Source organism: Barbus barbus (genome assembly GCF_936440315.1).
Source record: "Barbus barbus genome assembly, chromosome: 14".
Classification (NCBI taxonomy): domain Eukaryota; kingdom Metazoa; phylum Chordata; class Actinopteri; order Cypriniformes; family Cyprinidae; genus Barbus; species Barbus barbus.
In genome coordinates, this window is record NC_136742.1 from 8,927,982 (window position 1) to 9,000,070 (window position 72,089).

The 72,089-nt window shown below is 40.0% G+C and overlaps 1 protein-coding gene across 1 annotated transcript; it reads right to left on the bottom strand.

Annotated features, from left to right (window-relative positions):
• Positions 1 to 12,252: 12,252 nt before the first annotated feature.
• On the bottom strand, positions 12,253 to 51,355 carry LOC306880432 (uncharacterized protein C14orf132-like; the record flags this gene model as incomplete). Its single annotated transcript, XM_079433928.1, has 2 exons — positions 12,253 to 12,483; positions 51,329 to 51,355. 2 exons carry the CDS (start codon positions 51,353 to 51,355, stop codon positions 12,253 to 12,255), a joined length of 258 nt encoding a protein of 85 aa, XP_079290054.1.
• Between the last annotated feature and the right edge of the window lie 20,734 nt (positions 51,356 to 72,089).

A 72,089-nucleotide genomic window follows, 5' to 3' on the forward strand; every position in this document is an offset into this window, starting at 1 on the left:
TTGAATATTGTGTTTTTCCTACTGCATGAATACAAGCTATTGTTTCTCCTATTTTTAAATCTGGGATCATCTTGAGGTTAGTAACTATAGATCTATCAGCATATTTCCAGTAGTATCAAAGGTCGCAGAAAAGGTAGTTATTGAACAACTGACATCTTATCTTAATACAGCTAAGGTTGGTTTACACTATATGCAATTTGGTTTCAAAGTAAATCATTCTACTGAAACTGCTACTTTACATTTAATAGAGCTAATAAAATCTTGATAAAGGTGGAACAGTTGGTGCTATATTTTTAGATCTGTGTAAAGCCTTCGACACGGTTAATCACAATAATCTCCTTTCTAAATTATCCAAGTTCCAATTTTCATCTGGGGCTTTAGCATGGATTTCTTCACATTTATCAAATAGACAGCAATATAATTTAAATTGTACAACGGGAGTACACCAAGGATCAGTATTAGGCCCTTTATTATTTAGTCTGTACATTAATGATCTCCCACAGCAGTGTGAAGGGATACAAGTGCAAATGTATGCAGATGATACTGTCATTTTTACACATGCAAGAATAGCAGAGTTAGCAGCTGAAAAGCTAAATGCTGCTGTGGAAAGGGTTTCACAGTAGTTAGAGCAATTGTGTCTTACCTTGAACACTGGTAAAACAAAAGGGATGTTTGTTTTTTTTCTAAAATAAATGTATGTCCTTCTAATGCAGATGTTTTTATAAATGGTGATAAGATTATTACTGAGTTTAATTGTTTTGGTTTAACGCTAGATCCAAACCTCAGTTAAAAAAAAAAAAAAAAAAAAAAACATGTAAAGAAACTGGTGAGGACTACTAAATATAACTTGATAAACTTCAGACAAATTAGACAATGTCTACCCACTGATGTAGTCTTTTATGCATGCTACAATCTTTTCTCATCTGTCATATTGTCTGACATGTTGGGGTCAAGCAGGAGAAACTGTTATTAAACCTTTAAAATCTCTTTACAAGTAGAGTTTAAAAACTCTGGACAAAAAGCCTAAGCAATATCACTACTGTATGGTTTTGGAGAAATAAACATTTTTGAGCTTTGATAATTTGTGTTTTTTTCAAATTTGTGTATGGTATATAAAATTGTAAATGGTTTGGCCCCTTCAGCACTTTGTGGTGCATTTTCGCTCTACCGTCTCTGTGAGATCTACTAGATCATTATCAATTAGCGACTGTGTTGTTCCTTTTTGTCATTCTGCATTTGGGTTATCGTCTTTCTCAGTGAAAGCTATTATTCAATGGAACATGCTACCAGAAGTCATAAGGATGAGCACATCTATTGAAATGTTTAAACTAAAACTAAAATCTTATTTGAAGTCAACACAAATCTGTAAACACTGATACGGCCTTGGTATAATTGAAAATTATTTTTACTGTTCTTTCTTGGCTCTGATAGGATAAGTATCACTGTACTGAATGTCTTTGTTGTTCTGTTTTTATGTTCATTTGTGTTTGATTACCTGCCAAGGGACTGCGAATGAAAACTACTGTGGACATGCGGTTTTGGAGAGCAGTTTGAGAAGCCAATTCCCTCCTCCAACATCTCTGAAGCAACTGGCAGATATTTTTATAGACAACATTCGATTGGAGATTATTCAGAAGTTGTATGAAATCTATTCTAAGGAGGCTGGAAGCAGTATTAAAGGCACATGGTGGTAAAACACCTTAATAATGTGATAGTGCTTATTTCCAAGGTGTTCACATTAGTTTGTCCAACCCCTGTGTATATGCATACATTTCCACCCCACTCATAATTATAACTCAGCAACTGATATTCGAATGGAAGTTAGCACAAACTATTAACTAATAAGCACAAGTAAGCACAGATTGAAAACATGGTCATATCCTATAGGCTAATATCGCCTACAATACCCTATTTTTATTTTTTATTTTTTTTACATTCAGATTTAATGTGTGCAAAAATATGCATATCAGTAAACAGCTTGTGATTTCCTCCATTAGCGGCAATAATGTGGTATAAACATCTCCCATAGCCACTAATCAGTCTCTGACATCTGTTTTGGGGGATTTTTGCCCACTCTTCCAGAACTTTACCTCAGAATTCATGGTTCCCTTAATGATGTGTAGTCATCCAAGCACAGACGAGGAAATGCAGCAGTTCTTAACACTTACACCACAGTGCTTAACTTTTTTCCAACGGCATGCGGTTGTTCTGCATATTCGCGCCATTAGAGTGAATGAGTGCAGGGAATTACTTGATTAATATTAACACAAATTTCCTGTAATTTGAGGTCTAAAATAAAATGTATTAACATAATAAATAGCAAACATGTACGTCATTGTAGTCAAATTATTAAATTGTTTTCTGCACTCTGCTGCAGTACCAGAGAGATTCAGACATGCGGATCCACAATAGGTTTTGCTTCTATATGTGGTTAAGCCTAGAAGGGATACAGATATGGCTACTGAGCATGCGCACATCAATATAGTGTAATTTTTGTCACACTGTACAACAATAATTACTATTTTTTCATTACTGTAAGGGGTAGGTGTAGACGTTAATAAAACACAATCTAATTGGTAGAAAATTAAATTTCATTGTTAGTTTCCTGTCAGGGCTGTATCCCTTCTAGGCACAACCCTTCTTTGCGCTGTTGCTATGAATCTTCGTTATTGTTCCTTGTTCTCATTGGCAGTGTTGCCAACTCAGCAATTTAGCAACTTTTCAGACTACCCTAGCAACGTTTTCTCCTAGCAACACATTTAGCTATGTAAAAATAAATTATTTGGCCTTTTTTTTAGAAAGTTGTTAAATTTTCTAAATATATTTGTTTTTTATTTGCCCTATTTTTACAGACATTCCCTAAAGTGTAGCATACTAACTAACTACAAATACACTGCTTAAAACTATACTTATATTATAGTACAGTACATTTATTTAACCAAGAACAGATTCACTGAGATTAAAATCTCTTTTCCAGGAGTGTCCTTTGCATATACAAATAAACAATATAGTTGCAACATACATTACAAAACCAACATATAACCAGTTAAAAACAATTACACACCATTAGGTTATTCTCTAGATTACACAATAAAGACTTAAAATAATTATAAGACACTAAGTTTTGTAACTTCATCTCCTTTTGGAGAAGATTCCAATCTGAAGCGGAGGCACATTTAGAATAGATTTTACCAAGCTCAGTTCTGCCAAGGGGCACACAAAGATTATACTTTGATTGAGAATGTAATTAATAATTTCCAAACAAAGTCCTCTGTATAAGACAACAAAGATAAGATGACAAATAACCCAACATTGCCTTATACAGTATATCAACAGATTCCAATGTATTTTTCTCTGAATACTCAAGGAAGGCCATGCAACACTTTTATATAGTTCACAACGATGAGTTGAAAATTTACAATCAGTTATAAATCTCAGAGCACCATGATACAAAGCATCCAAGGAGGAAAGAAAATAAGAGGGTGCATGCTGATAAACTACATCCCCATAATCGAGAACCGGTAGAAACATAGCTGTTTGTTCATAATGTGTAGTTTTACTAGTTTACTAGATAATAAAAAAGCATAAAACTTTAATTGTAATCGTGTTCAATAATTAAATTTTGTATTTAAAAATACTTATTTATATTTTGATATTATATTATGCATTTATATTATTTTACAAACAAACCTAAATTAAAGCTGCAGCCCCTAAGTTTTGCCTCTTTGTCGCCATCTCTGTTTGAAAACCTGGAATTGCAGTTACTTGCAGAATTATCTTTATTATGTGGGTTGTACTCTGGCGCGGCTCCAGCGTGGATGAATCTAATGTTTTGACGTGAATGTGTAGCTGTCAGTCATCACACTGGTGTGGATGTTTACTGTACAATCACAGATTCTAGCCTAGGTCTTGGAATATATTACTCAAATAAGAATTTTCACCGTATATAGTCATCTGAACAAAGTCTGCCATGCTTGTTCTGACCAACTGAGGGAAAAAGCATTACAATAAATCCCGCTACCATTAGTGATTAAGTGTAACGACCGGTTAGCTCATATCACATCAAACCGTGCAAATTATTATTATTGTTATACTTTATTCTCAAATTATTCATGATAACAACATCAGCATTGCGTGATTATGAGTATTGTCACGAATCCGGTCTATGAACTTCTGTTCACTCACCACCAGAGGTCACCCGCTCACCACATGGACTCTTGCACTACACTACTGTTGCACTTCACCTCGGACTACAGTTCCCATCATCCACTGCACTGATGACACGCACACAGCTGATTACACTGATTACACAGCTGATTCCCATCACACGTCTTACATAAGCCATGGGCTTTCTTAGTCAGATCGCTGAGTATTGTAAGCACATACCCTAGCTGTTAGCTACTTTTCGGAGCCTATCTTAGTTTTCATAGTCTAAAGCCCTATTCGCACGGGATTAGTATTACTTGAATGAATGAATGATGATGCATTTATATTACCTGGTGACCTCCAGTCATTTGTAATAATAGGTTGTCTGGGATCTTAATCCCGTGAGAATTGGCCATGTCTGTAATTTGTAAAGTAAAAATTCCCCCGCAAATGACCTACCATATTTCGCCGAACACCGAGGTCCTGTGATAATTTTAGTCCCGTGCGAATCGACATCTCTGTGATTTGGCCAGCATTTGGCGGGTCGTATATCATTTTTCAAGGTTTTTGTTTCCTGTGCTCCTTTTTATCCATCTTTCGCAAAGAATGGAGCTGCGATGGAGTGTTTGATAATATTTTGGGTGCTGTCATATCGCTACACCATACAATTTAAAGCTGAAAAGGTTTAATGCGTTACAAATAAATCAAGCACAAAGCTTGAGATATTATTTTAACCTGGTGAAATGTAAATGACACGGGGCACAAAACTATATTAGTTTCTTTCTTTTTTTATCCATCTGGACCATAGAACGGGACTCTCAAAGTCTTGACATCCGGGTATTCGGAGATAAGTCAGTAATTTTGAGTAAAATCACAGGCCTCGCTTATCCCGTGCGAATGCACTACACGAAATTCAGATGTGGGGGGGTCATTTCAGAATCACACATGGTCCCCAGATAATACTAATCCCGTGCGAATAGGGCTATAGTCAGTCTTGCCTTGCCTGTTTTCCTGGGTTTTTTATTCTAGCCTGTGTACCTTGGGTTAAACCCCTTGCTTGTTGTTTCGGCTCTGTTTGCTCCTCGTCTGGACTTTTGCTCGTGTTTAGGTTTACCTCTTTTGTCTAGCCCTCTGGATATTGTTAGCCGTCGATCGACCACACCCATTTTGGATCTTTCTATTGCCTAACCCTCAATATACTGTCAGTATCTTGCCTGTATTATGACCATGTCTCTGAATGAAGCTCTGCAGATGGATTTGCACTCTTCCTCTGTTCCATCCGTAACAAGTATATTGTGTATTAGCGCAGCGGTTCTCAAACCTGTCCTGGGGACCCCCAGGCACCACACATTTTGTATGTCTCTCTCATAGGCCACACCCATTTCAAGTCTTGCAGACTCCACTAATGAGCTGATGAGTTGAATCAGGTGTGTTAAAAGAGGGAGACATACAAAATATGCTGTGGTTGGGGGTTCCCAGGACAGGTTTGAGAACCACCGTATTAGCGTGTAGATTTCAATTTCTGTACAGTCTAATCTCTAATTGTCATACCATTCAAATTTAATTATTAAACAAATCTTGTGTAATCCCAGGCTATCTGTAATCAGAAGCTCATTTAAAACTGGAATATAATTAAAATTAATTCACATGTGTTTCATATAATTCTTTCTGTCTTACAATCCGCCATCAAGATTTTTTGACATTTAATTATTCTAGCTGCTGTGAGAAAAGGCTATAAACCAGTCACCACCTGCAAGATCCTCACATGCGATAGCCTAGTAGCCAGGAAAACTTCTTTATGTTTACAGACGTGACGTAATGACGCAGTAGCATGCTCAAATTTCCCCAGCGAAAACCTACCCATACCACTCAAATTAGAAAGCATTATTATAAGCTAACCGTTGTGAATTGGGCTAAAGCAAGGCGATAGTTTTGAACACTGGCTGATTATGTACTTGCTCAAATATTGAATTTGGATCATTTTTAACCAGAAAAAGTTACGGACTGCAGCTTTAACATATACAGTGCTGTGAAAAAGGTTTTTGCCCCCCTTCCTATTTTTTTTTTTTTTTTGGCATATTTGTCACACTTAAAAGATTAAGATCATAAAATAAATGTTAATATTACACACAGATAATGCAAGTAAATACAAAATGCAGTTGCATTCATTTATTAAGGGAAAAAAGCTGTCCAAACCTACCTGGCCCTATGTGAAAAAATAATAGCTCCCTCTTGTTAAATCATGTGATTAAACTGTGATTAAACACATTATTTTAGAAAGCCGAGTTAAATTTCACTAGCTAAACCCAGGCCTGATTACAGCCAGACCTGTTGAATCAAGAAATCACTTAAATAGAACATGTCTGACAAAGAGAAGCATGCTTAAAGAGCAACACATTATGCAGCGATCTAAAGAAATTCAAGAACAGATGCGAAACAAAATAGTTGACTTATCAGTCTAGAAAGGGTTATAAAGCCATTTCTAAGGCTTTGGGACTCCAGCGAACCATGGTCAGAGCCATTATCCACAAATGGAGAAAACTTGTCACAGTGGTGAACCTTCCCAGGTGTGGCCTGCCTATCAAAATTACTCCAAGAGTGCAACGACAACTCATCCATGAGGTCATAAAAGAACCCAGAACAACATCTAAAGAACTGCAGGCCTCACTTGCCTCAATTAAGATCAGTGTTCATGATTCCACAATAAGAGAGAGACTGGGCAAAAACGGCATCCATGGGAGAAAAAGGCCAAGCTTTTCCAAGGCAAAAGCCACTGCTGACCAAAAAGAACACAAAGGCTCATCTCACATTTGCCAAAAAATATCTTGATTATTCCTAATACTTTTGGGCAAATATTCTGTGGACTGATGAGACAAAAGTTGAACTTTTTGGAAGGTGCGTGTCCCGTTACATCTGTGTAAAACCACCACAGCATTTCATAAGAAGAACATCATACCAACAGTCAAACATGGTGGTGGTAGTGTGATGGTCTGGGGTTGCTTTGCAGCTTCAGAACCTGGACGACATGCCATAATTGATGGAACCATGAATTCTGCACTCTATCAGTAAATCCTGAAGGAGAATGTCTGGCCATTAGTTTGTGACCTCAAGCTCAAGCGCACTTGGGTTATGCAGCAGGACAATGATGCCAAAGATACCAGCAAGTCCACCTCTGAATGGCTCAAGAAAAACAAAATTAAGGTTTTGGAGTGGCCAAATCAATGTCCAGACTTAAATCTGATTGAGATGCTGTGCCATGACCTTAAACAGTCCTTTCATGCTCGAAAACCATCCAATGTGGCTGAATTAAAAGAGTGGGCCAGAATTCCTCCACAGCGATGTGAAAGACTCATTGTCGCTTATCGCAAACGCTTGATTGCAGTTGTTGCTGCAAAGGGTGGCACAAACTGTTATTAGATTTTGGGGGCAATTACTTTTTTATGTAGTGCCAGGCAGCTTTGAACAGCTTTTTTCCTTTAATAAATTAAATCATTATTTCAAAACTGCATTTAGTATTTACTGGGGTTATCTTTGTGTAATATAAAAATGTGTTGTGACAAATATGCAAAAAAAAAAAAAAGGAAGGGGGCAAAACATTTTCACACCACTATATAAAATATATTTTTTTCTAAGATTTGATGTAGTGACATAATTTTGTCTCATGATTATGTCATGACGTCATCGCACAATGACATCACAATGTCATTTAGCAACTTTTAGCAACAAATCGACCTTTAGCAACGTTCCCTGAAGTGGTTTGTTCACATATGGGTGACTTAATGAGTTAGAAAAGCTGTAAATTCCAAATTGTTTGCCAAACGATGTACTGCTGGTAGATATCGATTACAGAAAATATTCTGAATTCATCTGATGCCTAACTCATCAGTTTATTTAAAAGTACACAGTGTCTCTAAATTGTCATGGTTTTCTTTTGACTTGGAAGTTTTTTTCCCCTTTTTTTTTTCTCTCCTGTGGCTCTTTTTGTAGTAGGCCAAGCTGCTAAGATGTACAGGGTAAATTGCTCACAATTTGACTCCCTGTGGACTAATGTACACCAAATCATTCTGTTAGCCTAACTTTATATTAGTTCTTCTTATAATTTAATTATCTGTGATTTATTTTTCACTTCCTCCTTTCTTTCGTGAGGAAAGTCGTGGCCTAATGGTTAGAGAGTCGGACTCGTAATCCAAAGGTTGTGGGTTCGAGTCTCGGGCCGGCAGGGATTGTAGGTGGGGGAAGTGAATGTCCAGCGCTCTCTCCACCCTCAATACCACGACTGAGGTTACCTTGAGCAAGGCACCGAACCCCCAACTGCTCCCCGGGCGCTGCAGCATAAATGGCTGCCCACTGCTCCGGGTGTGTGTTCACGGTGTGTGTGTGTTCACTGCTGTGTGTGTGCACGTTGGATGGGTTAAATGCAGAGCACGAATTCCGAGTATGGGTCACCATACTTGGCAGTATGTCACTTCACTTCACTTTCCAGTTTCTGTGTGGACTGAATTGAGTTGCTGGATCCAAAATAGTAATTTATTACTGAATGTAAACGTGCACTCACTCATGTCAATGTATTAATTCTATTAATCACAACTATATTTCAGGGCAAGACTTTTTGCAACTTATTTTCAATGAATGCTGCTTTGAAAGTAGGTTTTGAAATTCTGAAATTTTGTTTCAAATGATAATCCATTTTTACTCAATGGCCCATTTAACTTTAATCTGAACGAACATATCAAATTATTTACAAAATTATGTATTGCATAATTTACAGTTGTTCAAATTGGGTTTCACATATTTTTAAATACTATAGGCTAATATTTTTAGAACTGCATTTTTTTAATGAATTTATAAATGAGATACTCAAGACTGGACATGTGCAGTTATGCACTAAACCAATTAACCTTATTTTCCATGTGTTCCTATTTGTATACAACACTGCTTTTTACAATATTTAACATAATCTAAAATGTTTTAGTGGTGCGTATGAAGGGTTTTCAAACTCCAATCAAGTTTCAGGAATTTGTGGAACAGTAGTAGGCTTAAAGGTAAAAGCATCAAGGTGTCACCATCAGAAAAAGATGAGCAGATTTGTAATCATAAGTGTATGACAGTAGCACATCTGGTGTTCAATGAGTCGTTTAATTCAACAGTGGTTTTTCAATACAAAAAGAAACATGTTTCAGTGCAGGTGAAGCAGACTTGAGCTGAACACACCGGTGTTCATTTGCTAAACTAGATATCAGGCCTCTATACAAAGACCTCTCAACATCAACAGACAGGACTTTTACTAAGAATCTTAATATCTACATTGTTTGCTGAGCAGAAAATTGTTACTTTGCAGTACACTTCTAAATGAAGTTTTACTGTGGTTTGAAGAATGTGATTTGAGCTGGTCTAAATAACAGATGTTCCTCTATTAGGAACTGCAATGGTACCAGCAAAAGGGACTTTGAAGGACATTTCAACAGCCTTTCCAATTAAAGTGTATAATACTCCATAATTAACAATCAGCTCTTCATCAAACCTCATTGTGGCAATTAGAGTTTATCTGTGAAGTATTTTTACATACCGACATGAGACCTTCCAGTCCATAAATCAAAGTCATTGATAAAGTGAAGGCCATTTTCCTCTTCGGCATATATTTAACTCCATTTCCTTGTGCAATCCACTGCAGAGAAGATGATAGATGATCATCTTGGCTTGGTCCCAGTCGATTTCATCCTGTAGAACCGTAGCTAAAACGGTTTCATTTTGGTCAGACTTATAAATAAGGTCCAGAGTCCATTGATCAGATCAATAGAGTGACCGTCACAGTCTGAAAACTGTCCGGTCGATAACGACTCAATTAGTAACTGTCCCTCAAGTTTTATAGTGAAAATACTGAAGATTTGACTGGTTTGTAAAATTCAACTGGTATGAAATAACTTCTAAACCTTCTTTTATTTTTTTTAATTGATCATAGAACTTTAAGGACATCTGGAAATGTTTGGCAGTTGCATGATTGGAATTAAAATAGAACTGACTGATCTAAAAAAAAAAAAAAAAAAAGGTGTATGTGTGGAAAAAGACTAGCAGTAACAACTGGTGGGAAGTCGATGTTCCCATCGATCTGCTTAACAAACTTAAAGGAATAGCTCAACCGAAAATAAAAATTTGCCAAAAAAAAAAAAAAACACACTCTAGGCCATCGAAGATGTAGATGAGTTTGTTTCTTCATCTTAACATATTCAGAGAAATTTAGCATTACATCACTTGCTCACTAATGTAGTGAATGGGTGCCGTGAGAATGAAAGTCCAAACAGCTGATGAAAACACCAGAATAATCCACAAGTGAAAAGCTGCATATTAGTAAGAAACAAACAATCTAATGGCGCTTCCTCCAATTCCCTGGTGCCCTCTCACATCAAAATCTACCGATATATTTGTTTAAAATGGTTTTCACTTGTAAACGGTGCTTGATCTATGCATATTTCTCTCCTGATTCAGACAAGATGACTTTTTCCCTGGAGAAAGCAATATTATGAATAGAGGATTCATATTTAATTATAAGCAACCGTTTGAAGTTAAAAATTTCTTTATAATGGATTTGTTTCTTACAAACAATGATGTTAATTGATGAATTAGTCATGTTGTCGATTATTGTGATGTTTTTATCAGCTGTTTGGACTCTCATTCTGACAGCACCCATTCACTTCAGATGATCAATTGGTCAGAAAGTGGTGTACTGCTAAATTTCTCTAAATCACTCTAGATGAACAAACAAACTCATCTACATCTACATCAGGATGAATAAATACTATGCAAATTTTCTTTTTTGGGGGTTTAACCTAGACAACTTCAACTAGCTTTTCTAATAAGACCATGTTGTTCACCTAGCCAGACTGGTACTAACCTGCATAAGCAAACTTGGAGCAGTAAATTAATTTATTTTAAGTAAAATCGTTGGTCCAGTCACATGCTTCATTTGTGGATTAAGGCTTTGAAACACTCCAAAAATCACACAATTCAAAATAAATGAAAACAAATAAAAAAAAATATCCATGAAATAAATCTCTTCATATGCATGTTTGTTTGGACAGTTGCTTTGCGCCAGTGGGCAGTAAAAATGTTTGCAGGTGGAATAAGAAGCCACAGCCACTTTCTACCAGACAGCATGAAACAGTCGCCATAGCAACTCTACCTTTTATGCTGAGCTCATTAAAAGCAAAGCTTTGACCTCTACCAAATACAAGCTGGATGTCACCCTCAACTAAGGGGATGGAATGATTTATCAGTATAAAATCATTTACTAGTATCCAGGTTTTAATTAAAATCATTGTGTATTGCATTTCTTAAATGTTAAACTGAACATTTCATCAACTAAAATGGTTATTTTAGCATGTGAAGAATTAAGAGAAGAGATTGTCTCCAAATTGACATATCCTGGGGCGAAAAAAAAGACAAAAAAATTAAAAATAAAACCAATGTTTATAAATGCCCCATGAATCAAGACGATTTTAAGTGCTTTTATCACTTATTATCTCTGTTTCTGACCAAGGTTAAAATGCTTAAAAAAAAAGGGTTTCGTTTTCTGTTCTGGGTACTTGCATACTGCACTTCCTCTATTTACATTATTTTATGGTTACTTTTCCAAATTAGGTTTGGGATTCATTTCAACTTTCTAATCACTGCTTTAAAAATGTAGTTGGATGACTTTCAGAGAATAGTGTTTGCCCTCTAGACATTTAAAGCTTAATAACAGCATTTGTTATAACATACTAAAAGCAAAAACGTACAGATTGTTTGGCAAAAGTCTGGCAGTATTAGTCACTCAGAAGAGAGAGAGAGAAAAAAAGAAATCTGTGGTTTTTCCTCATGTTACACTTGTTTAGCATTAAACAATCTAGTTACAAAGTTTTCAACATGAAAATTACAATGAATCAAAAATAATTTCTGGAGCTTCTAAATACCATTCTGCGTAAAAAACAAACAAATAAACAACTAACACGGTGTACTTTTTTCTTGAAAGATTGCACACACTGTTCGTCTGATGAGGGACCCCAGGGCCCTATATTTGGGGGACTCAAAGCTGAATATGTCTCCAAAGTTCAGCTGGTTTCATTCCAGAGGTCAGAACGTGAAGGCGTAGACGACGCCCACCACTACGATGTTCCCGATGGTGGCGGTGATGGCGATCCACAGCCAGATGGCGTCTCGGGACATGGGCTGCTGCTCCTCCTGTTGGTTGTGAGCTGCCAGAGCGGCGGCATGAACGCTAGCAGAGGAGTTGAACAGAGAGTGATCCGTGCTGTAGTCATCGTGAGGCGATGAGTCCATGAAGGCTCCTGTCATCACAGGGATCTGATGATGGAGAAGAGAAGAGGTCAGACGCATGATCATTCAACCAAATGATTCCATCTTCTACATCAGTAGCACTCTGGTCTGGTTTTGTAGACATCTTACAAAAGTCTCACTGAAATCACTGCTAGGCACAATTACAGCTCAAGATACAATTGAGAAGTGCACTTAAGATTGCTTTAACCTTAGCCTGCACTCTTACCAATAAAAGATCCAAAAGGGGGTTTCCACAGCCATGCGAGAGAAGAACCATGAACCATGCAATGGACAGATACATTTTGATTTGATTAGATTTATTGCAAATAATAATATTTTAAATAATTGTTTTATTTATTTACTTTTTTGCCTGAAAAAGGACAGACCTCATATGGCTAAAGTAAGTGCATTGACTTATTATTGACGTTGATAAGTAAAATATAAATGACTGAAAATCTGATAAATTACTGAGTCACTTTGGATTTCTGTCAAATGAATAAAAGTGCATTTTCTAAAGATATGCAGGAGAAATTCAAGATCACACTTTGTTATTGTTTATCATTTTGTGTGTAACAATTAAATGTAACTAAATATTTTCATAAATCTACATTATTTGTTTGTTAATCCTGTGGGGGGGAAATGGGTAATTACAAAGTAAAAATCCAAAGTATTTCATTCATTCATTAAATTAAATTTGATTAGTTTTTAACCTGCAAACCTTTGAATCAAAAGCAGTTTAGTTCAACAAATAACTATGAATTACATCCTAAAAAAATATATATATATATATCTGACATTTAAAGGGATAGTTCACGCAAAAATTAAAATTACCCTATGATTTACTCACAAGCCATCTATAGATGTAAATGACTTTCTTGTTTCAGACGAATACAATCGGAGTTATATTAAAAAATGTCCAGGCTCTTCCTAGCTTTATAATAGCAGTGAATGGCTGTTGAGATTTTGAAGCCCAAACAAGTGCACATGGCTCCAGGCAGTGAATAAAGGCCTTCTGAAGCAAAGTGAAACTTGGTTCTCACGAGACTAGCATATTCTCACTGGCGATTACGCCAAGCCCGCATCCGCTGGAATGCCATTTTCTTGTGAAAGCACATACAGCAGTTAAAGTAAGCTAGAGATTACGGTTTACAAAGTTTAAATATTGATATTAAAGTTACACAATCAAATCACTTCTTTTCAGAAGGCTTTTATGAACCCCCTGGAGCCGTGTGATGCACTTTTTATGACGGATGGATGCACTTTTTTGGGCTTCAAAATCTTCATCACCATTCACTGCCATTATAAAGCTTGGAAGAGCCAGGATATTTTTTTTTTTATATGACTGATTGTATTTGTCTGAAAGAAGCAAGTCAAATACAACTAGGATTTTATTTTTGGGTGAACTGTACCTTTAATTATTTTATTCACTATTTACTTCCACTATTCACTATTATTTAATTCACCATTTACTTTGTTATTATTATTATTATTATAAAACTAGTTGGCAAGTGACTTTTTAACCTGCAAATTTTCACACCAAAAGCAAGAACTGCACTGCTAAACCATCTTCCTATGGCTAGCAAATACAAGCATCCCTGGGGCCTTCTACTTCTTTATTTTGGAAAATTTGAGCCATAAACCATGTTAAAAAATTTGCATAAAAAAAAAACAAGCAAGTATTTTATATTTCACTCGTGTTAATAAATCAAGTTTGACTATTCACTGAAAATACTTCACAGTACAAAACCGTGTCTAATGGCCCTTGGCCCTAAAAATGGTCCTCTTTAGTAATTTACAAAGCAGAGCTGTCATTTGCATAACCTTCACAACAAAGTGTCTAACAAGTTGCATGTTGACGATTAAAGCGAGAACATGAACAGGAGTGAATAAAAACTCTGGCTCTTTCCAGAGACGTGTCTGATCTGTTTCAGGGCTGATCAAAACCTGCATGGGGCAGTAAAGAGTCTGATAGCCTCCACTGAGCCGAGATGAAAAGACTCTCACCACCAGGGTAAAAATATCACAAAGAACCCAGAGACAGCCAATTCCTCTCCTCTCTATTCAGTCTCACACATACAAAGACAGATCCTTGTTCTGTTTCACTATGGCAACTGTTGACAGAAGAGAACAAGGAATGATGGAGGCAGGGATGCTGGGAATAAAGAAAAATGACAAACTTAACTGTGTATGAGTGGCTACCAGTGAACCATCATGAGCAGATAAACAAAATCAAAAACGGCAAATCAGAAAGCAGAATCAGAATCATCCATGTCAGAGTTTAATAGTTTATAGTGTGTCTTTTAACTCATGGCTGAACACTTTTTAATCTGCATCTATATTCAAACCATTGTCAGAGAGCACAGACTGCTCTTGCAGAAACAAAAATACACTCGCTCTACCACAAAAATGTATATGTAATATTTTATATGACAATATATTTTTAAATTCAAATCCATGTTTATATTTAGCATACAATTAATAATTTAGTATGTACATTTTTGATAGCAATGTATTCCATTTTGCTACAGGCAACAACACACTTGAACAGCTGAATTATGGTCCAACTGCCAGGCTTACATTTAGACCAAAGAAGCAGATCGGAATGTGAGCTTTTCATCTTACTTAAAATTACTCCTTTTAAGATTTTATGTTGATTTATGGCTCAGAGGTCAGTGATTGGCTGGTTATTGAAGACTGTGTAAAACAGAGGCAACTGAGCAGCAATCGATACAGCACTGCACCTGTTGCTCCTCACGGACAGAATAACTCCATCAATCTTTAAAGAGAAAAACCTTCTCTCGTCTTTTTGAAACATAAAAACAGACATACGCATAAATAACATAACTACTAAATAAATCAGCACAACCTTTTACACTTCTGTCCTCATTTTAAAGATTCCACAGACTGTGGTTCTAAATCCGAACATTGTCTAACTGCAGATTTTTTCTCAGCAGTTCTCTTTCCTATGGAATAACATTGTAAAAGAAGTAGCTTATGAATCAATGCATGTGATCAAGAGTGAATGGTTAAATTGACACTTTACATTAATAAGCACTGATTAAAGGTAAACAGAATTCAAAGGTTTTCAATGTTCTCATGACCTCGTTCTCCTCTAACGGTTTTTAACTTTTAACGGCAGTCACTGATGGATTTTACATCATCAAAAAGAAACATGCAGACAAAGAAACACTATATGAATATCAACCTTTAATTCAAGACGAAGGCTTTCATGCAATGCAACTGTCACACGAACTCAGTATCTATTCATCGCATGGCATAGTTTGAAATGAGTTGCCTGGAGCTTAATACCATTCAGAGAGCTGCATTAAGTCTTAATGATTCCCATGCTTCCTGTTGCCTCTGCTCTGAGCTCAAATATGAAGGATTCAAGGGACAACTGCTAAGAGCCCAAAGGCTCACAGTAGCAAATAGGCACTGTGGGGCACCTAATAAAAATGAGATAACGAATGCAAACAAATGTACATGTAGATGTCCAAGCTTTCTCATACAATCTACTTGGTCACATGGACCAAAAACAAACCAATTTCTGTCCTGATATTTACAAGTTTCTCCAACCTAAACATTCTAATCTCTTACGTTTTGTAGGAGAACAAGAACACAGAGGGAGAAGTAAATGTGTCAGTGTTAGGATATGTTGCCTCTGTAATCTAGCAAACTGTACATGTTTTTCTTTTTTTTTGGAATTTAACCATATTTTGAAGTCAAAAGATACAGTTGAGAGAGGAGCTATACCAAGTGCTTTACTTTACTTACTTAATATACCATTTTTTTAATGTACATGTAAAATAAATATCTTCATCATGCAGTTAAATGAATTTCATATCAAAACAAATCTACTATGCATGTTGGCAAATTTCTAATGTAAAATTAATGGATAAATGATTTGGCTAACGAATTTAGCTCAAATTGTGGTAAGCTGTGTCAGTAACTAATAGTAAGCTTTGCCTTCAACAAACAAATAAATAACCAAACTGCTGTAGACTATTACAAATAATATTACAAAATGTCAATATCCAAATATTATGAATATATATGAATATATGAATAATATACATAATTTAGAGCAAATTAAAATAAATAATAAGCAAACATATAACATTTTATTATTAACTATGCTTAGAATCAGCATAAATCTGTTCATTGTGTAAACAATAAATTCAGTCAGTTAAAAACTATAAACATGCTCACGGTGTATTTAAACATTCAGTTTATTTGTACTAATACAGATGTTACCCGTTACTGTAACCGTTTCTGTTTCCTGTTTCTGTTTTGTTTTCTAGACTTTTAGTTTGTATTTACCTCCTTGTTCCTGCGTTTATCCCCTGTTTTCTGTGGATTGCTTTTTATTGCGCTAAATAAAGTTTAATAGCTGCAAATAAGAGTTTATTAGTTTATATTAAAACTAAATCATCCAAAAGGATGGCAATTTGATATGCAATTCAGATATGAATCTTATTTAGGCCTAAATATAATTTTGCAAGATATATTTCTGGACTTCATGTTCCTATAGTTGTATGTGTGTATGCATGCATTCGTATAAGTTCCCCTTAAGGAACTCGAGCTGCGTCGAAACACTATGGGAATGTCCCCAGTATGACCGCGCTCTGAATTACATGTGAAATCTGTCCAATGGATGGGCGAGGCGTCACGGGCCGGTGACGGAATCGGCCATGAAGCATAAAACCACGTGCGGTGGAACCGGCGTCAGCTTTTTGTCATTCAGCAACTGCTACTCTGTGTGTGTCTGTCGATCTGTGTTGTGAGTCTTATTTAGTGTTGTTTGTCCCTACACAATCACTTGAAATAAGCTCCACAATGTCTAAAAGTGCAGAGAAAACTAGGCACTTGGACGAGAGCAGATCGCATTACAGGCTGTCAATAAAATCAATAAAATTTAAACTACTCGGTCGCTGCTCTAAGGTTGGGAAAGCCGATTAGTCACCAGAAGAGACGGACGACAGCTTGCGTAAGTGTTTTGAATAACTTGGTCTTGCAGTTCTGTTGTTTAAATTATTTACTTGCTACTAGGAAGGAATAGTTCGTTTCCTACCTATTTCTACTCTGCATTTTCATTGGTTTTTCTGTTTGATTGCACTTATTAGTAATTAGAATAATTTGCGCCTCAGCTGAGAACGAGCCTGTGTGATTGTGCAGTGTTAGTTTCGTCTTGAGCTATTAGCAGTCCTACCTTATTGGCTGGGCTGATCAGAAGCCGGCAACAGCTGTTTTCACTCTAGTTTCTTAGACTGTATTTATTTGATGTCAGAGCACTGACACGGAAGCATCAGCGGAAGCGTTCAGCCTCCTCGTGTGAAGACCAACGAGTGTAAAGACAGATGACTTTCTCCTGCGCGACTTTGACCGAGCAACGACACCGAGCACACACTTAAGTATCGTTTTTATCTTCCCTCACGCTTTCCTATCCTCTATCATGTGTTTCCAAACCATTCCGGTTCTCTCTCTACCTCGTTCTAAAAATACACGCAGAAGGTTACGTAACCCTGCTAACCTGCGCACTATCTCTACATCTTCCACTGCACCTCTTTCTCTGTAGGTCTTTGGAATTGCCAGTCAGCTGTCAACAAAGCCGACTTAATTTCTGCATTTTCCTTACATTCCACACTCAGCATCCTGGGCTTGACTGAGACCTGGATTCGTCCAGAAGACACGGCAACCCCAGCTGCTCTCTCTCACAATTTCTCTTTCTCTCACACCCCTAGGCAAGTTGGCCGGGGTGGGGGCACTGGTTTGCTCATTTCTAACAATTGGAAATACTCTACCCACTCTCCCCTAGGCAATCTCAACTCATTTGAGTCGCATGCCGTTACTGTGACAGCTCCTATAAGACTCCAGATTGTGGTAGTATATCGTCCACCGGGCCAAATACCACCAACCTTCCTAGATGAGCTGGACGGACTGCTGTCCTCTTTCATGGAGGATGGCACTCCACTCTTAGTCTTCGGAGATTTCAACATTCACCTAGACAGGCCTTATGCTACAGACTTCCAGTCACTCCTAGCTTCATTTGATCTCAAATGCCTCACCACTACTAGCACGCACAAATCAGGTCACCAACTCGACATAATTTACACACGCAATTGTTCTACAGATAACATTCTGGTACAACCACTACATATCTCTGACCATTCCTTCGTTACATTTACTTTACATTTTGCTACCCAGGTGCCACCATCTCCCTTACCGGTTACTTTCAGACGCAACCTACGCTCCCTTTCCCCCTCCCTTCTTTCCTCTGTGGTATCCTCTTCTCTTCCCTCGCCTACCCATTTATCTTCTCTGGATGTAAATGCAGCCACTGACACTTTATGCTCTACCTTAACCTCTTGTCTAGACGACATCTGTCCTCCCTCCTCCAGGCCAGCACGGGCTGCTCCTTCTAACCCCTGGTTATCCGATGTTCTTCGTGAGAATCGGACCAAACTAAGACCGGCAGAGAGAAAATGACGCAAATCAAACGATCCGTCGGACCTGAGTAGGTATCAGTCTTTGCTTTCATCTTTCTCTACTGAAGTCCACACTGCCAAATCCTCACATTTCCACAAACAAGATCACCAGCGCTCCAGACATGCGTAATCCCTTCAGAACATTTAATTCTCTCCTCTGTCCCCCTCCTCCACCTCCCACCACTTTTATAACCGCTGATGACTTTACCTCTTTTTTCACAGACAAAACTAGAACAATCAGTAACCAGTTCTCAACTCCACAGGACCTCCAATCAACCACATCCACTGCTCTAATTCCCATCTTCTCCTTCTGTCCCCTCACCGAGGCAGAAGTATCCAAACTTCTCCTCTCCAGCCATCCTACAACATGTCCTCTCGACCCGATCCCCTCACACCTTCTCCAAACAATCTCTCCCACACTCTTACCGGCACTCACACACATTATCAACACATCTCTCCTCACAGGCACCTTCCTCACAGCATTCAAGCAGGCTCAGGTAACCCCACTGATCAAAAAACCTACATTAAACGCTTCTCTTTTAGATAACTACAGACCTGTCTCTCTCCTTCCATTCATAGGGGAAAAACACTCGAACGAGTTGTCTTCAACCAGCTCTTGCGGTTTCTTTCACAGTACAACAAACTGGATGCTAAACAGTCAGGCTTCAGGAGTGGCCATTCAACAGAGACTGCGCTACTCTCAGTCACTGAAGCCCTGCGAACTGCAAAGGCTGATTCCAAATTGTCAGTCCTCATGCTGCTGGATCTTTCTGCTGCTTTTGACACTGTCAATCATCAGATTATCCTGTCTACACTCTCATCACTGGGCATCACTGGGATTCCTCTTCGCTGGTTTGAATCCTATCTCACCGGTAGATCCTTCAGGGTGGCCTGGGGAGGAGAGGTATCCAAACCACATCAACTGGTCACTGGAGTTCCTCAGGGATCGGTTCTTGGACCCCTCCTCTTCTCCACATACACTACATCGCTGGGTCCCATCATACATGCACATGGCTTCTCCTATCACTGCTATGCCGATGACACACAGCTCTATCTCTCTTTTCATTTTACATTTACATTTATGCATTTAGCAGACGCTTTTATCCAAAGCGACTGGTTTTCAACCAGATGACCCAACGGTAGCTGCACGGATCTCAGGCTGCCTGGCGGACATCTCGGCGTGGATGAAAGAACATCACCTACAGCTCAACCTGGCAAAGACGGAACTTCTGGTCTTCCCTGCCACTCCGACTCTACAGCATGACTTCACGATTCAGTTAGGCTCATCAATGATTACCCCATCAACTTCAGTCAGAAATCTTGGTGTAATCTTTGATGACCAGCTGACCTTCAAAGAGCACATTGCAAAGACATTTACATTTACATTTATTCATTTAGCTGACGCTTTTATCCAAAGCGACTTACAATTGCTATATATGTCAGAGGTCGCACGCCTCTGGAGCAACTAGGGGGTTAAGTGTCTTGCTCAGGGACACATTGGTGTCTCACAGTGGATTCGAACCCGGGTCTCTCACACCAAAGGCATGTGTCTTATCCACTGCACCATCACCACCCCACCAAAGACTGCTCGATCCTGCAGGTTTGCACTACACAACATCAGAAAGATCAGGCCCTTTCTGACAGAACATGCTGCGCAATTTCTTGTCCAGGCCCTTGTTGTTTCTAGACTGGACTACTGCAATGCTCTTCTGGCTGGTCTGCCATCAAACACAATCAAACCTCTACAAATGATTCAGAATGCAGCGGCACGACTGATCTTCAACGAGCCCAAAAGAGCACATGTTACACCTCTCTTCATCTCCTTGCACTGGCTACCAGTGGCAGCTCGCATCCAGTTCAAGACACTGATGCTTGCGTACAGAACTACCACAGGCTCAGCATCCTCCTACTTCCACTCACTATTACGAACCTACATCCCCTCCAGAAGTTTGAGATCTGCCAGTGAGCGACGCCTTGTGGTACCATCACAGAGAGGCTCAAAATCACTCTCCAGAACATTCTCGTTCACCATTCCTGGCTGGTGGAATAATCTTCCCACCCCTATCCGGAACGCCGGATCCCTGGCAATCTTCAAGCAACAACTGAAAACTCATCTCTTTCGGCAGTACTTGACTTCATCCTAAACTCAGAAAAAAAAAAAAACTCTTTCCCTCTATCTTTCTCTCCGCTTACTAGCTTGTACTTATTTGAACAATGACTGAGACTTAGTGTTATGAGCACTTCCTCTGTCTGATTGCCTCTTCAAGATTAATCGCTTTGTGTATTCCCCAATTGTAAGTCGCTTTGGATAAAAGCGTCTGCCAAATGACTAAATGTGTGTTCCTCCCTGCAAAAGCTACATCACTGCTGGGGATACACACAGTCTGTGTGTGGTCTGCTTGAGAGCAGAGCACGCAGAATCAGCTCTCGAGTACTTGCTCTCAGAGTGCTCTTTTTGAGGACGGAGCTTTCACCAGCATTCCTTACGGTGCCTGCCCTGCTTTCGCTTGTTGGAATCGCAGATGGATCAGGTGGAGGGAATGAAGACGGGCGAGCCCCTATCGTCTTCCTTTCCCATCAGATCCAGCGCCCGCTCTCTGGGATCGGAAGCCCACATTGCAGTTTCTTCCCCCCAGAGTGAGAGCTCGACGCTCCGCCTGTCTTCCTCCGAGGAGGTGGACGTGAAGGACGTCGATGAGCTTTGTAAGCTGCAGTGTTTGCACAAGCATTGTTTGCACAAGCATATTATGAACGAGGATATAATTTCAGCAGCGTTCCTGCATAGAAACAGAGTTCGACCTGTCAGCTCTAAAAAATAAATAAATAAAGGTGCTGATTGTGCTTCTCCCTACTGTATGATCTCGCAGTTTCGGTTAATTTCGGTCAGTTTCGGTCTGGTTTTTCGAGTGGGATCGCACATGGATCTGGCGGATGGGTTGGAGACGGGTTGGCCCTATCTCCACCTGCATTCCCCAGATCTAGCGCTCTCGCTTGGGGCTGAGCTCTTTGAATGAGAGCTCGCTGTTGCAGCGCGCATTGCCGAGGCGACGCATGCATTATGTCATTCTTGTTAGTTTTATGAATCCTTTTCATATCAATTCCTTTTCGGTCTCCAGCGAGCACTTCTCTCAGTTGTTTCTGCCCGTAAAACGGTCCCCAGAGCAGTTGGTTCGGTCGTCTCCTGCTGGTCCTCTGCTTCAGGGCACCGAGCTAGCTTCTCTAGGCACACCAGACTGGTTCCCTTAGCAGGGAGTTCATGAGGTTTGCTTTGGGGGAAAAGCATACCGATATCGTTCTTCCCGTCAAAACGGTCACTGCAAGCGTGGTAGGCCTCTTCTCGCTACAGAGAGATTTTGAGGCCTCCACTTGCCAGAGCTTCGCTGGGGCAGTTATGTGAGTGGTAGCTGCACCTCCTCACAGTATGCCCAGTGTACAGAATGTAGTAGGCCTCCTCTCGATTTAGAGAGTCAGTATGCAGAGGCCTCCGCTCTGAGAGCTCGACTGTCTCGGCGAGTGTCATCCGGTCTCTTCTCACTTAGAGAGTTTTAGAGACCTCCGCTCGCCACAGCTCCGCTAGGACAGTCATGTGAGTGGCAGGCTCTAGGTGAGTCTCCTTACAGGTTGTCCAGCGTGTGGAGCGTCGTAGACCTCCTCTCGATTTAGAGAGTCTGTATGCAGAGGTCTCTGCTCCGAGAGCTCGACTGTTTCGGCGAGTGTCGTCAGGTCTCCTCTCGCTTAGAGAGTTGAAGAGACCTCCGCTCGCCAGAGCTCCGCTGGGACAGTTATGTGTGTGTTAGGCTCTGGATGAGTCTCCTTACAGGATATCCAGCGTGTAGCGCGTAGTATACCTCCTCTCGATTTAGAGAGTCGGTATGCAGAGGTCTCTACTCTGAGAGCTCGACTGTTTCAGCGAGTGTTGTCAGGTCTCCTCTCGCTTAGAGAGTTTTAGACACCTCTGCTCGCCAGAGCTCCGCTAGGACAGTTACAGTATCTCACAGAAGTGAGTACACCCCTCACATTTTTGTAAATATTTTATTATATCTTTTCATGTGACAACAATGAAGAAATGACATTTTGCTACAATGTAAAATAGTGAGTGTACAGCTTGTATAACAGTGTAAATTTGCTGTCCCCTCAAAGTAACTCCACACACAGCCATTAATGTCTAAACCGCTGCCCACAAAAGTGAGTACACCCCTAAGTGAAAATTTCCAAATTGGGCCCAATTAGCCATTTTCTCTTCACGGTGTCATGTGACTCGTTAGTGTTACAAGGAAGCTGTACACTCACTACTTTACATTGTAGCAAAGTGTCATTTCTTCAGTGTTCACATGAAAAGATACAATAAAATATTTACAAAAATATGAAGGTGTACTCACTTCTGTGAGATATTGTATGTGAGTGGTAGGCTCTAGGTGAGTCTCCTTACAGGTTGTCCAGCGTGTGGAGCGCCGTAGACCTCCTCTCAATTAGAGAGTCGGTATGCAGAGGTCTCCACTCCGAGAGCTCGAATTTTTCAGTGAGTGTCGTCATGTCTCCTCTCGCTTAGAGTTTTAGAGGCCCCCGCTCACCAGAGCTCCGCTAGGACAGTTATGTGAGTGGTAGGCTCTAAGTGAGTCTCCTTACAGGATGTCCAGCGTGTGGAGCGTAGTAGACTTCCTCTCGATTAGAGAGTCGGTATGCAGAGGTCTCCGCTACGAGAGCTCGACTGTTTCGGCGAGTGTCGTCAGGTCTCCTCTCGCTTAGAGAGTTTTAGAGGCCCCCGCTCGCTGGAGCACGAGGCCAGAGAGCTTATGCCTGTTTTGGATGTGGATACTTTCAATAGCCTAGAGTCCTCTGCTCTCTCCTCTCTTGGGGACCAAGACTCACTTCTCAGAAGTTGGCCTTCGGGACACAGACCCCACCCATTTATCCACTCGTGGCCCCTTTTTTCTCTTGCCCTAGCTGTGCTTCATCCACACTGGACAGGGATTTGGAAGTCCGGCGGCGTGGGCATCTCGTTTCCACAGCTCGAGTTCCTGAAGGGGAACATCTCAGGTTACGCATGTAACCATGGTTCCCCGAAGGGAACAAGACGCTGCGTCTCGGGCCCATACTTCCGGCATCCCTGCGAGCGGTTGCTTCATTCCTGAAGCTGACGCCGGTTCCACCACACGTGCTTTTATGCTTCCTGGCCGATTACTTCACCCGCCCGTGATGTCTCGCCCATCCATTGGACAGATTTCACATGCAATTCAGAGCGCGGTCACGCTGTGGACGTTCCCATAGCGTTTCGACACAGCGTCTCGTTCCCTTCGGGGAACCATGCTTACATGCGTAACCTGAGACGTTTTCCTTCATCATCATTTGTCATTGTTCATTGGCTGAAGGAAAATTTCAAACATGTCTTACCACTCTCTCCCTTAATTGGATAACATAACCATTTAAATTTCATAAACTATTCTCAGTTTGTGAATAATGTTTTATATGAAAATACCAACACATACACACCTCGCTAGACTGATAGGGTATTATTGTACTGAGAACGGATCGTTGTCTGTATGATGAAGCTTCGTTGCCCAGACGGGTGTTATCGTTGTGCCGAAGACAGAGCGCTCCCTGTACCGCAGGCCTCACAGCTATTTTTTGCCCTCCTTCCATTCAAATGTCACAATTTTAAGACAAAATCCTTTTTTCTGTTCACAGCCGCAGCTCTTTGTTCTCGATTCCAGTCTTAGAAAACCTCCTTCAGCAACTTCTTTATGAACCTCTGCTTTATTATTGGTTGAGGTTCAGTCAGGGTTTCACTGGCACTTTGGCCTTCAAGGCACCCACAAATTAAAGAAAGGCTGAGCGAATAGCGAATCCTAGTCTAGCAGGAGGATATAGAGTTCAGGAAAAGATTTGACTTCATAAATTTCCAGAGCCAGAGGACAATGGCCGATTTTTTTTATGTGTCATAGTTTTGGATTCACTCACTGTGGTGATATATGGTACCTTCTGCAGTGCTCATGCCTACCAGTCACTATGCAGTTGAATTCCAAACTGCTGGCAGTGTGAGATTTGATTAAGAGTGGCAATCCATCACTACCAGTGACTGATTGCCAATGTGATTTATTCCTCCAAATATGCATTCAAACTTTGAATGAAAGTTCAATATGATGAAGCACCATTCTGGATGGGGCAGGAAAGGATGTTTCCTTTAAACATATGATTGGATACATGACATAACCGCCATCAAGGGCATGGGATTTGCATCTGCTGTCAATTAAACTTTAGAAATGATATAAAAATCCCTGACAGAAAGTTAATGCTTCTGTTTGTGAAACTCCTTTATGCTCAGGTGATTTACAGTGATAGTGGCACTTCGTTATGGGGGAAGTCGTGGCCTAATGGTTAGAGAGTCAGACTCGTAATCTAAAGGTTGCAAGTTCGAGTCTCACGTCCGGCAGGAATTGTAGGTGGGGGAGTGTATGTACAGCGCTCTCTCCTCTCCAATACCATGACTGAGGTGACCTTGAGCAAGGCACCGAACCCCCAACTGCTCCCCGGGCGCCGCAGCATAAATGGCTGCCCACTGCTCCGAGTGTGTGTTCATGGTGTGCGTGTGTTCACTGCTGTGTGTGTGCACTTTGGATGGGTTAAATGCAGAGCACAAATTCCGAGTATGGGTAATCATACTTGGCCACATGTCACATCACTTTCACTTTTTTTTTTTTTTTTTACTGAAGCAATACAAATAGTTTACTTTTAAACACATCAGTTTCTACAACCAATCTTAAACTTCACACGCATGGAACTCTTCTATTTTTACTCTTAGCGATGAATACAACCAGTTTCCAGCAGATTTAGGAAATATTGTCTTACTTTCCTTGCATTCAGTTGACTTAGTTCCTTCCCAGTCCAGGAAAGATCGTGCGTGGATTGGCGGCTTGGTAGGTCATCGTCACGAGAATACTCTTCAGTGGTTGGTTGGCTTCGTTCTGACTTGATGACGCTCCCAGGAAGTTGGTTTCAGTTTCTGAGGCTTTAGATGTTAAAGTTCTTTGGAAGTTTGAGTCTTGATCTCTGTTCACTGCTCGATCATGATGTTAAATGACTGAGAGCGCTAAGAAACGAGCTCAAGCTTGAGCTTTTCTTTTCTCCAACCAACCAACTGAGACATACAGTTGGGTATCTGTCTTTAACGGGCCGATTTGGGATGCACCCACGGGCGGCTGACCCAATCGGATTCTTCCTGTGGGGCAGAGCCCCACCATGCACAGCTTCTTTCCGTGCAAACATTATCTTGTTCAATTATTTTATCACATTCAGAAATTATTGACAGCAGATTTCTATTCGTATTGTAATCATACATCGATGAGAACAGACAATTTTCATCCACACCAGAGTATTGCTGATGAAATCAGCTTTCATTACAAAGCAAACATTAGGTAATTCTGCATAACCAAAGTACATATATCAATTGTATCCATTACGCGGTTAAGCCCTAGATGAAACAATCCTTAATTCTAAATAATCACACCACGCATGTGAAACTGAACAAATATTGATCAGGAAAATCATACATCACAAGATAACAACAATACCATAAGTTTCCATAACACAGCAAGCTTATAAATGACATGAAAACCACCTTAATATATGTTGTAAATATATTGTATATATTGTTTTCGAGTATATTGCTTCAATAGCAGAAACTAGTATGATTTGTCCCTTATAAAATACTTGAGCGAAAACATTGCGTCTCTTTGTCTGTCAGAGAGCAAAAAAGGCGCGTTCCTCTTTTGGGGAGAAACGCGAGGTCGCGGGAAGGTCACTTTCGTGGAGATCTGGTGTTTTGCTTAGTTTCGGACGTCGGCTGTAAAACCGTCTTCCCTGCGGATAACATAATTGAATTACTGCGTTAATGGTCAGGGAATCAGGGAGTGTTTGTGTGGAGTTTCTCCAAATGACAAGGTCTTTTGCCCTGTTCGACTTTATTTATAGAAAACCGATTGACCGTGCTGTTCTTTAAAGATATCCAGATGTTCCTCTCAAATATATTCTTGGTTTTTAGAGTTCTCCCGAGATCAGAGATTCAGGGCAGGAGATCGGCCTGCCAGTCACATGCTGGGAGTGGGGCTTTGATTCCTGTTCAGGAATGTGTCGTCTTGAAATTAAGTGTGTGTGTGTGAGTGTGTGTGTTCTTGTTCCGACCAGGATCTACAATTAGTTAACTACTTTAGTTACTATGAAAAATACTTGTAAAGTATTAAGATAATTATTAAAAAGTTGTATCTGCTAATATCATTTAATGGGCCTGTGCCAAGAACTAACAAAGAACAGTAGTACTTTAACTAACAAAGATTAATAAATACTGTAACAAAAAACTAATGGACGGTATAAAAGGGATGTTCTCCTGACGGTAAAGTGTTACCAAAATAAATTATATATTTTAAATATATATCATAGTTGTTTGGATAGTATAAGTTTAGCAACTACAAACCAAGATTTGGCCCCTAACTGTACATAATTGCTTCTGCTAATTTTGCAGCCTTTATTATTATCCATTCTGGCACAGATTTGAGAAATTTTAAATTTATTAAAATACATTTCAAAGCTTGTCTACTTAAATTCCATGGTAATTGACAGAAAATAAAAGTTTTAAATTATATTTAAACATGTATCCAGCATGTTTAATTGTATTATTACTAATATACTTAACTTTTAAGAGTTCAGTAAGTCCAGGAAAAGAAAATTGTGGGTATCGATTTAATATTTTAATTCTGTCTTCTGATAGAGCTTGCCGCCTTTCCCACTCTATTGCTCTCGTGTCTCATCCTATAAATCATACAGAAGGACAGACTCTAATTCAGCCTTGTGTTACCGTAGTGGCATATGCTAAAAGCTGTTTTACATTATGTGGTAAGACACAACACAGTCCTCATCTAACCAAGCCAAAGGCCGTGCTCTCAAATCAAAGCACTTCTACCACTGAATAACAATTACTCTTCATCTTCCAGAGAGAGGACCGCAAAAATAGGAAAGAGCTAGACCAATTTCCAGAGGACCTAGTGTTGGTTTGGACTGATCTCATATTCAGCTAATTCTGGAGACAAAGGGGAGCTTTCAAATTATGTAAATGAAGGCTCTGAATCTTAAGGGAACATTGGAAAGAAAGGACATTTTAAAGAAGTATTTGATGTTAATATATTCCAGCTGACAATATTCATGTCCACTATAATAACCCACTTACTCAAAAAAAGCAGATGGTTGTTGAAGATGGAATGAGGTGTAACCATTTGAATTTCTGTCAATTTAAGCATCACAGTTAAATTGGGATGATATCTAAAACTGAAAAAAAGGACCCCAGTCATTCAGCTGAGCCAAGATAGCATGCATTGATGTTGACTAATGAGTTTCTGCATGCTAGAAATGTAATCTTTTCAGAGGCTGATAGCCTCTATGCCATGAACAGATAAAGGCATTTGCCACAAGTGTCTGTTACACACTGCATCAAGATAGAAAATGAGAAAAGCAGAGATAAAGGAACCACTGAATATCTTTGTAATGATATGTATTAGAAAGATGGAAAGATTAGCAATCATCAGAGTCTACTTTGCTGAGGTTGATCTGTTTTAACACAAATTATGATTAATAATTCATCATTCTCTGTCTGATAATGTATTCAAGCCACCAGTGACTTAACCAGACTGAGTTATGCAACATGACTCGGTTTGTTTCTTGGAATTTGGTAGGAACTGAATGGCATTGAATCACACTGTCTCTGTAAATCAAGTTGAGTTTGACAGACATATTTTGATTTAGAAAGTATAAACCTGCTTTTAAGAAGATGTTTATTAGATGTTTGTACACACGAGATGCTTCCAGATAAAGTGATCTTTATCAGAAGTTTTAGAGATGTACGTGTGTAGCTGAACAAAAAAGGCTACAAAATATCAAGGAAGCATTACGATACGATACGATTCACCCCTATTACGATGCAATGTGATTTGATTTCGATGTGATTCAACACAATGCGATTCGATGCAATACAATGCAATTTAAAAAATATGATCAAAATTTGGTTCAGACAGACAGCAAATCATAAATTAACTTATGTGTCTTCTGACTTCTAATGCCTTGAGGCCTGTTTCATAAAACAAGTTTACCAAATAGGCCAGGCTTATTTCAGTTAGTCTGACTCACTGTCAAATTATTTGGTTCCATAAAGCAAATTTAACAAAGATCAACCTCAGTCACTGTGGGTACTTATGCTGGAAAGCTAACCTGATTCAGGGCAGGCAAACTGTCAGGCTAAGCTGAGCTCACTGACCAATAGGAATGCAATGATATTGAAACTGACTCTCTCACATACCATCATAACCATGCAGCTGTTCTCTCTGGTTTTATAACAGTTGTACCTTTTATAGTTAGAACAGATAACATTAGAACATTACAATCTAACATTGCTCTTTACAATCACTAAACTAAAAGTTAAAATCACTAAAATAAAACTACACTTTAATTTTTTTACACATTAATTGCTATAAGAAACACACATTAACTCATCTGAGCTTCGTAATTAGGACTGTATTAGCTCCGTCTGATTAGCGTGCATGCGCGCAGCAGCGCTCATTCACTCACGTATGCCTCTCCCACTCCTGACAGCAAAATGGATATATTTGCATGACTTTCAAACATTTACAGATGAAAAATATGCTTGTGACATGTCAATTATGCACTGAGGAAAATAAAATGTTTCAATTGCATTAAACAGCACAAATATATTCGCTGTTTGCCATGGTGGATTGATTTAATCCATGATCGACATCAAGGGCTACTTAAGAATAAGCGTGCACAAATTAGTTAGATTGTGTGAAAAAACGACGTTTCGGTCAGAAATGTTTAAAAAGCGACGTTTCGGTCAGAAAAGTCTTCTGACCGAAACGTCGCTTTTTAAACATTTAAAATAAAGGGATTAACAGTGTGCAGATCTTTTTTCTACTTTTTCTTTCTTCCGCCACAATTTTTGTTTTTTACACAATAAATTATTCACAATAAGAATAAAAAGTCGCAAATAAATGACTGTGTCACACTTCATTCATTCATTCTTTCTTTCTTTCTTTCTTTCTTTCTTTCTTTCTTTCTTTCTTTCTTTCTTTCTTTCTTTCTTTCGGTTGAAGAAGAAGAAGGAATTTTTATATACAATAAAGGTTGTGAAGACGATCTACATATAAGAACAGAGGAAAAATTTGCTGTTTCAATATTTTATTTTAGTTTAGTTGAAGCGACAGTTAACCCAAAAATCCTGTCATTAATTATTCACCCTCATGTCGTTCCAAACCGCAAGCCCTTGGTTTAAATTTGGAACACAAATTAAGATATTCTTGATGAAATCTGAGAGATTTCTGACCCTCCATAGACAGCAACATAACTGACACAAGGCCGAGAAAGATAGTAAGGACATCATTAAAATAGTCCATGTGACATCAACCTTAATTCTATGAAGCTACAAGAATACTTTGTGTGTGCAAAGAAAACAAAAATATAAATTTTATTCAACAATTTCTTCTCTTCCATGTCAGTCTCTGCTGCGCATTCACAAGATAATTGTGATGCATGCATGTGATGCTGCTGATGCAGGAGCTGGCGTTCTGATGTAGAATCCGGATGCACTGCACCTTGTTTACAAGCAGAGGAAGGTGCACACACATGCGCCATGGTACTCTAGTGAATGGCAGTGGAGACTGACCTGGAAGTTATTTTTGTTTTCTTTGCACACAAAAAGTGTCCTTTTTGGTCCATATAACATTTCAGCTGTGTTGCTGTCTATGCAGGGTCAGAAAGCTCTTGGATTTCATCAAAAATATCTTAATTTGTGTTCCGAAGATAAACGAAGGTCTTACGGGTTTGGAATGACATGAGGGCGAATAATTAATGACAGACTTTTCATTTTAGGGTGAACTGTCCCTTTAAGTGTTGTGTCATTATTGACAACATTATTACTGCTTTATGTTTCTCTTTGTTTTATGAGCTTCTTATGTGTCTCATGAGGTCTATATTTATATATGATTATATAGATTGAAATTCCCTGTTGTATGAGGCCATGCCAATCTAACAGCATAACCAATAAGTGATAGAAATATTTAACCTTTTGACCTCACATAAATTGTGATGAATCCAACAAACGTCCAGTTAAAAACATTAGATTTCTCCATCTGAGCTCAAATCAAATACACTCATAACTGTGACGGCTTACATAAGAGTATGACCACATGCAGGAGAGCTCCTCACGAAACACAGGAGAGGCAGATGGAAGAAAAATACCTTATGTGAGCCATCTGCTTGTACCTCTGAGAGAAGGAATCCTCTGGCTAGAGCAAATGAATCAGTGTGCAGTGAAATACACGGCATTATCTACACTGAAGTGCCATTTCCATTCACAGCAGTGCTGAACAAGCTTCCGGTCCCCATCCCACTGCCTTCATTGTCCTTATGGGCACACATTTACCCATCCAGGCATCGCTGTCCTCAGCTAGCGGGGAATGACACTTGGCTCTCTAAGGATGAGGTTCCAGTTTGGTGATGTGGCATTTGTTCAGCTGGCTGAAATGCTGAGAACGTCCCCATCAGCAGTTTATGAACTTGTTTTGGCTCACAATTTTAGTGTCACAGACTGCTCTTGTTAAATAACCTGAATTAACCTTAATTAAAAAAATATCACTTGCAGTGTTGTGCGGTAGCTTCGTCTTAGCATTTCTCAGTGGAAGAGTCTTTGTTAAATCATGTAGCTTTTTGTGGTAGTGCAGCTAACAAATTTTATTGATTAAGTAGCTGGGTAGCATTGACACAAGCTATTGTTTTGTTTTCCTTGACAATATATGACACACCAATGAATATGTTCTGTCAGCTGCTTAGCTCAATTAACAAATTATTACTCAGTCAGATCTATTTAACTCTATTGAACTGATTAACTAATCAGTCTGAATCATTCTAATAGCTCACTCACACACTGATTCATTTTGAGTGGTTTATCACTCCGTATAAATAGTAGCAGGGTATTTTATGTTCAGCACCTGCATGTGGAGCTTGTGAATGTAGGTAAAGACATTTTCAGATTAAAACAGTACACAAGAGCAGTACAATTGCCACAGTGACATGAACCCTGCACCATGTCATGGTATGCAAAAATGCTGATAATTTAGTACTAAGAAATAGTAAAATACCATGATATACCATCCCTGTACCATAGTAGATATTGACCATCACATTTACTTTTTGGCAATTTGCATGCAATTATTTTGTTTTTTGTTTTGTTTGTTTTTTGAAATCTGCTTGAGTCACACCGAGGGACAGGTGTGGGGTGCTTCATGCAACAAATGACAACTCAAAATATGAAAATGTATTAGATTGAATTGCAGCTAGCAATTTTTTTTTTTTTTTTTTTTTTTTTTATAATTCGTCATTATAAAAATATATTTCCTTTGGCAAGCTGCTTTTGTAACTTTCTCTAAAGGATATCTTTCAGCTTGGCTTGGCAAACTTTCTTGTTGACTAGTTGGGAGCTTAGCAATGCACATTTTTGGTAGGTTCCCAACCCTTATTACTTCACAATAGCCATCCTAAACTACTACTTTAATGTGGCCAACATCCTGCAGAGTTGAGCTCCAGCCAGTTCCAACACTTGCATGGAAGCTTCTAGGGAGTCTGAAGTCCTAGATTAGCTGGTTCAAGTGTGTTTAATCAGGGTAGGAGCTAGGGGTATCTACACCATTTAAATATAAAAAAATGTGTGTGTGTATATATATATATATATATATATATATATATATATATATATATATATATATATATATATATATGTGTGTGCATTTTGGTCGTTCATTTACACAGCAACAACATTTTGGGGGCTTAAAAATGCAAACTTTTGAAGATGGGTTCCAAAGTTTTTGAAAACAATACCGTTATTGTATTTTAACACTTGTAAAAAATTGTAAAAATAGTGATGTCATGTGCATGCATCATTTAGATTCATTTTTTGAAATGCCAAGTACTTAATTAATTTACATAAAAAAACCAATAGCATCAATATTCAGAGGCAAAGGGCATGATAATTCTATTGTTATGATTAAGTTAAATATTCAGTAATAAATACACCGTATGGCTTCAGAATACTCGGAATGCAACACAACTTATTTGCTGAATTTATATTGTTGAAAAGTTTTAGGTTTAGGGTAGGGGTGTGGTTAGGTGCTCCAAAATATCTATGAAAGCATAAATGTATGTATAATTATTTATATTATTACAAATGCATGCAGTATCAATAAATAATAATAATAAATAATAAAATGCTTTTTTTTCAGTTACAGATTTTTTTCACTTGTTTTAACCTCAATTATTATTATTATTATTTCATTATTATATTTTTCTTTACAGTATAGTAGTTTGTCCATTTGAATTTGGAATTTTGGCAGGTTTCATATAGCTATAGTTGAGAGAAAGAACTCAAAAGAGCAAGTGAACCCATTCACTTAAACAATAGGTGATATACTGAGCATGAACACTAGCACACAAAGACATAAAAAAATACATCAATGTCAAAGGCGCTTTTAAAAATGCAAATGCAGTATGATTAACGAGATGGCTAAATTTAACAAAAGGTGTCAGAGCCGGGTGACAAAGCTAAAGCATTTATTATCGCTGTAGAGTATTGCTAGTACAGAGTTGTCCCAAAGAAGAACTGCCCACAATCCTGTAGTGTACATTAGGGATTCATGGACTGTCAGAGAGTCTACAGTTAGACCCAAACAAGATCTTAGCAAAGCCATCACACAAATGGGTAAAGAATCAAAAAGCAGCCAAGAGCCAGTGGGGAAATAAAAGAAGCCAATAAGCATGTGATGAGGTTCAAAGGCTGATGAAAAGTTGCACAAGCACAATTATATTTTTTCCACACTGACAATGCAGGGAAGGATTTAGATGATGGGGAAACAATCTCAAAGCTGAGTGTAGACAATATTGACTGTAAAAAGTGTACACTCTGTCACTGTCCATCTGGATGTTGCACATTAAAGGGATTTGGAGTGTGTTGAGACCAACAATGCATGTTTGCAGGCAGATGGTGTATTCATGGTATTTCCAGCAGGATTAACTGGACCGTGATAACCAGCCAAAATGTACTGTGTTTATGAAAGACCAAGAATGAAAACTAAGAATTATGGTCATGACATCTTCTGTTACTACAAAGAATTTGTGTGGACCAAACATCCATTCAATTCAAATATCTCCTAATAAAATAATGTTTTCTGAGTCCGTGTCACAAGGATGAAGTTGCTGATCCTGACTCGCTGTCTCCCCATTAGACGCGCCTTTAGAGATATATGCATCTTTATTGATTATGATTGAGATGATAATAAAAGAGTTTTTGTTTTTTGTTTTTATTTCGTTAAGTGATCATTTAAAGCTTTCTATAGATATATTTATCATGTCTGTGAGGCATGCATTCGCTCATTTTTGTGAAGCGCTCCTGTTCAAGACAGCAGAAAGCGCATCATGTTTGTTTTCTTTGTTTTATAAAAGAACTACCTTTTGTTGATATTGTGAGTGCACACAAATACAAGTAGACCCTTTACAGGTCCGAGTGATGTATTACTCTTACCTTTAGGGATGTAACGGTATGAAAATTTCTCATCACGATTATAGTGACCAAAATTATCACGGTTATCAGTATTATCACGGTATTGTTAAAATGTACTGGAGATGTTCAAAAAGTACCAATACATAAATCACTTCACCAAGTTTTATACTTAAAAATCAACAAACAGCAAATAAAATGACTTTTTGTTTGCATAATCACTAAAACAATAACATTACCAATGAGGTCTGTATATTAAATGACAACTTGACTGACACCAGTTTAATAGCATGTTCAAATAAATAATGTAAATGTTCAAATAAAGCTTTGAAAAAGTTTCATATAAAGGTAAACCTCACATTTCAGCCTTTAAAGAAAAGAGTTAAGTCAAAATTATAATTGATTAATAAGGGGAAGGGGATGGGGGAAGTGGTGTGTGGTCAAGTATGGTGACCCATACTCGGAATCTGTGCTCTGCATTTAACCCATCCAAGTGTACACACAATAGTGAACATACACCTGGAGCAGTGGACAGCCAATGCAGTTGGGGGTTCGGTGCCTTGCTCAATGTCTCACCTCAGTCGTGGTATTGAGGGTGGAGAGAGTGTTGGTTATTCACTCCCCCACCTACAATCCCTGCCGGACCTGAGACTCGAACCCACAACCTTCAGGTTACAAGTCCAACTCTCTATCCACTTATCTGCTCCATAAATAATTCTATATAGCTTATCTGAATTGTTTAAATGTGTAGAATCCACATAAGCTTGTTTTTCATCAACCGGTTAAAATTTACAGCAGGTCATGCAAATTTGGTCCGTTTTTGGCCAGACAGAAACTGCACACAGGCTGAATGTAAATAAGTGTCTGTAAATCCACTCTCTGACAGCAGGTGGCGCTTTATATGGAAAAGCTGAATTACAGCTGATTCCCGTGAACTCCGCAAACAAAGCAGTATTGTGTTTAAGAACACTTCCTTTAGGTATTACATGGAGCGAAGATGAAAACAAAATGCCATCGAATCGTTTCTGAAGACAGTCAGATCCTTCAGAGGTACATTCATATAATTAATTCATTGATATATTCATTTGTATAATTCCCTCAGCACTCTTTTGAAACCTCCCAGCTTTTCCGCCGTTTTCACTCAGAATGAAACTAATCTGCTGCCATGCGCTCGTGACACTGTTACACTCTGCTTTATGCTGGACAGTATTTATTTATTGTGAGTTGTTCAGATCGTGGTAATCGAATACGGTTTTAATGATAATTAAAATATGAAACAGTAATACTAACCGTGGGGAATTTTATCATGATTTATCATCAAACCGGTAATCGTTACATCCCTACTTACCTTTATCAAAAAATTTAAATAAATAAATAAAATAAATGACGGCATAGGCTATTTTAATTGGTTTCCACTGAAGTAAATCCAAGTGTTTGCCCTGGTATCTCCATGTCCTGCAGAGCGCGCTTTAGCTTCCACTCTCCGCACAAAATTAGATATAGGCTAGCGCACATTATTATTATAGCGAAGGTTTAACGTTTAAACATTGTTATATACTTGAACTGTTTTAGTATATCTATAGATTTTATTTTAGGCAAGTCGTGATGATATGAGAAGGCTAAATTGATCAAACATAGGCTATGATCAGCTCATGCAGCTGGCCGCTTGGTCGTTACTTTAAAAAAGCTAAAACTTATAGGCTATTTAACTAACAAAAATGCTCCAAATGTTTTTCTAAATTAACTTAATAAAAAAACTAAACGCAATATAATAATTGTGCCATTACACACAAAATTGAACTATTTTAATAGCCAAAACAGTAGTATAAACTGTTTTAGGAGAAGGGGTGAAAAAAAGACAGGCTCGGGTCGGACTCGGGCCGGTAATTCTGATAAACTGTCGGACGTGGGCCGGGCTAGGGCCTGAGCGTCTCGGGCCAGGGCCGGGCTAAGGCCTAAATTTGAGGCCTGTGCAGGGCTCTACACTGAACCAAAAACAAGCGTTACCAGACACAGTGTACAACACAGAGCTAAAAAAGGAGCCAATTTCTCTACTATATATGAGCTTGCATGTGATGAGAAGGTGAAAGAAGTGCTGAAGAACACAAAGGAAGCCAGATGCTGAAAATGTTTTCAAATTATTTACTGAAGTCAACAATGAATGTCCAAAATCCAAACTGTTCCCTCATAAGTGACTGATTTAGAATGCTGAACATAGTCAGCAACTCACATTGAGCTCAATAGAGATTCATGTTAACATGTTGCTATGCTAACAGTATAACACTACAATAAGCATGAAGCCCAAAGTATACTTCTGTCATGAATCCTGTCCGTGACCTTTCATCCACTCACCACCAGAAGCCGCCCTCTCATTATATTCACTCCTACACTACACAGACTGTTACGTGTTACTCTGGACTACATTCTCCATGTTCCATTGCACTGCTTATGGACTCACCTGCAGCCAATCACACACACACACACACACACGCAATATAATACCCACTCAGACCTTTCTTAGATCGCCGAGTATTGTTTGTGTTTATCCCTGTGCTAGCGATAGCAACATTACGGAGCCATTTCAAGTTTTTCTGAGTCTAATTCTAGTCTAGTCCTGTTCATTGCCTGATTCATCCGTGTCTTGATCCTAGCCTGTTTGCTTCATCCTTTCTGTATTCTGCCTGCCTTGGACTTTAACCTGTCGTGGATTATCCCTTCATCTTGCTGTTTCGGACTTTGTTTGCACCTCGCCTGCACTATTGCCTGTTTGTGGATTAGCCGTTTGTCACGCTATCTGGATTACGCTCGCCGTCGTTTGACCTATGCCTGTCTCTGGATAACTCTTTTGTCTTGTCTGTGCTATACCTGTTGCTGTTGTCGACCCATGCCTGTTTTATGACCACATCTGATAATAAAGCTTGGCAGATGGATCCGCACGCCTCTTGTCTCGTTCGTTCTGTAACAGAATACTTGGCCAAATGAGGATCCAGCATCTTTTCTACAGGACACTGGCCAGGAATCCCTCAAGCAGGGCACATTATAACTTGAGGACTACATAGAGGAGTATTTAGCTTTAGCAAATTGCTCTGATTTACCAGAGTGCATGTTATTGGATTTTTTTTTGCGATGGCATTAACCAAATTCAAATCAAAATTCAAATTCAATTCAAATTCAAATTTTATTTGTCACATACATATACATACGTAGTACGACATGTAGTGAAATGTATTGTACGACTGTCCAACAAATTGTCCAACAAAATTAAGAAAAACCTCAAGTTTACAAAAATACAAATAGAAAAAGTACAGTAAACATATATACAGAATAAACTAGCAATAAAATAAAATAACAAATAGATATGAGAATAAAAAATAGAATATGATTCTATATAGATTCTATAAAAAGTAAAGTGTATGTCAGTGATAAAGTGTCCGTGTGCTGTGCTGTGCAGTGCAGTAAAGTGTATAAGTGAGTAAAAGGATACTAAAGACAAAGACAAATGGTATGTAAGTCCCACTCATTTATCCTTTCGTAACCTTCTACAAATTAGTGCAGATTGTACTTGAAAAATGTGCAAAGTGGAAGTGTGGGGTGATGTGATTAGAGTGGAGAGTGGTTTAGACTCCGAATGGCCTGCGGGAAGAAGCTCCTCCTCATTCTCTCTGTGTTCGCCTTCATGGAGCGGAAGCGTCTCCCTGAACGCAGCAGAGAAAAGAGTCCATTGTTGGGATGGCTGAGGTCCTTCACTATCTTCCTGGCCCTGGTCAGGCACCGCTTGCTGTAGATGTCCTGCAGGTCAGGGAGCTCGGTGTGAATGGTACGTTCCGCTGAACGCACCACCCTCTGGAGGGCTCGTCTGTCCTGCATAGTGCAGTTCCCGAACCAGGAAGTGATGCTGCCCGTCAGGACGCTCTCGATGGTGCAGGTGTAAAAAGTCTTAAGCACCCGAGAGGGAAGTCTAAAGTCCTTTAAGCGTCTCAGATGGTACAGACGCTGCCTGGCCTTCTTCACCAGGGTGCTGGTATGACAGGACCAAGTCAAGTCCTGCGTGATGTGAACACCCAGGTATCTGAAGCTGTCCACTCTCTCCACTGGAGTCCCGCTGATCGTGATCGGCTGGTATGACCGCTCCTGCTTCGTACTGAAGTCCACTATCAGCTCCTTAGTTTTGCTGATGTTCAGGTGTAGACTATTCACCTGGCACCAACTCTCCAGGTTCTTAATCTCCTGTATGTAGGCCGTCTCGTCGTTGTCTGAGATCAGGCCCAACACAACAGTGTCATCAGCAAACTTGATGATGGTGGTGGAGTTGGAAGTGGCCACACAGTCATAAGTGTACAGTGAGTACAGCAGGGGGCTCAGAACACAACCTTGAGGGGCTCCAGTGCTTAGGGTGATGGAGGATGAGGTGTGTTTACCCATCCGTACGGCTTGCTGTCTGTCCTTCAGGAAGCTGGAGATCCATTGGCACAAGGATGTGCTGAGACCAAGGACCTCCAACTTGGAGGTGAGTGTGGAGGGAATTATGGTGTTAAACGCTGAACTGTAGTCCACAAACAGCATTTTTACATAATTCCCTTTTCTGCAGTCCAGGTGACTTGTTGTGGTGTGGAGGAGGTGTGAGATGGCATCCTCCGTGGAGCGGTTATGCCTGTATGCAAACTGTAGTGGATCCAGTGTGTCTGGTAGTGATGCAATGATGAAGTCTCTGACCAGTCTCTCAAAGCACTTCATCACCACTGATGTGAGGGCTACAGGGCGATAGTCGTTTAGGCAGGTGGGCTGCGGTTTCTTGGGGACAGGAACAATGGTGGACTGCTTAAAGCATGAGGGGACTATGGACTGTTCCAGGGAGAGGTTGAAGATCTCGGTGAACACCGGTGCTAGCTGGTCAGCGCAGGCCTTCAGAACCCGACCTGTGATGCCATCTGGTCCTGCTGCCTTCCTGATGTTCACTCTCTTGAATGCCCTCCTCACGTCATGCTCCGTGATGGTGAATACGTTGTCCTCACCGGCTTCCTCAGCGTGCATGCAGTTAGCACTGCTAGCGCCGTTAGCGAGATTAGCTGCAGCCTCGAAGCGAGCATAAAAGTGTTCAGCTCGTCAGCCAGAGAGGCGTCCGCATTCCCCGATCTGGAGGGTGGTGTTTTATAGTCCGTGATGGTTCTAAGTCCCTGCCACAGGCTCCTAGAGTCGCCATGTTGGAATTGCGACTCTAGTTTCCTCCCGTAGCGCTGCTTCGCCTCCTTCACCGATCTGCGCACGCTGTAAGATGCAGCCTTGTAATCATCCATGTTCCCGGTGATGAGCCCTGTGTTGTAGGCAGCGGAGCGGGATCTCAGGGCGTCGCGGATGGTTTTATCCACCCACGGCTTCTGGTTGGGAAACGTCCTGATGATGGTTTTCTGCACCGTATCATCCATTAGTTTCTCTATAAATCCCACAACGGCTTCCGTAAACAAGCTGACGTCATCAGAGCTGCGCCGGAACATGTCCCAGTCTGCGTCATCTAGCGCGTCCTGCAGAGCGGCCACCGATTGGTCCGTCCAGCGTTGGACCTCCCTCTGCACCGGGGCTTCCTGTTTCAGCCTCTGTTTGTAAACAGGCATGAGGAAGATGGCGGCGTGGTCCAATTTCCCAAACGGTGGTTGTGACTGTGCCTTGTAGCCGTTCTTATATGGGGTGTAACAGTGATCTAATGTCCTTTCGCCCCTGGTGGGGCAGCTGATGTGCTGATGGAAGTTCGGCAGTGCACGCTTGAGGTTGGCACTGTTGAAATCTCCCAAAACAATGAATGCGGCGTCCCGGTGCTGTGTCTGGTGAAGGTGTAGTGTTTCATGTAAATCCCATATCGCAGTGTCCGTGTCCGCTTGAGGTGGAATATAAACGGCACTGACGATGACCGAGCTAAATTCCCGAGGGAGATAAAAAGGGCGACATTTGATGGTCAGAAGTTCAAGATTCGGTGTGCAGGAGCGTGAGAGGGGAACAATGCTCGCGCTGTCGCACCAGTGTTCGTTCACCATCAGACATACTCCACCTCCCCTAGTCTTCCCCGAGTCCAGCGTTCTGTCCATGCGGTAAACCGAGAAGAACTCGGCCGGCTGGATGGCGTGGTCTGGTACCGCTGGGTTCAGCCATGTCTCGGTGAAGCAGAGAAGGTTGCAGTCCCGAATGTCCCTCTGGAACCTGACTCTTGCCCTGAGGTCATCGAGTTTGTTATCCAGCGACTGGACATTGGCGAGCAGGACACTTGGTAAGGGAGCGCGGTGTGCGCGAGCCCTCAGCCTGTTCCTGACGCCGGCTCGTTTCCCTCGAGGACGCCGGTACGGGTCGCGTCCTTTGTTCCTCCTCAGGATCTCGCTCGGCCAGGATGGGTCCGGGTTCAAAATCGGCGAAAGGTTAGTGCATTGTGCACCAATAGAAATAAGAGTGGCCCTGTCGTATGTAAGAATGGCCATCTTACAAAAAGAAACCGGTGTTTATAGTTAACAATAAGAAAAAATAACAAAAAAAGACAAAGTTTGGTCAGAGCAGTCGTGACGGCAGCCGATCTCACCGGCGCCATCTTAGAATCAGACACTAGAATCAGACATCAGAACCAGACACTAAAGTCAAGACTCGTCCGCGAGGGACTGCGTTCATCCTTTAGTCAGTTTTTGGATTTTGCCTTGTTGTCTGTCGGTTCCTCATTTATTGTGGGTGTTGCAGAGGAGGACCGTGTCTGTGCCTGTAATGGCGGCTGCAGAGTTTAGTCAACCACAAGCTCTGGGACAAGTATACTGATCGCTACTCTGGTGATTAAACCAGCTAGAGAAATGTCAGCCTCACCGGTCTGCGCTCACATAATGGTGGCTAAAGCAGAGCCCGCTCACAAAATGGCAGCGAAAACTACACTCCCTCATGTCACTGCTGCCATCCCTGAGTCAAGTCAAGTCACAGCTGATCATCCTGAGTCAAGTAAAGTCAGCGCTTGTAGCATTTGAATGCAATCAAGATATTCGATCAGGTTTTAGGCATCGTAAACTTTCCTTCCTCCCTTGTTATAACTAAATTAGAGATGCAATTACAGATTTCATTCTAACATCCACCTCTGGTTCAAAGAGCGTTATCACCTCTGCTATCTTCTCCAATGCTAGCAGGGACAGTCGTCAACTTTCACTTTGTGCTTCAAAGAGATTCCAGAGGGAAGGAACGATTCCCCCATCCCCACGAGGAGCAATTAACTGTGGCCCAGACATACTCAAAAGCCACAATAGACATAGGAAATGACATTGGCTCCATTTATCCACAAACTGTTCCAAAATGTATATAGAGTATTCCTGTGTTGTATGCATGTTCCTAGGTTATAGTAGCTTAGTTATAATTCTGTAGTACTGTAGTGAAGCTCCAATTACTTGGATCTAGACATATGAATGTATTACTGCCTTAATGTTTTCCAATCCCTGGCATGCCAGGTATCAAAATGACCATCTTCCGATTCCTGGATTAATGGTGTATATTATGTCACAATTTGCTGATTTTCTATCTGAGGTAGTGCTGGCTGCATATAAAGTCCTAATTGCTGGTGATTTTAATATCCATGTTGATAATGAAAGAGATTCCTTGGGATCAGCATTTATAGACATTCTAAACTCCAGTGGTGTTAAACAACACGTTTCAGGACCTACTCATTGTCGAAATCATACTCTAGATTTAATACTGTCATATGTAATGGATGTCAGTGGCGTTGAAATATTGCAGCGGAGCGATGATATCTCAGATCATTATCTAGTTTCGTGTATATACCATATAGCTAAAGCTGTAAAGCCAACTTCTTGTTACAAATATGGTAGAAACACAAAAGACTTCTTTATAAATAATCTTCCTGATTTATCTCAATTCCTCAGCATATCCAATAGCTCAGAACAACTTGATGATGTAACAGAAACTATTGACTCTACTTTTCTAGCACTTTAGAGATGGTTGCTCCTTCACACTTAAGGAAGATTAAGGCATCCATTTGGTGAATCTCCGCTCTCTACCCAACAAAACAGACGAACTCCTTCTGCTCTCCCGGACAAACAAGGACTTTTCTAACTCTGCTGCTCTGTGTTTCACGGAAACCTGGCTGAATGGCGACATACCGGACAGCGTGATTCATCTGCCTAATTACCAGCTGATCAGAGCAGATCAGGACACGGAATCAATGGGGAAATCGCGCGGTGACGGGACGTGCTTTTACATCAATGAGAGGTGGTGTACAGATGTAACTGTGTTAAAGAAGATGTGCTGCTCAGATCTAGAAACGCTCTTCATTAACTGCAAGCCGTTCTATTCGCCGCGGGAGTTCTGCTCGTTCATTCTCATGAGTGTCTACATTCCACCGCAAGCGCACGTGAGCACAGCTTTACAGAAACTCGCTGATCTGATCACAGAGAGTGAGCAACAACACCCGGACTCTGTTTTAATCATTCTCGGGGACTTTAATAAAGGAGATCTCTCCCGTGAACTGCCAAAATACAGACAGCACATCACATGTCCCACGAGAGACAGTAATATATTGGATCACTGTTATACAACAATAAAGGACGCATATCACTCGGTTCCACGAGCAGCTTTAGGACTCTCTGATCACTGTTTTGGTTCATCTTATTCCATCCTACAGGCAGAAACTTAAGTCTGCAAAGCCTGTATTAAGATCTGTTAAAAGATGGACTAACGAAACAGAGCGTGATCTACAAGCCTGTTTCGACCTGACTGATTGGACTGTTTTTGAAGCTGCGGCAAATGATCTGGACGAGCTCACAGAGACTGTAACATCTTATGTCAGTTTCTGTGAGGACATGTGCATTCCTACCAGGACTCATCTATTCTACAACAATGACAAACCATGGTTCACTGCCAAACTCAGACAGCTCCGTCAGGCCAAAGAAGATGCTCACAGAAAGGGGGATAAAGTCTTGTACAAACAGGCCAAATACACACTGGAAAAGGAGATCAGAGTGGCAAAGAGGAATTATTCTGACAAGCTCAGGAACAAATTCTCTTCCAGTGATACTCCTTCAGTGTGGTTAGGATTGAAGGACATCACCAGCTACAAAACACCACCCCCCAGCACTCTGGAGAATCAACACCTGGCAGACGACTTAAACGAGTTCTTTTGTCGTTTTGAACGATCACCCCACACCCGCCCAGAACACCCCTCCACACAACCATTCACACCTCCAGCAACCCCTCTCTCCCCCACACCTACAATTCAAATCAGCGAAGATGATGTGTGCAATCTTCAGGAAGAACAAAGAAGGAAAGCACCTGGTTCAGATGGTGTGTCACCAGCCTGCCTAAAAATCTGTGCTGATCAGCTGTCCCCCATCTTCACACAGATCTTCAATAGATCACTGGAGCTGTGTGAAGTCCCTTCATGCTTCAAACGCTCCACCGTCATCCCTGTCCCAAAGAAACCCTAAATTACTGGACTTAATGACTACAGACCTGTGGCCCTAACGTCTGTAGCCATGAAATCATTTGAAAGACTGGTTTTGGCTTATCTGAAGGCCTCCACTGGACCCCCTGCAGTTTGCCTACAGAGCAAACAGGTCTGTGGATGATGCAGTCAACATGGGACTGCACTTCATCCTGCAGCATCCGGACAGACCAGGGACTTATGTGAGGATCCTGTTTGTGGACTTCAGCTCTGCTTTTAACACCATTATCACGGAAACCCTTCAAAATAAACTAGCTCTCCGTCCCCACCTCCGTCTGCCAGTGGATCAACAGCTTCCTGACAGACAGACAGCAGTTAGTAAAGCTTGGCAAATTCACATACAGCACTCGAACCATCAGCAATGGAGCTCCTCAGGGCTGCGTTCTCTCCCCACTGCTCTTCTCCCTCTACACCAACGACTGCACATCTAAAGACCCCTCTGTCAAGCTCCAGAAGTTTGCAGATGACACCACACTGATTGGCCTCATCCAGGACGGTGACGAGTCTGCTTACAGACAGGAGGTTAAGGAGCTGTCTGTCTGGTGCAGTCTCAACAACCTGGAGCTTAACACGCTCAAAACTGTGGAGATGATCGTGGTCTTCAGGAGAAACCCCCTGCTCTCCCCACACTCACCATCATGAACAGCACTGTGACTGCAGTGGAGTCATTCAGATTCCTGGGCACCACCATCTCTCAGGACCTGAAGTGGGATATTCACATTGACTCCATTGTCAGGAAGGCCCAGCAGAGGTTGTACTTTCTTCGCCAGCTGAGGAGGTTCAACCTGCCACAGGACTTACTGAAACAGTTCTACTCCGCCATCATTGAATCCATCCTCTGCACCTCAATAACTGTCTGGTTCAGCTCAGCTACCAAATCTGACCTCAGAAGACTACGGAGGGTAGTCCGGACTGCTGAGCGAATCATTGGTACAACCCTCCCGACTCTCCAAGAACTGTACTTATCCAGAGTGAGCAAAAGGGCTGGCAAAATCACTCTGGACCCCTCAGATCCAGCACACAACCTCTTTGAACTGTTACCGTCTGGTCGACGCTACAGAGCTCTGAGCACCTGAACGACCAGACACAGGAACAGTTTCTTCTCTCAGTCAATACATCTCATGAACACTCAATAAATAAACGTGGAACACACAACTAATTCATTATCCATTCACCACACTCACTTATTTTATTTTTATTTTTCTCATTTCTAATTTGCACATACTTGACCTGTACATACATAGTCGCCTATATTATATATTATATATTTTGAATTTTTTTTTTTTTTTGCTGCTGCTTTGTACATTGGTTATTGGCTATTTCTTGTTATTTTGTTTTTATTACCTGTGTCCTGTCCTGTCCTGTTACTGTCTTTCTGTTGCACTGTGGAGCTTCTGTCACTACAACAAATTCCTTGTATGTGTAAACATACTTGGCCAATAAAGCTCATTCTGATTCTGATCTTCAGAAGAACCCGACGAAAGCCTCCAGCTCACTCCTACTGAGCTCATCAAGAACCTCTGTTGTCTACCGCATATGGACTCTTGTTCAGCAACAAAGCCAATGCAAGTAACCGTTTCCAACTAGTTAGATGCGTGTCTAAGTTTGGGCCCCTTTCTTAAGGTGATTTTTGATTCACTGATGATTCTCATTAGGTTGTGGTTAATTGATGCTAAATACTGCCATTCTTTGTTCTTCTCTCTCTCTTTCCTTACCTTCTTTCTGTGTGTATGTGCTTTGCTTAGCTTAGTTGTATATTAGCTGTAGTTTCATTTATTAAATCCCTCATATTCACAATTGATTGTCTCTGTGTGCTGCTCACAACTCTAAGTCACTGAATGTTGATCCTTGCTACAGGCTACTGCTCGTGCTGTATAAAGTAGGAAAGCTGTTATTTCTTGGCCAGGAAGATAATCTTTCCTAGAACTGATAAATGATTATACTGCCTGCTTTGATTAAACTGCGATTTTACCCCCTCGTTGCTGAGAAATATAATATAGCGATTCAGTATTGATTAATAAAAGTCGTGTGGCAGCACTGACAAGAAGTTTATGAGATTCTGAATGTTACATTTTGCACAGAGTGATCTCTGTGTGCGAGTGATGTGTGTGTGTGTGCACGCATCAATTAAAGCAGCGCATTAATATAGAATGGTGAACTGAATGGTTTTAATGCATTGGCCTTGTTACACACACACATACAGTGGTGTTCAGTACGGTCACACTCTATATCTGTTATTCAAGAAACTTTTGAAAAGTTAAGAAAACAATTTATGAAAAAATCTTAAGAAACTATTTGCATGAAAATAAATCATTAAAAAAAATGTACTGTATAAATACAGAATGCATATTCAGAGTTTATATTTACATTACATTTACATTTAGTCATTTGGCAGACACTTTTATCCAAAGCGACTTACAATTGGGGAATACAAAAAGCGATTCATCTTGAAGAGGCAGTCAGACAGAGGAAGTGCTCGTAACACCAAGTCTCAGTCATTGTTCAAATAAGTACAAACTAGTAGGTGGAGAGAAAGATAGAGGGAAAGTTTTTTTTTTTTTTTTTTTTTTTTTTTTTTAAGTTTAGGATGAAGTCAAGTACTGCCGAAAGAGATGAGTTTTCAGTTGTTGCTTGAAGGTTGCCAGAGATCCGGCGTTCCGGATAGGGGTGGGAAGATTATTCCACCAGCCAGGAATGGTGAACGAGAATGTTCTGGAGAGTGATTTTGAGCCTCTCTGTGATGGTACCACAAGGCGTCGCTCACTAGCAGATCTCAAACTTCTGGAGGGGATGTAGGTTCGTAATAGTGAGTGGAAGTAGGAGGGTGCAGAGCCTGTGGTAGATCTGTACGCAAGCATCAGTGACTTGAACTGGATGCGAGCTGCCACTGGTAGCCAGTGCAAGGAGATGAAGAGTGGTGTAACATGCGCTCTTTTGGGCTCGTTGAAGATCAGTCGTGCCGCTGCATTCTGAATCATTTGTAGAGGTTTGATTGCGTTTGATGGCAGACCAGCCAGAAGAGCATTGCAGTAGTCCAGTCTAGAAACAACCAGGGCCTGGACAAGAAGTTGCGCAGCATGCTCTGTCAGAAAGGGCCTGATCTTTCTGATGTTGTGTAGTGCAAACCTGCAGGAACGAGCAGTCTTTGCAATGTGCTCTTTGAAGGTCAGTTGGTCATCAAAGATTACACCAAGATTTCTGACCGAAGTTGATGGGGGAATCATTGATGAGCCGAACTGAATCGTGAAGTCATGCCGTAGAGTCGGAGTGGGGGGGTTTATATGGGGGGGGGGGGGGGTGATATTGGCACAGCGGTTAACCAGGAAGATAAAAAATGGCACGTCGTGCCGAAAAGGTTGCCGACCCCTGATCTAGAGTCTCATCACATCACAGTTGATCGTCCAGAATCTCGTCACGTCTCAGCTGATCTTCCAGAGTCTCGTCACATTTCAGCTGATCTTCCAGTCTCATCATGTCTTAGCTGATCTTCCAGAGTCTCGTTGTGTCTCAGCTGATTTTTCACAGTCTCATTACATCTCAGCTGATCTTCCAGACCCTCATCATGTCTCCACTGATCTTCCAGAGCCCCGTCACATCTCATCTGATCTCCCAGAATCTTGTAAAATCTCATCTGTCACGTCCTTAGAGATCAGTTCTAAGGTATCCCAGACTTGCATCCAGTGTGGAGGATACCTGCGGCAGGTCCAATATAATTTCTCCAGAGGTGGCGGCTGATGCTGCAGAACCTCCCCAGGCGGTGGCACTCGCTTCAGTTCCTTGTGCAGTGGTGATGCCCAGCAGTGCACTCTCAGCCTGTAGTGTCAAGGTAGAAGGAACCGTTGCTGAACTCTGTATCTGTCCTGTTAAGGAAAATGTTAATGAACTCTCCCTGTTTCCTGATGCCTCATTTGTGGCTGCAAGCTCTGTCTCTGAACTCCCTGCGTTTGTTGAAGCTCCTGATGCTACTGCTGTAGAACCTGCAGAGGTGGCAGCATCCACTGCAGACTCTCCAGAGGTGTCAGGGGTGTCCATTAATAAACTCTTTGTCTTTCCTGACGAGGTCATGGAGACCGTCATCTCCTGTCAAACCTGTATCGGCCTTAGAAGCTAATCATGAACTCTCAGTTCTGCCCGTTACGGTCACGAAGACCACCTTAGAATTCTTAAGGTCCTTGCCACACTGAATTTGAAATTTCCGTATGTTTTTTTCGCTTTTTTTTTTCGTATTTGTCATCCTTTCCTATCAAAATGCTTGCTACGGATGCAAATACGCAGTACACGTAGCAAGGTTTTTTATTTATTTTTTTAATAAAGAAAACGAGTAGACAGAATACAGAAAAAATAAACCTTTTTTTTTTTAAAGAAACAAGTAGATAGAATAGAAAAAAGAAAGCTAGTGTTAGAGAATAAATATGCAATTTATAGAGGGTCAAGTGTGTGTGTTTTTTTTTTTTTGTAAGAAGACAGATAGATAAAATAGAAATAGAATAGAGAGTGCTAGACTTAGAGGGTCAAATAAAGATGGAAGAGATGTGTTTTTAGCCGTTTCTTGAAGATGGCTAACGATTCAGCTGCTCGCATTGAGTTGGACAGGTCATTCCACCAGGTGGGAACAGTTAATGAAAAAGCCTGTGAAAGTGATTTTGTGCCTCTTTGGGATAGCACAATAATGCATCGTTCACTTGCAGAACGCAAGCTTCTAGAGGGCACATAGGTCTGAAGCTTTCCTGTAGCTCCTGTAAATGGTAGAGCATGGCGCTAGCAATGCCAAGGTCATGGGTTTGATTCCCTGGGAAAGCAAGAGCTGATAAAATGTAAAAACTGTAATGTGAATACAATGTAAGTCGCTTTGGATAAAAGCGTCTGCTAAATGCATAAATGTAAATGTAAATGAAGCACTGAATTTAGGTAAAGGGGTGACGAGACCAGAGGTGGTCACATGCACACTAGAAAGTTGACCAGTGTCTGCTCTATTTGTTTAAAGAAGTTATGACTGATTTAAAAATAAAGTTGATTTATTTATTCAAACGTTTTATGACTGATTAAAAATGTTGTTGTTGTTCCATCATTGGGCCAGTGTTGCCACCTCGTGAACAAACTGAAGTCCAAAAAGTAAACGAGCATGCGGGAGAAATTTCATGTGTAATTAAATGTTACTTGCAGTTTCTTTGTAATTATTTATGAAATGTACATTAGTACAAGTGAAAACTGTTTCAATGCAAACCATACAACATAGGTTTTCTCACTAGGTGCAAATATGTTCTACAATTTAGGTGGAAGGATATATGTAAACCATTTTTGAAAGCTTGTTCTGATTTCCTTCCTATTAACTGGTCTAGACCTTTTTTTCTCTGCGCTATTGTATTATAAATATTGTATTGTAAATATATTGTATTACTTTTTTGTAACATAAATGATATAATTTAGCTCGTTCACAAAAAATGAGCTCACTGTTCTGCACCATTTGAGCACAATGGAGCAATTCAATTAAATCCAGAGAGACAACACTATATGACATTAATGAGGGAAGTTGGAGAATTAACGGAAATCTTGCCAGCAATCAAGGCCATTGTGAGAAACCGCGGCCATCTTTTAGCACCTGTCAAAACACATAAAGCCAAAGATTCATTTGCATCAAGGGCACAAAGGAGGGATTAAACCAAACTGAAAAAATCATTTAGCATTGAACTGCAACTTCCTATGATCTGGCTTGATTCTAAAACTCTCCACCGAGAATCGCAAGCATATAGAATCTAAGACCTCAGTCCAGTTTGCCCATTCTGATATAGATCAGACTTGGCATCAGAAATCAGTCAAACCAAAACACTGTTCTGGAAGGTTAGTTTGAACCCTGGCATGGCTCTAAGTTAGTCTCAGTCATTAATATTAAAGCTTCTGCCTCCTGGCTGTCAAGATAAATGACACTGAGAGAAGACACAACACTAATGGAGAGATCACTCTTTGATGCCTTGTAACTTATCTCTGTCTGGCCTTGTATCAAATCCATATACAGCACAATGTAGTCTGTGACACACACCTAAAGTTATTTCTATAACTCATTCAGTAAGAGGGAAAGGTTGTTTAGTTGCACCCCTAGCTGATGCTGCAATGACGTTGTTCACTTCACTTAGCTACATCTTTTAAATGACTCTGTCGGTGCAATTTTCCGATGTCGCTCCAAGCAGAACTCGTCTTGCTCGTCTGCCTACAAGACAATCCACATCCAAAACAAGCAATGTGTTTAATCGCAGAGTTTTGGGGTATAAAAGAGCTATTTTTTTTTTTAACTCCAGCAAAGTGCCATAGGCGGAAATTATGATTTTTCCTTTTGAGTAGGTTTCTTCTGCTGCCGTGTTGAAACACTTTATACTTTTGATATATATATATATATTTTTTTTTTCTGCCAAGTTAATGAAACACAAGAAAATGAACATAACTATAAAGCTTGAGCACTGCTGTTCTCTCCCATTAGCCTTCCACCAATAATTGCTCTACAGCTCATTACAAAGTCTGCAGTTGTTCCTATCAGTTCTTAATTGTATTACTCTCTGAATCATGCACACTGAATACACATTTTCAAGGTCTAATAAATGCAAATAATTATTGATTATATTTAAGACTATTAAAAATGCATATAAATATGATTAGGACTGATTTAATTGCTACTGGTTGTCGCAATTTGCATCCAGAAAGGTGATAGTTGCTTGCTAATTGCCTCAGTAAATCTGAGTAAGTAAAATATTGTTGAATCAATCAATAGCTGTCACATGCATACAGGTTGATTTTTTTAAGGATGACTATAAGAAGAATGTTTCATTTGCCTTATCATGGGTTTGTGAAAACAAAAACAAAAAGAAAAAACTGGTGATCCACGTTCCCCAGCATGATTTGAAAATGTCACAGAGAGCATCTTGTGCTTCAATGGAAGAAAGACCGTGCAACCTTTTGTACAAAGCAGTTCATCATACACTTGTGCACAAAAGTATTTGATTAGTGACCCAATATGTGCAGAAACATAAATAATGTGGTTTTAAAATTCCAAAATCCTAAAACTTTCTTTATTTTTTATTTTTATTAATTCCAGTATTTTACATGCCATCTAAAGTTTTGAATTTAAACGTCTTGATCCCACCGCGTATATAGTAGACTAGCCTATCTAAAATAGTTTTGCTGATATGATTAAGCTGAAGTTTGTACATTCTGACTTCAATAAACTGAGTACCATGTGAAGTTTAAGCTGACTTTATGACATTATGTATACCTTTATGTACAGTATCTCTATTTATAGATCGAGAGTCGAGACAAAAGCGTTAAATACCTTACCTGCGCGGCCATAAATGACAGATCCATGATGATTTGCTGATCGGAACAATAACTTAAGCTTCAGGAAGGTCAGGTAAGCTAGCTTTTTGTGTCGTCTCTGTCCACCGGGGTAACCTATTTACATCCAAATGACATGTTGGAGTTCAGCTCCAGCCTCCAGGTGCATGAATCCTCAACATCTGATGTGCGTCTGCGATCATTTTAGAGACGGATCAACAGCGAGGCGAGGATGAGACAGACCAGAGGAGAGGGAACGAGAGAGAGAGAGAGAGAGAGAGAGATATTGAGAGTGTGCTTGTCTTATTCATATTCAGTTGTTTTTGTGACGCTGACCTAGCGAACGTCTCTGAAAGATTTTTAGACAAAGCTTTTTGCAGATGCGCCACATGAGATCGAAATATTTAATAATTGCTCTCTCAAAGCCAATTTTGTCCGATTTATCGACGCCCAAAATATGTTTATTTCCACAGCCATAAACAGTAGCAAACCAAAAAAAAAAAAAAAACGTTCAAGATAATTTTATTTATGGATTTTCCGGAGATTTGTAAATGCAAAATATATATATTTTTTATTTTAACATACAAAAACAATATCTAATAAAACATTAAGAAGGTAAACAAAACAGTTAACATCATATCATATGATCATAATTTGAGATAAAGGAAGACATTCATACATAAGAATGTAGGTAAACGTATAAGGCTTGCTGTCCATGATGGAGTGCTCAGGAACGAGACTTGAATAATATGAGGCCAAATGCAGTAAAACCTTTTATAATTAATAAGGGAGTCAGAATGTGACTAATATTAAATGTATCCAGATCCATTATGTTATGAACAATTGTCTGCCATAAAATACAATGTGTTAAAACCTGCAAAAGGTTTGCAAATAATCAGCAAGGGTGAGATTTTGCTGCTGTTATGAGATACTAATCTGGCATCAAGTTTGAGGAAATTGTCTTGGAAAAAAGTGTAGTTTTTGCTTCTCTTGGACCATCACCGATAGATAGTAAATAAGGCAAAATGGATTCAAGCTAAGATTTATTTATTTTTTTTAAAGAATGCTTTCTCAACCATAATCTTAATCTATCCTATGACGGATCAAAATGAGATGTCATAAATAAACAGTGTTTATATATTAATAAAGTTAAATAAACTCTCTATGTGATTCAAGATTCTAGTCACAAACACTTTTGAGGAGCTGATGGTGTCGAGGTGAAACAGTCAAGAGTACTTGACACACGTACCCACAATCTGTTAATGGAAGATTATTGAACTGCCACACTGTCTCTTTTGTGCATGACAATAATCTTAATTGCAAATGCGAGAGGTAATCTTCATTCTAGTCTGTGAGCACAAAAATGCCCCCCTCCTGGCAGGTTAATGGGGTTTAGAGGACAGAATCGCTGTACTCTTGATGAACCCTCATACATTTGACCACAGAGTTCAGGATATGTTTAGCATTATCTTTTAACTATGCATTGATGTGTGATAAGAAAACACACATTAGATGTGCTCGCTTATGGAATATTTAAATTATTTGCTCATTTGCTCATCCTTCATTTCCAAACCTTCATGGTTTTCTTTCTTCGGTTGTTTCAAGAAGATATTTTGAAGAATATTGGTAAGAAAAAAAGAAAAAGAAAAAAAGAAATGTTGGTAGCAATTAACTTCAACTGTATTTTGTTATTTACTGGAAGTCGGGGACTACCTAAAATCTTTGCTTTTCAACATTATCAATTTAGATTATTTTACAGTAAAGTGCACCAATTATCTATGCCCAGAATAGGACTGTGTCTTTACAGCTCTTATCTCAGATACTCTGCAAAAAAAAAAAAAAATCAGTTAGGTTTTGAATATCATGTATATTGCTCTAAAATCATGCCTTTTAAAGCCATATCAGTTTATACTTCTAATATAAGGTTTTCTGAGTGCACACATCTGAAGCATGCACACAGAACGCTGCTATCACTCGGCATGTGAGTACTAAACTAAGTTCTCTTTCATGTCTTATTGCACCTAAACTGTCAAATACTGAAAACACACAAGTAAAAAAAAAAAAAAAGGAAAACCCCGGTTGGTTATGTCTGTGAAGAATTTAGTGTTTACGTTAGATCTTTGTATTAAATGACAGCAGCATAATATACATGATCATTACTGCTGTCTATGCTAAAAATATGACCCAAACAATAAAATAAATGCAGACAATCACTCACTGCTCTGGACTGAATAACATCTACAGCTTTAATAAGAAGACTTTTTTTCTTTTCTTGAATACTGCTTTTAAATGCTCCAGCATGAAGATAAACATGGCAGATTGTGTGTGGCTCAATCAGGTCTCTACTAATGCATCAGTGTCCATCAACATTCATGGGCGGAGCCTTTAAAATGTGACATCACATTTGATGGATTCTGTGAATGGCTTGTTCTGAGACACTGCTTATGATTTATGGGGAAAAAGAACCGGTGGGGTTTTTATCATTATAAGGTGGAGGTATGTACACACACTGTCAACACACATTTATGTTCAAACAACATCTAAAAGTGAATTTTGCATAATAGGTGCCCTTTAAAATACATCATTTCCATAATAAGAACTTAAAAAATAAAAAGTATGCTAAAGTTTACTTTGTTTCAAAAGGGTGTCCTGTCATTGAATGCATAATAGAACTTACAGTAATAGGTCCACATTTGATATCTGAATGGTAATTATACTCAAATGTCTGAAATACGGCTGAGGTGAAAGTGTGTTAAGAAATCAATTTCACCATTCATCTATTTAATACAAAAACACCATTAGACGCCAAAGCATTTTTCTGTATTATGACAATGAATATTGATGGATGATTTTTGTTTAGCACTACAGTACAATATACACAAACAAACAATCACACTGAGATGGAGAAAGTTTATCAAAGCAGACAGTTGTTGAACTCCCAGACAAACTCTGTCAGAACAGCATGCTAGAAAAAAAAAAGACAATGATGGATCCACTTGTAAAACAGTTACATAATGCGCCATAAAGTGCAACTGAGGAAAAGAAGAAGTAGACGTATCTTTTCAGAGAAATAAATTATTGAGCTGAAACATCTGAGATGCGAGTCGGAGGCGCGTGACACCCACAGAAACTGTCCTCAGAATAACAGGTCGCAGCGCATCAATTATTTATGTCTAAACCGGAAATCCCTTAAGCCATTGATAAAGGTTAGGCCACATTTTCTGGTTAAATGTTTGTCTCATAGCAACAGACCTTCAAGAAAGAAGTCTATAGAGACCATTCTGCTCATTAGTGTTATCTGAGTAGGTGGGTAGATCTAATGCTATTGTAGGCCTGAAAAGTGGACACATAATTATATTATATTCAGTTATATTACATTATATTGTATTATATTATATTACATATATAACATAGAACCTAGCTAATTAGAAACCACTAAGAATTAAACAAATATGACATTGACTGCATCCTTGTTTCTGGGTAATGAGATCCAGTGTTTTTAATATGTAGACTGTTCACCCTCCAGCCACTTGTAGGTGTGATTGTGGTGTAGGTAATAAAGTTCTTGATATGCATGATGACTATTAAGAGTGAAAAACAAAGCACAATGAAATGAGCACTTGGACAAATACTAAAATATGCTAAGCAGACGCCCCAGGCTATAGGAATAGCGACTACCTATTTTTGCACCAGTTTTCTAATACACTTTATACACACATGCATGTAAATGTGATTCTTTATACACATACTGACTGCTTGATTCATTCTGATTTATTTGTTACTTTATACAATTCCAAATTTACTTTTAAATTACCCACAGCTCTATTTTGTGAAGTGTAATCTCTTCCTCAGACAGCTGATAAAACTTATTCACAGACCATATAACAAAAGCCATTATGATGCTGAGCAGATGATGCATAGTTAGGATGGTGGAGATAAGCTCTTGTCCTTTCGAAACTCTTGAATATATATCATCCCTCTGGTGTTTGTATATGCTGTTTCTCCATGACCCAATTTAAAACTGTCTGCACCTTGTTTATAAGTTATTTATTTATGGAAAAATGATGCAATATGGCTTTATGTCTCCCAGCTGTGACTTTACTTCCCATAATTGAAACACTTTTATCTAAAGCGACTTGAGACTGATTCACACTGAAGCGACAGAACGCCAGTCACCAGATTACAGCAATTGAACATGTTGGTGAAATCAAGCACCAACCAATGCCAACAGCTGGCAGGGGTAACATTCAGCGCATACTGTAAAAAGTGGTAACCTGGAATTGTTACATTAAAGAGCCATCTACCTGATCTTATTTAGTTTAGTTTTTTTTGTGTGTGTGACATTAGGTTGATTCAGTAATGGTAAATATATTTTTTTATTTGAATAAAACCAATTAATTTAGATGTTACTACAGGAAGCCAATTTTTTAGGTTACCGTTTTTTTCTTCTTCAGTGCAGTGTTAGCCTTTACATTGCATTAAAGGTATACTGTATGTTGTATCAGATCCCACATTCCTTGAATTAAATTATTCATGACCATGATTGGATTGGATTCAATTTATTGTCATTGCACATGTAGATACAAGGCAACGAAATGCAATAGAGAAGAAAAATACAGCACAACATGAGGAAAGGAAGGAGAAAAAAATTATCCTCACACTATGCTCCTGAACGGGAGTACAGTGTGAGAACAGACAAAAAAACCTCAGCATAGAGCACAGTCAATACAGGAACTTGCAGAGAATAATCCAGTTCAGACGACCAGCCATCCGGTCTGCAGCCATTACAGCGCTAACACAGACCCGTTATCAGACTGACGGGAAGAAGCGGCAAAGGCGTTGGATGTGGGTAAAGGGAGGTGAATGAATATCTGTATCTATGAGCGTATGAGTGTGTGTATGTGTAAGTTCGTGTGCCTAGAGATCCGCCGCGCTGGCACTCCAAACAAGTTGTCTCAGTCCGCAGATTGTGGGGCGACACAGCAATTGCCATGGAAACGACCTTGGCCGGAGCCCAAACGCTCGACAATCACAAGGTGTCTGTTGAGGGGGGGAGGGAAGAAAGAGCGTCTCCCTGCAGCATTCGTCCGGGGAGTTAGATTCCAGAACAACCTTGCCAAGCTGTTCTGTTATTTTGGGAAGCCGAAAAGAGATAAGATTGTTTGGTCGATTGTTTCTTTGGGCGAACAGCTGCCTAATTTCACAGCTATTCTCATTGTCCATTCTGATCTCCTTGTCCATCAATTTTCCTTTCCAAAGCCGAGAGCTTATCCGTGATCGAATCCATATTGCGGTTAATAGTCTCTGTCTCAGAGGCGACCGCTCTGCCGACTGCTTCAATCATGACGGGCAGCCTTGTGAGGTTTTGGACAGCTGTTCCCGTCTCCTTAATTCTCCGATAATTCAGGGCAACGCCTAATCCAATCAGCAGAAACCCAGTTATCATGGTTCCGAATAGGTAGATGTCTTCAATGTCCTCCACGGAAAGAGCCGCCAGACACACGACCCGCCACCTCTCCCATGCGTCCATCGTGTAGCCAGCTGCGAAAGTTCCAGCAGGACACCCGGGCTCTCCCGATCCCAAACTTCTAGTCGAGAAGATGGTGTCAATTGCGTTAAGAGACCAGTTGATCAGATCCATAATTTCGGTTTTGTCGAATAGTGCAGAGAGAGTCTCTTCAGTGTTAGACAAGGACAAGACGAGAGAGCAAGCAGGGGAGATAAGGGTAGGGAGGGAGGGAAGAAAATGCGACCGCCTTCGCTGAGAGCCAAACGAAGAAGCTATACAACTAGCTAGTACTATACAACTTGCATTACAATTTCTTGTAACACAACTTTAAATCTCATAAAATGCAACTTTGCTTCTCGTAATTTGATGTTATATCTTGTAAATTCATGACCCTAATGTTGCTAGCACTATACATCAACAACTTTATATTTCACAAATGTGACTTTGTTTCTCATAATGTGACAAAATCTCACAAAAGCAACTTTGTTTCTGACTTTGTCTCACAAATGTGAATTTGTTGTTCTCGTAATGTGACTTTAAATCTCACAAATGTGACTTTGTTTCTTGTAGTGTGACTTTAAATCTCGCAAATACAACTTTGTTTCTCGGTATGTGACACTAAATCTTACAAATGCGAAAATTTGTAACTTTAAATTTCACAATTGCAACTTTAAAGGTGGGGTATACAATTTAACATACCGAAAATACAAAATACAAAAAAAAAAAACGCTTTAGAAAACTGAGTTAGGGCCGAGTACCAAAACAAATTTGTAGCCAATCAGCAGAAAGGGGCGTGTCTACTAATGATGTGGAGGAGAGAGCGTTCAGTGAACAGCCGGGCCGAGTGACAGAAAGATAGAGATGGCGGATAAAAAACAAAGGAGGAAAACATCTGCGGAACAATGAGGCAAGAAGTAGGACCCGTGTAAATATTGGATCAGTTTTCCAGTGCTGGAGAGAACTCAAGGAGTGGAAGGCCTGCGATCGGATGCCGAGGATGCTTTGGTTCTTCTTGATAGGTGAGTAACACCGTGTCTGCACCGGACGTGGAGTGCCGCAACAGCCAATGTCTGCCTACACTGGTGTTACGGTCGGTGGCTTGAATGGTGTCTTGTTTACCTTTTTCTTTGTTGCCCCTCCCTTGTTTTTCTTGGTGTCGTGTTTACTTTGAGCGTGTACACGCGCGCACACGCGCTCTCTCTCTTTCTCTTAGGTGGATGCACCTGTTCATTGTTGAGAGTGATTGACTGAGAGGAGTTAAAAGACGCCAACAAGGAGGAGAAAAGGGGAGACGACAGCTTCTTGTGGGCCAGCCAGCAAACAGCATCTTTGTGCCTTATTCTGTGTATTCTGTTTTGTTTTTTTCCCCTTTTTTTTTGTTAGTTGTTGTCCGTTTTGTTAAATTGTTTCTCAGTTGATTAGTTTGTCGTAATTGTTATATATTGAGTGAGTGAATAAATAGTCTTGAGCAGCTACATCATACTCATTCTTGTTTATGTTACATCATAATTTTTTTTCGAGCCTTTTAATGAGAGATTGTAACATAAAGCGGGGGCTCGTCCGGGATAATTAGATGGCGTTGTAAGGATGAAGTAAGTTAACGCTCCGGTTTGTTAGAGTAATCCAGCTGGCTGTGCTTAGAGCCGGACTTTCCATCGGATTACTGTTTGTTGTTTTGAGTTTTTGTTTAAGTTTGTTATTTTTGGAGGTACTCTGGGGAAGAGATCTATATCTCTTAACTGGTAACCCTCTGAAGACTAGGAAGGTTGTAGTTAGTGTTGTGGGTAGGAAGTTAGGTCCGGGGGGTGCTTGCTTGATTCTTATGTGAATGCAGCGGTAAGTAATGGCAGCGTTTGATTTGGATGACTTTATTAAGCAACCAAGTATTGAAAAATTGGACAACTGTTGAAAGGATGATTTGTTCATTATTGCTCAGCATTATGAGATATTTGTTTCTAAGACATTACTTTAAAAAAATGTAAAAGCTGGTTTGCTGGCTGGTCTTATTGAAAAAGGGGTGTTATCTGACGCTGAAGTGGTAGAGCAGGGGGAACCATCAGTCGCTGCTATAGAGTCTCCAGTAGGTCCTGTTACTCCGCTAGATGCTTGTGAGGTAAGGTCATCGCTGTCTATGCCAAAATTTGAACCTTTGTCACTGTCTAATGATACCTCACCGACGCCCAGGTAGAAGCTTGCTTGAGGGTGCGGTTAGCTCAACTGCAGTTGGGTGCCCAGGTTAAGGCTCAAGCACGAAAAGATGAGTTGCAACATCAGTTAGAAAAATATTGTATCGAGGCGGATACTAGAATTCGATTACGACAGTTGGAATTGCAGGTAAAATCAGAAGAGACCGGGTTAGAAAATAGGTCGTATCTAGATCCTAACATTAATGTGAACTCTGTCGCTGTTTCTACTGATTCCGGTAATCATGTGCCTGCGTCGATGTCTGTATTGAGTGATTCGCCATCGGCAGTTCCGTTTAATGTGGCCGTAGAATATCGCCCTCGTGCCGCCTTTTCGAGAGAAAGAGATTGAAGCATACTTTCAGGCTTTTGAGAGTGTTCAGAATGATGCAGTGACGAAGGCCATTCTTTGTGCATACGAGTTGGTGCCAGAGCACTAAAGACAACGTTTTCGAATGACTAAAAAATCTGCTTCTCAAACGTATGTTGAATTTACTCGGGAAAAGAGTGTATTATTTGATAGATTGATTAAAGCATGTAAGGCTACTGATAATAATTCTCTGCGTGAATTGTTCTACACGATTCCCAGAGGCCTTTGCGTAAGATCACAGCAGCTGCGGTTACAAAGGCGTTTGTAAAAATATTTACTACCTTTGGGCTACCAAAGATAGTTCACACTGATCGGGGTTCTAATTTCCTGTCAAAGGTTTTTTGAAAAACGATGCAAGCTTTGGGTATTTCTCACATTGTATCTAGCACGTGTCATCCTGAGTCCCAGGGGGCTTTGGAACATTGGCATCAGACTTTGCGTACCTTACCTTGCGTAAATATTGCCTCGAAATGGAGAAAGATTGGGATGACAGCGTTCCGTTGGTGCTGTTTGCTGTTCGTGAGGCAAGACAGGAGTCTCTTGGATTTAGCCCGGCTGAATTGGTTTTTGGATCAATTTCTTTAGGTGGGTCAAGTGCCAAAAATAAATGTTCTTGACGAGCGCGCCGTTGTGACGAATTTTAAGCCAGGCGAAAAGGTCCTGGTATTGTTGCCCGTGCCAGGTGCTGCTCTTGCTGCACGTGTTTCGGCGGCCTTATGTAGTTAAAAACAAAGTGAACGAGACTGATTATATTATTCACACTCCAGACCGTCGTAGGAAAACACATCTATGCCATGTGAATATGTTGAAATCGTATTCAGAACGATCAAGCAATACTGCTGTGACAACAGAAGTTTCTGAGTCAATGACAACAAAGGAAAATGTAGGACCTGTATTGTCCTTGTTTAATGTGCAGTATAGTGATGATGGATTGGAAGTGTACAGTAAGATACTCAATGGAGGGTCTTTGAATTACTTTGAGTGGTTTGAATGGTTAAAATGGTTAAAATAAGTTTTTTAATTCTCTACAAGAGCAGTTGTCTTATCTAGATGCCGATCAAAAATGGGACATTATTGGATTGATTCAAAATTATTCTGTTGTAAGATATCAGAGACCGAATCAGGCGAATTTAACATTGAAACCTGAGGAGTTGGAATGCAGGCCTCAAAGCTGTAACAGGACAATGTCATAAATTGTATTCCTGGCTCCTAACCAGCAAGCCTCTTTCACAAAACAGCTTGCAACATTGAGACAAAAGAACACTTTGTTGCAAGTAATCAAGACTGATGTTCACATGTAAACCTGTGATAGAAAATCACGAGCTACAGACTCTCTTGGGCAGGTCTCCACACATAGAAGACAGACCAAACCAAAATTCCTTTGTCTAAAAGAACATGCTTTCGTTCTCCATAGAACTACATAAAAGACTTTCATTTTCAATTTTTAATGAAACTAATCATTTCTATGCATAACTGCATATTATGTATGTAACACACATTTGAATATCCTTCTTTTAATCACTCATTGTGTGTGTAGTGGTAATAGCTGAAGGATTAATATTCATCCTTGGTATGTATGAGTTTGAAAATTCATGCTTTAAATGTTTCTTCCAATCAATTCTTTGCCAAATGCATCATAGTCTTGTTATAGAAATCATGTTCAAAAAGTATACTTTGCAAGATCCTGTAAAGTTCGGACCTCTGACTGAACAGATAACAACGATTTATTAGTAGGGTGGAGAAACAAAGCAATACCCCAAGCAAGGACAGTATCTAATTAGTCAAGACGTCCAGATGGGACGGTCTGAAAGCTGAGTTTAAAAACTCAGGACACCATCAAACTCTCTCTTAGTCTCTCTTACGCCCTTTGTGCTTCACTTTTGCCACCGCGTGCTACTCTTTGAGTGTGCTCTGGTCCACGTGCCAGCTGCTACTGCGATGGAAAGAAAACCAACCTAGTCTCATTACATCCTTTTATTCTTTTACTTTAGTTTCTTGTCTTTCCGTGGAGTTTCGTGTGTTAATGTAAGTTTGCTACAAAGTCCAGCTCCGACTGCACTCGCTTCAAACTTCGACCAGACCAACTCCGCATCCTCAGCCAACGCCCAAGACCTCACTTCAAAGACTACTGAACTTCCAGCCAATCAGACACTTCGGGGAACCCACTGTCTGCAACGATGACACAAAGGAAACCCGTAAGACAGGCAATGAAAGCAAGTAACGCCTCCAAGTTCTGAATTGGTGACTTTAATATAAATCTTAGCCTCATTGAGAAACTCAAAGCGAGGGTTAAATTTACATTTACATTTATTCATTTAGCTGACGCTAGCGACTTACAATTGCTATATATGTCAGAGGTTGCACGCCTCTGGAGCAACTAGGGGTTAAGTGTCTTGCTCAGGGACACATTGGTGTCTCACAGTGGATTCGAACCCGGGTCTCTCACACCAAAGGCATGTGTCTTATCCACTGCGCCATCGCCACCCCTAAATAAGTGATTGATGGTTGTTCAGGTCTATGCAATTGAACATATTGCTGTAAACTTGGGATATCACATTTCCATTCTCTTAAACTCATCCTTTCCTCACTTTCTCTCTTTCTGCAACGTGTGAATGTGTGAATGCTTGTGTTCATGTGTTAGACTAGTTTATTTCTTAGGTTTATATAAATAAAATCTGATTTATATTCAAAAGAGAAGTATCTTGTGTTTTCTGCTCACAAGTTAATGTCTTAATCTGACGATCTAGTTATTGTGCTGTTTAATAGTGTTTTCACTATATTTTGTATCTTAATATCCAGTGCAGAGTTTGTTATACGGCTCGTTCAGTGAATCGCCGTAACACTGATTCTGTTCAAATCCCTATAAAATCATAAATGATTCCCTTTGAGCTAAATTAAACAATTTCTTTAAATTACATATTAATATTACTTGTATTACGTTACACTGTTTTGTTTAATGATGTCCCTTCATGTACGTCAGTTCTCCAGCATGGCATTGATGTAGGCTTGGCCTCCCCTATTAAACAGCATGCGTATCGTTGTTCTGTGGACAAAATAAATGCAATGAAAGCAGAAGTGGAGTATTTGTTACAGAATAATTTTGCAAAATTTAGTAAAAGTCTGTGGAGTTCTCCTTGTGTCTTGGTTCCAAAGCAAGATGGCTCGGTCCAGTTTTGTATTGACTTCCGGAAGGTGAATGTAGTGACTGTGCCTGATTCATTGCCATTTCCACGAGTTGAAGATTGCATTGACAATCTCGGAACCGCAAAATACATTACAAAGCTTGATCTTTTAAAAGGATACCTTCAGGTTCCGTTAACTCTGCGTGCATCTGACATTGCTGCTTTTGTTACACCAGATAATTTTGCTCAGTATACAGGGATGACTTTCGGGTTGCAAAATGTGCCCGTGACTTTTCAGCGTTTAATGCAGTTAGTTCTGGGAGATGTTGATCATTATAATGTATACCTGGATGACGTGGTGATTTATTCCTCCACTTGGACTGAGCATATGGTAACGTTACGGACTGTTTTAGTCGTTTGTCTGCTGCTTCTCTCATGCTTAATTTGAAAAAGTGTGAATTTGCGACGGCCACTGTCTCTTATTTAGGTAAGCGGGTCGGTGGGGGAGAGGTGCAACCAGTAGATGCGAAAGTGGCTGCCATTCTGTCTTATCCTGTTCCTACAACCCGGCGGGAGTTACGGCGATTTCTAGGAATGGCTGGATACTATAGGTGCTTTTGTAAAACTTTTTCTACGATCGTGGCACCTTTGACAGCTTTATGTAGTCCTAAAATATCTTTCTATTGGTCTGAGGAGAGTCAACATGCTTTCCTTTGTGCTAAGTCTCTTCTTTGTAGTGCCCCAGTATTATCGTCACCGGACTTATCAAGATCATTCACATTAGAGGTGGATGCGAGCGCAACAGGAGTGGGAGCTGTCCTTTTGCAAGATGGTGCTGACGGGCTTTCCCATCCCATATCTTACTTCTCCACTAAGTTCAATCGGCATCAGTTGAACTATTCAACAATTGAGAAGGAGACACTCGCTATGTTGCTTGCTTTACAGCATTTTGACGTTTATCTGGGATGGACATCTGTGCCTGTTGTGGTTTTTACCGACCATAATCCGTTAGTCTTCTTATCGCGTATGTATAACCACAACCAGCGCTTAATGTGTTGGGCTTTGATGGCTCAAAAATATAATTTAGAGATTAAGCACAAGAAGGGTAGTGACAATGTTGTTGCATTGCGGTTTCGCGAAGATAATGTTGTAATTAAGTATTTGTTGGACCTTCTACGTGCACTCTACTCAAAAACGTATGTTTTTATTTTTTTAGGTGGGGGAGTGTTATGGTCGGTGGCTTGAATGGTGTCTTGTTTACCTTTTTCTTTGTTGCCCCACCCTTGTTTTTCTTGGCGTCGCGTTTACTTTGAGCATGTACACGCGCGCTCTCTCTCTTTCTCTTAGGTGGAGGCACCTGTTCGGTGTTGAGAGTGATTGACTGAGAGGAGTTAAAAGACGCCAAAAAGGGGGAGAAAAAGGGAGACGACAGCTTCTTGTGGGCCAGCCAGCAAACAGCATCTTTGTGCCTTATTCTGTGTATTCTGTTTTATTTGTTTTTTTTGTTAGTTGTTGTCCGTTTTGTTAAATTGTTTCTCTGTTGATTAGTTTGTCGTAATTGTTATATATTGAGTGAGTGAATAAATAGTCTTGAGCAGCTACATCGTACTCATTCTTGTTTATGTTACATCATCTCGCTCTTTTTTTTTGAGCCTTTTAATGAGAGGTTGTAACAACTGGACGCAATAAAGCGACCGTTGAAAATCATTTGAAATTTGTGTCAGCAAGTCATAAATAGATCGCCGCAGCAGTTTTCTTTTCAAGCTGATTGCTCACTAATTATAATAATAATAATAATAATAATAGTAAACAGCAACTTTACATCTCACAATGAGACTTTATATTGCATATTGTGACAATGTGACAAAAAAAACTTCTATACATTTTCTATAATATATTATTAAGCTTTTTATACTTTTCAACATAATATTTTATTTAACTTTATACTTCAGTCCCTTTTGAAACAAACTCTAAGTGATACTCTATGGCAGATACAATAATCAGATATGATGGTTCAACCTATTTTTATGATCTTCTGTGCAGCTTCATGCATTCCTGAGATATTAAATTGCATTTATATTTACATTTACATTTAGTCATTTGGCAGATGCTTTTATCCAAAGCGACTTACAATTGGGGAATACAAGAAGCGATTAATCTTGAAGAGGCTGTAGGAACAACTCTTCGGCTTACGCACACATGTAACCACAGACAGCTTGGCGTCTGCTGGGATGCACTCGCTTAAATCTCCAGGGACCAGGAAAACATATATTTTGGATTTTTAAGAGCCCTTGTCATTTGGAGAAACTCCCCAGAAAACCCCCCCTAAATCTCTATCCATTAAGTCGCAGTAAAGGATGACGTTTTTACGGGCGATTCGAAATAGACAATTTCCAGACTTTCCAAACCAAAGACCTTTACGACCTCGCAACTATCAGCACATTCCTGAGAATGCGCGCCGTTTCTCTGTTGCGCTCCCTAAAACAGACAAAGGAATTCAACTGGTCCATGTTGCTATTGAAACAAAGAAAGAGAACCACACCTTGGAATTAGAAATGAGTCTTAAAAGGGGAACAAAAGTTATATTCGTTTCTGCTACGGAAACAAATTATACTCAAACAAAAACACTATATACCATATTAACAACCTATATATATTAAAGGATGTTTTTGGTTTGTGACATTTATAAGCTGGTTGTGTGAACTTATGTAATCTTTTTCATGTAATCGTTTTTATATTCCTGATCACTAGTTGTTCATTATCACATGCTCTGATTATTTAGGATCGTTTAATCAATGCCTTAACTACGAAATCGAATATAAAGGATATTTGTATTTTGGTGCCTGTTAAACGGCTACTGTTTGGTCTCGGATGAAAGCTGATTTAATGAAGAATAATATTGTGGTATGAATTAAATCTTATCTGTTTTTCATTAACGCCTATTTACAAGATGAATGGAAGTCTGCTGTTATAAGTTTTTATGTGATAAAATACTTGCGCAGATAATGTATGCAACACGCAGCTACGCAGGGCGGGGCTCCGCTCACAGTTACACTTGCGATTGGCCCAAACGCCCAACAGGAAAGCATCCGATTGGCCCAAGCCCGGAGGCAGATCCCAAATCAGCTCGCTTAAAACCAGATGCACAACCGAAAAAGGAGTTGGAGTTTGAAAACAACAGGAGGACACGCACGCCAGCGAGTCTCTCGTTCTGCTCACGCTGCAAGCGCTTCAGGCCTCGAACATCACGGCGAAGCAAAGCAACTAACACAAAGACTCAGTTAAACTTTCAAAGAACTTTAATCTGAAACTTCTTCACGTCAGAACGAAGCCCGCCAACCACTGAAGAGCAACCGCGTCACACGACCAATCCGCACGCGATCCGTCTCAAGCAGAGCATAGGACTGAATTCACCTGAGGAAAAAGCCTGAATTTGAACCGAAGGAAAGACTGAGTTCGATCGAAACAACGCAAACGACAAAGTAAGGCAAAATCTCTTTACTGACTGAAACCGGGACTCCTCTCTGTTGCTGTTTAAATATAGCATGGTTCTGTCTATGAGTGTCCTCAGGTCGAAAAGCTAGCATTAAAACCTAAGTCTCTCTCTCTTCAGATATAAACAACTCGCTCCCATTGCAACGTATTTGTGTGTATGTTAAATTGTCTGTTTGTGTTGTCAGTAGTGTATTAGAGTTAGTGAATAAAACTTTGACCTTATTAAGAAATCTTTGTCTGTGTTATGTGATTTAACATGTCGTAACTATTTGCCAAAAAGATCGCGTTTTACCTATACGCTCAGGAGCTAACTAACTCAATTTAACTATTTGATTTATTTTAATCGTTGGCCACGAATTAAATAAACAAAGCGTTAAGAAATAACTTGCTGTTATTAATGCTTGCTGGACAAGTCGTTAACAAGGCATAAGTTGTACATTATGATTGATAACAATTAATCATATGAAGATCAACTCTTAAGAGTGATTCCCTAAAAGCTAAATAATAAAATAAATAAATATTTGTGAAAGGATTAAATTCCTACAAGGCAATCAGACAGAGGAAGTGCTCGTAACGGCAAGTCTCAGTCATTGTTCAAATAAGTAAAAGCTAGCAAGGGAAGGAGAGAAAGATAGAGGGAAAGATTAAGTTTTTTTTTTTTTGAGTTTAGAATGAAGTCAAGTAGTGCCGAAAGAGATGAGTTTTCAGTTGTTGCTTGAAGATTGACAGGGATCCAGCATTCCGGATAGGGGTGGGAAGATTATTCCACCAGCCAGGAATGGTGAACGAGAATGTTCTGGAGAGTGATTTTGAGCCTCTCTGTGATGGTACCACAAGGCGTCGCTCACTAGCAGATCTCAGACTTCTGGAGGGGATGTAGATTCGTAATAGTGAGTGGAAGTAGGAGGGTGCTGAGCCTGTGGTCGTTCTGTATGCAAGCATGTGTGCAAGCACAGTGTCAAAAGCAGCAGAAAGATCCAGCAGAATGAGGACTGATGATTTGGAATCGGCCTTTGCAATTCGCAGGGCTTCAGTGACTGAGAGTAGCACAGTCTCTGTTGAATGGCCACTCCTGAAGCCTGACTGTTTAACATCCAGTTTGTTGCACTGTGAAAGAAACAGTGAGAGCTGGTTGAAGACAACTTGTTTGAGTGTTTTCGCTATGAATGGAAGGAGAGAGACAGGTCTGTAGTTTTCTAAAAGAGAAGTGTTTAATGTAGGTATTTTGAGTAGTGGGGTTACCCGAGCCTGCTTGAATGCTGTGGGGAAGATGCCTGTGAGGAGAGATGTGTTGATAATGTGTGTGAGTGCCGGTAAGAGTGTGGGAGAGATTGTTTGGAGAAGGTGTGAGGGGATTGAGTTGAGAGGACATGTTGTAGGATGGCTGGAGAGGAGAAGTTTGGATATTTCTGCCTCGGTGAGGGGACAGAAGGAGAAGATGGGAGTTAGAGCAGTGGATGTGGTTGATTGGAGGTCCTGTGTGTGTGGAGTTGAGAACTGGTTACTGATTGTTCTAGTTTTGTCTGTGAAAAAAGTGGCAAAGTCGTCAGCAGTTATCGAAGTGGTGGGAGGTGGAGGAGGGGCACAGAGGAGAGAATTAAATGTTCTGAAGAGACTACGCATGTCTGTAGCGCTGTTGATCTTGTTGTGGAAATGTGGGGATTTGGCAGTGTGGACTTCAGTAGTGAAAGACGAAAGCAAAGACTGATACCTACTCAGGTCAGACGGATCGTTTGATTTGTGCCATTTTCTCTCTGCCACTCTGAGTTTGGTCCGATGCTCACGAAAAACATCCAGGGGTTAGAAGGGGCAGCCCGTGCTGGCCTGTAGGAGAGAGGACAGATGTCGCCTAGACAAGAGGTTAAGGTAGAGCATAAAGTGTCAGTAGCTGCATTCACATCCAGAGATGAGAAATGGGTAGGTGAGGGAAGAGAGGAGGATACTACAGAGGAAAGAAAGGAGGGGGAAAGGGAGCGTACGTTACGTCTGAAAGTAACTGGTAAGGGAGATGGTTGCACCCGGGGAGCAAAATGTAAAGTAAATGTAATGAAGAAATGGTCAGAGATATGTAGTGGTTGTACCAGAATGTTATCTGTAGTACAATTGCGTGTGTAAATTAAATCAAGTTGGTTGCCTGATATGTGCATGCTAGTAGTGGTAAGGCGTTTGAGATGAAATGAAGCTAGGAGTGAATGGAAGTCTGTAGCATAAGGCCTGTCTAGGTGAATGTTGAAATCGCAGAAGACTAAGAGTGGAGTGCCATCCTCCATGAAAGAGGACAGCAGCCCGTCCAGCTCCTCTAGGAAGGTGGCTAGAATTTTGCCAGGGGGAAGGTAGATTACCACAATCTAGAGTTTTATAGGAGCTGTTACAGTAATGGCATGAGATTCAAATGAGTTGTGATTGCCTAGGGGAGAGTGGGTTGAGTATTTCCAATTGTTTGAAATGAGCAGACCAGTGCCCCCACCCCGGCCAACTTGCCTTGGGGTGTGAGAGAAAGAGAAATTATGAGAGAGAGCAGCTGGGGTTGCTGAGTCTTCTGGACGAATCCAGGTCTCAGTCAAGCCCAAGCTTCTGAGTGTGGATTGTAAGGAAAAAGCAGAAATGAAGTCAGCTTTGTTGACAGCTGACTGGCAATTCCAGAGACCAACAGAGAAAGAAAGAGGTGCAGTGGAGGATGTAGAGATAGGGCGCAGGTTAGCCGGGTTACGTAGCCTTCTGCGTGTGTTTTTAGAGTGAGGTTGAGAGATAATCGGAATGGTTTGGAAACACATGATAGAGGTGGAAGGATAGAGGATAGGAAATGAGAGTGTGTGAGGGAAGATAGAAATGATACTTAAGTGTGTGCTCGATATCGTTGCTCAGTTAAAGTCGCGCAGGAAAAAGTCGTCGGTCTTTACACTCGTTGGTCTTCACACGAGGGGGCTGAGCACGACGGCTGAACGCTTCCGCGTCAGCGCTCGGACATCAAATAAATACAGTCTAGGAAACTAGAGTGAAAGCAGTTGTGGCCGGCTTTTGATCAGCCCAGCCAATAAGGTTAAAGGACTGCTAATAGCTCAAGACGAAACTAACACTTCACACAATCACACAGGCCCGTTCTTAGCTGAGGCGCAAATTATTCTGATTACCAGTAAGTGCAGTCAAACATATAAACCTCAACGAAAATGCAGAGTAGAAATAGGTAGGAAACAAACTATTCCTTCCTAGCAGCAAGTAAATAATTTCAACAACAGAACTGAGACCAAGTATTCCAACACTTACGTGAGCTGGCGTCCGTCTCTTCTGGTGACTAATCGGCTTTCCCGATTATTGCATGAGCATGAGCATTAGAAGTGAAGCGTGCTTTTAATGCAACCTTTACTTTGTGCTTATTGATACCAAAGAGTGCTCTGGAAAAAAACACAAATAAACTTAAAATTTACTTTCCATTGTGAATATGGTTGAATTTTTCATTGTGACTCTAATTCAAAGATAGTTGTAAAATGGTGCACTCCAAATCGGAGACTGAAACTGAAAGCGGAAGCAATGTGTTATTGTTTCAAAATGAATGGGATTTCATTGGAGAGACAGGCAGGCTCTTCCTTTCCACCAACCAAACAAACACAGTAAATGCAGATAAAGGTCACTAGTCTGTTAGTCCTCCACAGAGCTGATTTTCTGCTCCAGTTGGCTCTTCGTTAAATAACTTAATTCTTTTTTTCCTTCACAGTATGATAGCAGCTGCTCCCAGTAAAGTATAGAAATTCATCTCTGTGCGGTTACATCAACAAAGACGTATGCATTCCTCACTCGACCTAATTCCGGAGTGTTTCTGTTCTAATGCATGCTGGGAGAAGCCCAGCCATAATGGAAGTAGAGAAGGTAATGTCGATCGGGGCTGTGTGGTTACCCCAGGCACATTCAGCTGTTGTCGTTTCAAAATTTATTGTAGGAGACATTTTATGTAAAGCAATTTATATAAAGGGGTCAAGAGACATCCCTCTGCTCTGCTTTCCTTCAATGATTTACTTACAGCCCACTTGAAAACAAAATGGCATTAACATAGTAAAACAGAAAGAGGTCTCAAGTGTTGTGTTTGTTGATGTTCTACTCGTCAAAAAACCTAAAGGAATAGTTCACCCATAAATGAAAATTCGGTCATCGTTTACTCACCCTCAAATTGTCAAATCCATCTATCTATCTATCTCATAATCACTTCTGTGCTATTAAAGAATAAGAATCATTAAAGCTTTCTTTTACCAGAATCTCAAACTAAATACTTTTTAACAATGATTATAAAGGACACGAGTGAGGGTGACAGTTCAGAAAGTATAATAGGTCAAAACTGCACTTTGTCCTCATAATTCAAGCTGTTGTATTTTCGCATCTTCACAATCTCCATCTATATACTGTATGAAGATCAAATTTCCCTTGAGCTTCAATCAGTTTAACGGGCATCTGTCCGCCCTCTTCATCTGACGAAGGTCAGCACCTCATTGAATATAGACATTCCCCTTACATAAAGCAGACGAGACGCTGACGCTATTGAGTGAATAGAGGGGGCCGAACACATGCAGAGTCAAAATTAATTTTGGGGGTTTTAAAGGTCAGAATGATTTACTCAATGTGATCTGAGCTGCTTCATTACAGATGATCTAGTTACTAGAACATCCATCCAGAGGGACTCTACAAATATTGTTTTGTATTGGGTAGCATATTTCCAAAATCTGAAACATGTCTATAACTTCTAAAGTTTAAAGTAAATTTTAAATATGACTGAATCAATCTGACTGCTTTTAGAGAAAGTCTAATGAAAGTCATTTTTAAGGGTCAGATCAGGTTTTGTTCTTTTGTCTAGGTTTAAGACAGGCTTCTACTGGGTTCATCTGAGAGTCTTGTCACTTTGATTCGCCATTATATTTGGTCGGGCTCTCTGTATCCATAGTAACAGCACACCAGAGTTATTGGAAAGCCTGTGTCTCTGAAATTGACTTCCTTCCTATTCTATAATAAAATACTAAATAAACCAATTTAAAAAAAAATAATTTGCTTACTAGATTATGCATTTGTTATTATATAATATATAAATGTAACCAAATTTAATATATTTCTTTAAATTTGTTGTATGTCCATTTGAATCCCTTTATCTGCATGAAGGTTTTGCACATAAATGAGATGAGCTCTAAAATTATTGTCACGGTGCACACACAAGGGAGGACGCAGGAACACGCAGGAGGATATAACTTCAAATAATAGTCTTTACTGATGACATCAAGGCAGGGCACGCCACAGACAGGAACACCGGGGAGTAACGAGTAGACCAGACGAAATCAAACTGAACAGACAGGACTATAAATACACAGGTTAATCATTGATAATTAGACAAACACGGCTGGACAAGAATTAACTAATGATTACATTTAACAAGGACAGGAAACAAACCAAATATGGACACAAGAGGCAGGAACACATGACAGAGGACTGACAATTATAGTAGACAAAGTATACAAAGAGAGCAAAAATAAACTTGAGGAAATTTTAAATAAGTGTCAGATTTGTCTCCTTCACTGTGAGGAAGGACTAATGAGTATTTGTTGGTTCCCATTTTAATGAGAACCTTAATGAGGAAATATTCAGCAATTTACCTCACCACAGCTGTGGCCCTTTATATGCAATGCTACTGCTTCAGGATACCAAATTACAAATAACTATAGCTAGAGGAGATACAAATTATTCCCACCTTTGAAGCGCACCTAAAGAAAGTTATTAAATAAGATTTATATTAAAACCTGTAAAAAAATTCACGTACGAACAAAATTTCCTATTTAAGAAAATCTGCATTTTTGTTCAATAACAGAGAGCTTGAGTGAGCAAATGCCCCTGTCACAATGTATTATAGTTAAATGGCTAATCAGACAGTGACTTGACCTTTAATGCTTTCTTCTCAGTGGACACGTCCAAACCTGAGGTGTCTGCCTGACATTTTGTGTGATTCTGTTGAATTTTAAGCAACTAAAGAGAGTCTGAGACAAACCATACGATCCATTTTCCACAATTAGCTCTAAACAGCAGGATTAATTCTCATTCTAAACCAAATGAATAA